General features: G+C 33.5%; 2 protein-coding genes across 4 annotated transcripts in view; both read right to left on the reverse strand.

The window, feature by feature from the left end:
• Nucleotides 1–6,219: 6,219 nt before the first annotated feature.
• Nucleotides 6,220–47,973, reverse strand: LOC145266591 (structure-specific endonuclease subunit EME1-like). 2 transcript variants are annotated; one of them, XM_080122437.1, is made up of 11 exons: nt 47,825–47,973; nt 40,650–41,457; nt 37,369–37,512; nt 34,123–34,290; nt 28,820–28,912; nt 24,869–24,990; nt 20,875–20,947; nt 18,445–18,560; nt 14,091–14,259; nt 10,955–11,011; nt 6,220–6,399 (listed from the first exon to the last, which is right to left on the reverse strand). In XM_080122437.1, the coding sequence occupies exons 2-11, from the start codon at nt 41,388–41,390 to the stop codon at nt 6,289–6,291; spliced, it is 1,794 nt and encodes a 597-aa protein (XP_079978563.1). In that variant the 5' UTR covers nt 41,391–41,457; nt 47,825–47,973; the 3' UTR covers nt 6,220–6,288. The 2 variants fall into 2 exon arrangements, with proteins under 2 accessions (XP_079978563.1, XP_079978564.1); XM_080122438.1 differs by having other exon boundaries at nt 47,802–47,940.
• A 12,334-nt stretch (nt 47,974–60,307) lies between these two features.
• The window catches only part of LOC145266592 (phospholipid-transporting ATPase ABCA3-like), a 178,699-nt gene continuing 166,917 nt past the window's right edge, over nt 60,308–72,089 (reverse strand). The window contains exons 18-20 of one of the 2 annotated variants that reach the window (XM_080122440.1): nt 67,091–67,278; nt 62,727–62,897; nt 60,308–61,072 (exon numbers count right to left, since the gene is read on the reverse strand). In XM_080122440.1, coding sequence (XP_079978566.1) covers nt 60,634–61,072; nt 62,727–62,897; nt 67,091–67,278 — 798 coding nt within the window. In that variant the 3' untranslated portion in view covers nt 60,308–60,633. The remainder of the gene's footprint in view (nt 61,073–62,726; nt 62,898–67,090; nt 67,279–72,089) is intronic. The other variant, XM_080122441.1, reaches the window with a different exon arrangement.

Raw genomic sequence — 72,089 nt, forward strand, 5'->3', positions numbered from 1 at the left:
CTGGGGTACTATGTAGGGATTTGGGCAGCAAGATGTCGGTTCACGTTACACTTGAACTTCTGCACGTCAGTACTGTTGGGGAAGCAGGAACCTGGAATGGAATTCCAAAGTCTAGCGGTTCTGGGGAAGAAACTATTGGAGTAGAAAGATCTTTTACATCTAGGGATCTCTACAGTGTGGAGGTGGGATTTAGCAGCCTGTCAGGGTTTGTCGAGGGTGCTTACGTCGTGGGGGCACAAGTGATTGCAGTTCATCAGAGCATTCACCACTAAAATACTTGTAGAACAGGCAGAGTGATGCAACATTTCATCGATGGGACAGAGGCTGAAGCTTAGATGGCAGTTCAGGGCCTATCAGGTTTGCAACTCTCTTTTGAACCTTGTCAAGGAGCGAGAGACTAGTAGCAGATGCACCAGCCCAAATGTGACAGCAATACTCCATACATGGGCGAATGGTGGCCTTATAGGTACAGGATACTTTTGGGTGTTAGTAGTTGTCTAGCACGGTAGAGAGAGCCCACTTTTCTTGCAGCGGCCCTGGCAATGCCTTCAATGTAATTGTTTCAACTCGTGTTTCCTGTGAACGTTAGACCAAGGAGTTTGAAAGATGTACTCTCAGATAAAGAGTCGTTGCCCATTGCTATAGGTGGTAGAGAGGGTTTCTTGTAATTATTGAATGAAACTAGTTTAGTCTTGGCGGCATTGAACGTGACCAACCATTTTTGTCCCCATTCCACTACAGATTGGAGGTCTTCCTCTAGTGTTTCTGCCATTTCTTTAGAAATGTGTTCATTTGTTTTCCTGTCGTGCCTGCCATAGAGTGTAGTGTCATCAGCATATATACCCATCTCAGAGGAAATTTTGTCGGGAAATCTATAAATATCAGGAACAATAGAGGTCCAAGGATAGACCTCTGGGGCACTCCCACATTTATATCAGACCGTCGAGGACAACCTGGATTTTTCTCTTATCTAAGAAGGATTTAATTATGTTAGGAGTATGTCCGTTGAGAGAGCACAAGTGCTATAAGTTCATCAGAGCACATTCCATTTAAGTATTTGTAAAACGGGTACAGGGATGCAACATTGTGGTGATGGGACAGAGGTTGGAGTTTGGTCAATAGGGTGAGGATGTAATGTGCCATGCATGGCCGAATGGTGGCTTTTATATATATATATATATATATATATATATATATATATATATTTTAGTCATCGACATACAGACCTGTTTCGTTGTTTCACAACTCATCAGTGCCGCTAGACTAACACCTCTCCGAAGCCGAGGATCGAACCTAGAACCGTCGTGATGACAGTCGGCAGTCCTACCCCCTGACTACGGAATCGGTGGCCGAAATTAAACTGTCCGAACGTCTATTTAAATAAACATCCGTCCGCCACTTGTAGAGGGCTCAAACGTTTGTTTGTAAACAAACCGCGAGCTTCAAGATATATATATATATATATATATATATGGTGGCTTATATATATATATATATATATATATATATATATGGTGGCTTATATATATATGTATATATATATGGTGGCTTATATATATATATATGGTGGCTTATATATATATATGTATGTATGTATATATATATGGTGGCTTATATATATATATATATATATATGTATATACAGTGATGATCATATTTATTGGCACGGTAAAATAAAAGTTAAATTTTGTCTAATAAATTCTAAAAAAGGGATTAAATTAAAGAAAATAACAAAGTATATTATGTATTTTTAACTGGCCTTTCCGATGCAGCAATCGGATTTTAGAAAAAATAAATAACAAAGGAACAACAAACATAATTGCAAAAAACCCTTGTTCAAAATTATTGGCACGATTTATTTAATAATCAATTTTATAGCCTTTGGCCTTGATTACCTTCCTCAGTCGCTTTTCATAGTTTACAACCAAGTTGTTGCACTCTTCAGTAGTAATTTTAGCCCACTCTTCCTGACAATAATCCTCCAATTGAATAAGATTCTTAGGCTTCCTTTGCATTACCCTCAATTTTAATGTTCTCCATAAATTTTCAATTGGATTAAGGTCTGGGCTTTGTGATGGCCACTCCAAAACATTAATATGATTGTCCTCAAGCAATTTCTTAGTCAGTTTAGCCGAATGCTTTGGGTAATTATCTTGCATGAACCACCAACGACGACCAAGTGAGAGCTCTTTAGCAGAGTCTTTCAGGTTTTCATCCAATATTTTAACATAATCTTCCTTTTTTATGCTACCTGTGACCTTAACAAGTCGCCCTGGTCCAGAGGCAGCAAAGGATCCCCAAAACATCAAATGTATATATATATGGTGGCTTATATACATATATATATATATATATATATATATATATATGGTGGCTTATATATGTATATATATATGGTGGCTTATATATATATATCTATATATATATATATATGGTGGCTTATATATGTATATATATATATATATATATGGTGGCTTATATATGTATATATATATATATATATATGGTGGCTTATATATATATATATATATATGTATATATATATATATATGGTGGCTTATATATATATATGTATATATATATATATATGGTGGCTTATATATATATATGTATATATATATATATATGGTGGCTTATATATATATATATATGTATATATATATATGGTGGCTTATATATATATATATATATATATATGTATGTATATATATATATGGTGGCTTATATATATATATATATATATATGTATATATATATATATATGGTGGCTTATATATATATATATATTTGTATATATATATATATATGGTGGCTTATATATATATATATTTGTATATATATATATATATGGTGGCTTATATATATATATATATATGTATATATATATATATATGGTGGCTTATATATATGTATATATATATGTATATATATATATATATGGTGGCTTATATATATGTATATATATATGTATATATATATATATATGGTGGCTTATATATATGTATATATATATGTATATATATATATATATGGTGGCTTATATATATGTATATATATATGTATATATATATATATATGGTGGCTTATATATATGTATATATATATATATATATATATATGGTGGCTTATATATATATGTATATATATATATATATATATATATGGTGGCTTATATATATATATATATATATATATATATGGTGGCTTATATATATGTATATATATATATATATATATATATGGTGGCTTATATATATGTATATATATATATATATATATATATATATGGTGGATTATATATATGTATATATATATATATGGTGGCTTATATATATGTATATATATATATATATATATGGTGGCTTATATATATGTATATGTATATATATATATATATATATATATGGTGGCTTATATATATGTATATATATATGTATATATATATATATATATGGTTGCTTATATATATGTATATATATCTATATATATATATGGTGGCTTATATATATGTATATATATATATGGTGGCTTATATATGTATATTATGTATATAGTATACTGAAAGGCATTAAAAATTTTCTATTAGGTTGCTGCAAAAATAATGACGTTCAACTTCAAAAGATCATAACTGCTTTCATAATAAACTTCTATGAATCAAAATAAGAACCATTAGAATCAACGTCAGTTAATAGCCAATTCTTGGAAGTGCAAAATCTGTAATTTGCCATATGCATTGAACTGTTATTTGCAATCAATTGATGGTTGGAAATGATGAAAATCTTGACAAGATGGATTCCAATATGAAAAAACATTTTTTAGCAAAGCAAACTTTCCTTAAAAACAATTATCTTTACTAGTGGGACCTGTGGAAATTCCACAGGGGACTCTTTCCTATGTAATATATTGATGTTGGCATTCTGTGGATGTTCAGCGTAAATGGAGACGCCCTGACATTATTGTACCTATTTACAATGCCTCCCCACGGGACAGAGTTAGACACCAGGGTCGTTTTTTAACGTGGAGAAAAGGTACAAAAATAAAAAATTGTCTCAGTCGTGAAGGACTGATCCTCCACCGAAAGAGAACAAGAAATGGAAGTGCAGCATCTGAAGAACAGATACTACACTTTGATCTTGACCAAAAGGCCAAGTTTCTCTGATATTATTATAGCTCTTTTGTTAAAACTGCAAAAGTATTTATTTAGCCCGGCTGTAAAGTACGCTTAAATATGATATTTTAATTCTTGCAGATTTTGTATATATTATTATAGAGTTAATGTTCGGGGCCTGTGGCGCAGTTGATAGACGTTGAATCTCTACAGTTCCAGATGAACATTGTCTGAAGATAGCGGTTTCAATCCCACCCAAAGCGTGCCAGAGGTTTACTTGACCGAAAATGTGGTGAGACGACAACAACTACGGATGGCAGTGATGGCTGAGAATGCAGTTAGGAGATTCAAAGTTCCTATCCATCGCGGTTACCACCAGATGAAGGCCAGAGGAGTAGTTGGCCGAAACGTTGTGAATAAACAAACCAATAAAAGATAAAAAAAACAACAACTAATAAAGATGAGAATAATAGTCCGAAATAAAAATAAATTAATATATATAATGGTCATCTCAAAAAATGAATTCCAATTAAGGAATAATATATATAGAGTTAATGTTCTATCGATTTTTATAAAGTTCTGATTTAAAAAAAAAATATATATATCCATATGACTTAGGTGCATTAGCTTGAATCGAAACCAAAACTAAAACTTCTGAAGAATTCTTGATAAAATAATTTAGAAAAAAACAAATAGATTACGAAAATGCTATCAGCTATAATCGAAACCGAAACCAAAACTTATGAATAATTCTTGATAAAATTATTTATTACAAGAAATGGAAGTCAATAACAATTAAATGACAGTCACTCGAATGTAAGCATGAGACACAAAATAAATAACACACGATATTTTATTAATATATAATTTTTATCGGAAGGATTTCTTTCAGTTTCTATATAAAATTCAAACTCGGCCATTTTCTTTCTAGGTTGCTCTGTCTACACATGGCTAGTGAATATATATCTCATAATCACACTGATTATCATTATATTACTGGTTAAGCAACATTGAACCTAGTCAGTATCAGGTGGGTGACAATTTGGGAATAACATATGTAGGACGATGTCGACACCGCTCTACAAAAACTTAATGTCATAATCTCCCCTGATCAGGATACACATCCGACTGGAGATTATGTGTGAATTTGATATTACCTAGAAACTCCCTCTTTTGGAGGAAGTCGGTTCAACCTGCCTACTATTAAATAACATCTTTCTTTTTCCCTGTCATCTTAACATTTATTAGCTATATATGGCATAATTATGTTGACACACTGGTTCTTATTAGATCGCAGAAGTTAAGCAACTATTAAACTGGTCAGTACCAAATGGGTGAGCATTTAGGAATGCCACATGTAAGATGATGTTAACACCTCCCTGGCAAAAACTAAAATCTTTGACGTCATAATTTCCCCTGATCAGGATATATATGCGACTGGGGATCGCGTGTGAATTTGATATTCCGTAGAAACTTCCATCCTAGTTTAACCCGCATACGGTAAATGCCACTTGAAAAAAAAAAAAAAAAAAAAACACTTATTGACAGCTGAGTTTTATTAATTTTATCATAAAAATAAAAAAACAATTTAGTTATAAGAAACTGGTTTATACCTAGACTTCAATCTTGCAAAGAAACAAAGAAAACCAAAAAAAAAACAAACAAGTGTGTAATTTCCACCGCCGTAAATCTATTGAAGCATGGACACAGGTATGGCAGCTGTATGCAAATGACCAAGCCAGAGGCGAGATGATATCATGACAAGGAAAAAGATTATAAAAAGAATATGTTCATAGCGAGGAAGCGGTATCCGAAAAAGATTTGAAAGACCAGGAATCATGTTAGAAAAGGACAGGGATAGACTTCTTGCATTTTTTTTTTTTTTTTGTTTGTTTATAAATCTTTAAGATTACTGTACATGTAATAACCCTTATCCCCAAGTGGCTTCCGGGCCTTGATAAGTGGTGACTACCATGTAAAAAAAAAAAAAAAAAAAAAAAATGAGCATCAAATCCCATGTGCGTTCTTTTGTATGATTTAACTGATAAAAGACGTTTGGCATAATTCGTCGTCATCACCATGACGATTATGATAATTGATGAAGATGAGAGTATTTAATTGAGGTTGCATCGATTTTTTTTTTTCTTCTTTTTGCTGTTTTTTTTTTTTTTTTTAGATTTCTATTTGAGAACCAAGTCGCCATCGGTTGTCGTCATCAACAAGTAGATTCTGCGCGAAGCCTCCTTACCTACACGTCGACTCGTCTCTAAGACACCTGCTTTACGACGAACCTGTAAAAAGAAAAACACGCGAGAAGAGACAATACAGCTTGCGATACTATCAACGTTCCAGGAATTTTAAAATAAAAAAAGAAAAAGAAAAACATATATATATATATATATATTAAAACAAAAGGGAAAATAGGTTTACCAGCAGAACAAAAGGGGACTCATTCATATGTAATACATTGATGTTGGCATTCTGTAAATATTCAGCATAAATGGAGACGCTCTGATATTATTGTACCTATTTACTATGCCTTCCCACGGGAGGGAGTTAGACACCAGGGTCGTTTTTTAATGTGGAGAAAAGGTACAAAAATAAAAAAAATTGTCTCAGTCTTGAAGGACTGCTCCTCCACCGAAAGAGTGTAGCTCTTTTGTTAAAACTGCAAAAGTATTTATCTAAGCTAGCAGGGATGCCAGATGTAGGCTAATTGTAAAGTATGCTTAGATATGATATTTTAATTCATGCAGATATCATATATATATTATTATAGAGTTAATGTTCTATGTTGATTGAGATTGTTGGACCGACTTCCTCATCTTGGTTGTTATTGTCACAACGTTTCGGCCATTTTGCCCTCCGGCCTTCGTCAGGTGTTTTGTATCGAACTGGGGAATTGTTTGTTAGGAGTCTCGAACCCAACCCTTTATTATTATTATGGGGGTACCGTGTTCGGACTCCAGCTAGGCTTTGGGACATAATTGCTGATTCTCTGTTTTGAATGTTACTTTTTTCACTGCCTTCGTTCAAGATTTAACTTAGCACCTTTGGGTAACTGTAAAGTTTGATACAACGGCCATATGTCACTAACAAACGGTTCCCCAGTTCGATACAAAACACCTGACGAAGGCCGGAGGGCAAAACGGCCGAAACGTTCTGACAATAACAACCAAGATGAGGAAGTCAGTCCGACAATCTCAATCAATGAAAACACCTCATCTCAAAAATACAGAATTACTAATGTTCTATGTTGTTTAATGTTCACAAACGTACACAAAAGGGAGCTGAAATAATATTGTTAGACAAAGTGTGGCGGACAAAAGACCAGACATAAATGTAGATTTACTAGCAGACTGCCCGGCATAAATATTATATTTTAATTCATACAGAAACTGAGACGTGCATACTAGTATTATCTTTTGATCTAAACAGTTCACTTCTTGTCAGTAAATAAAAATACTTGAGCTGAGATTGAAACCAAAACCTAAAGACAGTGAGTCAAGTACGATAATCATTAGACCAGCTTGACACGATCTTTACAAAGTGTTTTCAAACCTACTTATTCTTAACATAAAGAAGCTGTCATATTTCACGGCTGTGCATGTGCATTCATGAAACAATTGACAAACAAATAAAAATCCGACGACTTCCAAGTAACTATTTTTCAATTCTGTTTTTCTGGATGAAAATGGATTAAAAAGTTTTCTACGTGTCTGAATACCCTATATACCAAATTTCAAATCTGTAGATTAAACATTCATCGAGTATATAGGTTGAGAAGTGTCCCCCACACACATTCTCACTTTTTATAGATATATAGATTAAGAGTAAGTTTACAGGCACTTGGAGGAGTGGCTATGAGTTTTGCGATAGTTTACGGACTGTCTTGAGTTTTGCGACAGTTAAAGACATTTGCCAGTTTGGGACAATTGAAGGCTACGAGATCTCCCCAAGGGATTTGGAAAGATTGGAGTTGAAGCAAGAGAGAGTAGATCAGACTGAGAAGAAAATCACTGGGGCCCAACAAAACCAGCCAGCCAGCCAGCAATAGACAATATTTGGGGTTTGTAATGCACACAGAAAACCTAACTGATTTACATTAAATACTTGTCTTGTTTATTTCATCATAGCGCAATCATGAAGATAGTCATCAGATCACAGTAGAAGGAATGAGCTTATCGACAGAGCTGGAAGTGTAGGAGTGCGGACTTGGCAGAAAGACACTGGAGAGGAAGTTGTTCACCAAGGAACATAAAAGAAAGCTAAAATAGGATTGTTAATCAAGGTGTGGCAGTTATTGAAACAAAATACACACGTCTGTCCAAACAGTTTCTTTGTCTTCCCAGTCAACAGCAACAACAAAAAGCAAGGGAGATCACTCTAAGAAACCTACACTCAAGGAATAGAATTCTTATATTTCAATATAAGAGAGATAACAGATTCCATAGTAATGACATTCACTAACGGATGTTGGCAACCTTCATGTGGTTCACTCCTGCAAGAATGCTCATAGCAGAATCAAAAACGTCATACTTCAATAATTCATACAAATCTACTTTAACTAACAAATAATTTCTTTTTTATTTCTCTGTAGCTTAACGTTAGCTTTATGGGGTAATGTGACAATAGAGGTCAATATATTTAGAGTTAATTTACGGACAGTTTTTAGAGATGCAAGGAGTTTTGCAACAGTTACGGACAGTTTTTAGAGATGCAAGGAGTTTTGCGACAGTTACGGACAGTTTTTAGAGATGCAAGGAGTTTTGCGACAGTTACGGACAGTTTTTAGAGATGCAAGGAGTTTTGCGACAGTTACGGACAGTTTTTAGAGATGCAAGGAGTTTTGCGACAGTTACGGACAGTTTTTAGAGATGCAAGGAGTTTTGCGACAGTTACGGACAGTTTTTAGAGATGCAAGGAGTTTTGCGACAGTTACGGACAGTTTTTAGAGATGCAAGGAGTTTTGCGACAGTTACGGACAGTTTTTAGAGATGCAAGGAGTTTTGCGACAGTTACGGACAGTTTTTAGAGATGCAAGGAGTTTTGCGACAGTTACGGACAGTTTTTAGAGATGCAAGGAGTTTTGCGACAGTTACGGACAGTTTTTAGAGATGCAAGGAGTTTTGCGACAGTTACGGACAGTTTTTAGAGATGCAAGGAGTTTTGCGACAGTTACGGACAGTTTTTAGAGATGCAAGGAGTTTTGCGACAGTTACGGACAGTTTTTAGAGATGCAAGGAGTTTTGCAACAGTTACGGACAGTTTTTATACAGTCTTTAGTTTGTAACATCTGAGGAAAGTTTTCGGTTTTGGGCAATTGATGACTTGGAGGTCCTCTCTGTAAGAGATTGGAGAGATTAAAGGCCCAAACTAGGCAAGAGTAGATTGGGTTAAGAAAAATCACTAGACAACGTTTGGGGTTCCTTTTTCTGTGCTACAAGATGCCTTCAATAAGTTCTAAGACTTTTTGTTTTTTTACAGGCATTAAAAATTGTCGTAGACTCTTGAAAATTCAGTATGTTATTGCTATATATTTTATGAGATGATTGATCAATTTTTATGATTTAAGGTACAAATGATCAGCTACAGCAGGAATTGGAATACACCCTACTAAAGCCTGATTGTCACAGCTGGTGAATTTCAAAAAATGCAATCTGGACGTGGAGATATTTTAGAAGAACGATAGGCAATAAAATTTTATTTTAAACCTGGAAAAAATTCCACAGAAACGTATGGAATACTTCAGACTGCTTTTGGACCATCTTGCATGAATTAAGCATCAGTTTTTGAGTGGCATAAGAGATTCACGGGAGACTGGAAGTCTTTGAGGGATGATGAGAGGTGTGAGAGGAGTAAGGAAGTCAGAATGACAGAGATGATTGGCCAAATAAAGAATTTCATGGATAAGGACCGTCGTGTGTCTATAAGGACGATAAGTGCACAATTTACTGTCAGTTTTGGTTGGGAGGCGGGATTGAACCTGGAAGCCTTGACACGGAGGTGAAACAAACGCCATCCACTTTACCGTCTAGGCCAGGAGTAAGAGGAATTTATTAGAGTGTCAAAATAAGGCTTATAAAGCGAGTGAAAGAGGTTTGATTGACAGATAGCCGCTAAATGAGGTCATCGTAGGAGCGTTACGAGATGACGTAGCAGTATTTTATTTAATGCGGGACAGCTTTTTGGGGTTTGTTTACTTTGTTTCAATGCGGGCCAAATGAAAGGGGATTAGCAATTGTTTGATATAAGGAGTTTAGCCCCAAATTGTACACACTATTATTCATGAGGAACTGAGGATGCAGAAGATTTGCACAAAGTTTGTCCCAAGGGTGCTCCATCCTTGTCACAGACGATTTGACCAAGATGGGCATCAAGACAGTTTCTCACTTTCCCTATAGTCCAGACCTTGCTCCCTGTTATTTTTGGTCATTCCCTAAGCTCAAGGAAAACCTTAGAGGCTGTTGTTATGAGACAATTGAGGAGATCACTATTGTATGGATTGACTGTGTTTATTTGCCACTGTTTACGATCTTGCCTGCTTTCGTTCTTAGAGTGCCCAGCTTTCTTATTACTGTCCAGTCTTAGGTCTCCACAAATGCTGATATACTCCTTGCTTCTTTTAAGATGGCCGCACCAGCAAAGACAGTTTTACCTTATTAGAACATCAAGTTTTGGGATGGGTAGGTTTTTAAGTAGCATGTCTGACCTAATGCTTTGGTCTGGCTTTAAACATTTCCATATATTGTTCGGATGTAATCCTCTGAGGTCATCAGATCGAAAAGTCATGAAAAAAATCATGAGAATACAAAAAAAAAAAAAAAAAATGGTCGTTATATTTACCAAAATGTTTTCAAGTAATTTGATGCAGTTACTTTCTGTCGAACATTTTTTATAAGCCTGGAAAGAAATAAAAAAACAAAAATAGACTGAGAATTACATTTTAAATGGTTGGATATATATCTTTGATTTTAAAAGTCTTTTTTATTTGCATTAGATTCTGTAATTGGCAGCTTAAAGACGTTAAAATTACTTGCAAATTTTTATTAACACTTTGAAGATTATGCAAGCAACAATAATCTTTTTAGCTTGTTAAAAACGGACAGAAGTTTAACCATTGACCTATGAGAATTGCTTTATGCCATACTTATAGAGTAATGTACTAATCCCTCCGGCCTTCATCAGGTGTTTTGTATCGAACTGGGGACCATTTGTTAGGAGTCTTGAACCCAACCCTTTATTATTATTATTATTACTGGGGTACCGTGTTCGGACTCCAGCTAGGCTCTGGGACATAGTTGCTGATTCTCTAGTCCTAGTGACATATGGCCGAGTGGTCCTAGGCATTGTATCAAAGTTAACAGTTACCCAAAGATTCTGAGTTCAATCCTGAACGAAGGCAGTGAAAAATAACATTCAAAACAGAGAATCAGCAACTATGTTCCAGAGCCTAGCTGGAGTCCGAACACGGTACCCCCGTAATAATAATAATAAAGGGTTGGGTTCGAGACTCCTAACAACGGTTCCCCAGTTTGATACAAAACATCTAATGAAGGCCGGAGGACAAAACGGCCGAAACGTTGTGACTATAACAACCAAGATGAGGAAGTCAGTCCGACGATCTCAATAAATAAAAACACCTCATCTCAAAAATACAGACAATTACTAATGTACTAATCCATATTAAATCCTAATTGTGCATCGAACGGATACCATAATATTTAGTCCATTGCACTGTATCATAACAAAAATCAATAAAATATTTGTCAATTAATAATTTTTCATTATCTGTATGGAATTGAGTGAAGATAATCACTAGTGATGGGACGATTCCAATATTTTTCCCGATTCCGATTCTTTATAAATCTTTAAATATTAAACTATAAAAGTGTTATTTTGTCTCTGTAAAAAATTTTTATCCATTGGTCGATTAATCAGAATGTTTGTCGTACTCTCCTCCTCTCTCGTATAAACTAAGCTTATAAGGGGGGGGGGGAAAGGATGCTAAAATAAACAAACAGAGTATCATGTTGTCTACTTCTTTCTCTGTCTTTCTTAGCATCACAAGGCAGAGGGAAAAAGTGGGGAGAAATGGCTGTGCAGTGTTTGCCTTTGGCTGACTGCTTGATTGTGTTTATACTGGAACCCTACGCCAGTAGGTAGAGATTATCTTAATTAGTATGAATTTTGGCGAGGGTTTATAGTCGAGCAATTAGTGTTGGGACGATTAATCGGAATCGAAAAAAAATCGTAACTTTGGAGGATATCGGAATATATTTATCCTTTTTCCAATGCCAAAAACGATTCTTTTAATTGCTTCATTTTTACCTTTGTTTAACACCTAATTTTCCATTACTTAATAATAAAATACATATTTATAGATTTTAAACTGTTATTAAAATACTGGGACCCTACACCGGTAGGTAGAGATTATGCCGACTAGTATGAATTTCAAGAGTGCTCCATTAAGTGGATATCGGAACAACAACCGAGTACACTTAGCGAGTGCAACGATAGAGTTCAAGGCCCAGCTCCCTAGACAAAACACACTAGAAGGTGATGACAAATTATCAGATGGAATTGTGACATGTGTTCAACACAGGGTTTCAAGGCAGTTTGTGTCAGGAAAGCTGAGCTGCTATAAGACATACTAAAAAATATAAGAATCTAAGTTAATATTTCTCAGAGACTTAGTCTCTTCTTATAGTAAATCTGTTGCAGTTTTGAAAAAAAAAAAAAAGTTCTTATCCAGAATTCCCCCCATAAAATAAAGAAAAATCTGTGTGAGGTATGTACCCATGACAAAACGAAAATATCACATTCCAAAAATTACGGAAATTAATTAAATAATTTTATTATATAAAAAAAAAAAAAAATGTGCTCAATTGAAGTCCAAATTTGCCATGTTTTTGAGAAAAAAATAGGTTCTTGTCCAGAATTCCCCATATTAAAAAAAAAGAAAGAAAAATTGGTTCTTCTATGTTATTGTAGTGAAATTCAAAAATTGAAATATTGAATTTTAAGTAAAGCCAATGGTATCTCCTGAATTGGCATGTCACAGTAATGAACATATCCAAAAATTACAAAAAACGATAAGGTAGAAAATGAATTATTGATGAAAATAGTTTTTTTGAAAATTAACGAAAATTGAGTTTTGAAAATACGCCTCTGTCCCATTGACGATGTTGCATCCCTCTGCCTGTTCTACAAGTATTTTTTTGAACGAAATTATAGATCATAACATTGTTTTTCATTTTAGACAAACAGAAATGAAAATGAAAAATGCAAAATAAATAAAAAAAATAACAAACAGAGTTTGAATCATAACAAGGGAGATAATTATTTTTTGCAAATTTGAAAATCTTAGGCCAATTTAGAAAAATTTAATTTTCACTAATTGTTTTCAAAAACTGTTTTCAGTAATAATTAATTTTCTAGCTTATCGTTTTTCGTGATGTTTGGATATTTTCATTACTGCGCATTGACTTTACTTAAAATTCAATATTTCGAATTTTGCTACAATAACAAAGAAGAACTGGAAAATCTGTGTGATGTGTGTCCTTGTGATAAAATGAAAATATCATATTCCAAAAATCATGTAAATTGATCAAATAATTTTATTATAAAGAAAACCATTTTTAAGCGATTAATAGGAATTCATAGGTATTACAACATAAATCTACTATGTATGAATTATTGTTGAATTATCTACACTTTGTTTCTTACCACATTTATTTATTTTTTTTCAAAATGGCAGGTGAGACAGTTACTTCTCAGATACTCATAAAATTTGATTTTCTTATTTAAAAATAAAACTACTTGATCTATTTATGTGATTTTTGGAATATGATGTTTTTGTTTTGTAACGAGTATGCACATCATAGCGGATTTTTCTTTCTTTTTTTTTAATATATGTGAAATTTTGGAAAAACACCAAAAAAAAAACACCAAAAAAAAAAAAAAATCAAAACCAACTTACCTCGATTAAAGATTTTGGTGATGGATATTGGCTCACAATGGCACTGGAAATGTCACTGCTGATGTTTTTGAACTGTTCCAGTTGCGCTTTCCATAAAGATGGCATGTCTGAAGCGATTCCTCCGCCTTTCTCATTATGGAAGGAAAATTCTGACTGCAAACGATCTTTTCTAAAAAAAAAAAAAAAAAGAAATTTTTTTTATTCATTTATTTTTTTTTTTTTTACATTTTCACCCCAAACAAGGCAAATTGCCACTTTGGTGTAGGGGGCTACTATCAGGGGCAACAACTACTGGGGTACTATGTAGGGATTTGGGCAGCAAGATGCCGGTTCATGTTACACTTGAACTTCTGCACGTCAGTACTGTTGGGGAAGCAGGGACCTGAAATGGAATTCCAAAGTCTAGCGGTTCTGGGGAAGAAACTACTGGAGTAGAAAGATCTTTTACCTCTAGGGATCTCTACTGTGTAGGGGTGGGATTTAGCAGCCTGTCGGGTTTGTCGAGGGTGTTCACGTTGTGGGGGCACAAGTGATTGCAGTTCGTCAGAGCATTCACCACTAAAATACTTGTAGAACAGGCAGAGGGATGCAACATTTCGTCAATGGGACAGAGGCGAAATGTTGCATCCCTCTGCCTGTTCTACAAGTATTTTTTCGAACGAAATTATAGATCATAACATTGTTTTTCATTTTAGACAAACAGAAATGAAAATGCAAAATGCAAAAGAACATTGTAGATTCATCAGAATTATTCACAATCTTCAATCAGAAAAAAAAAAAAAAAAAAACTAATGATGTCAAGAACCTCACCATGAATACTATTAACTCTGAAGTTTACGTAGAAAAAGGCTTTGCAATGTTAAATTGCATCAAATTGACAGATACATTCAGTTATAACAGTTAAAAGACGAACAGTTGAACGAAAACCACGAAAGCCAAATTGAACATCACTAAAGACGTCTATATTTTCCAGAAAATCAACAAGCTTGCCCTTGACCAACATTTCAAAACTTTCTTATTAACAAGGAGGAGATTGTAGTCATTTTGTTCTTCCATACCCCCAATTGAGAGACGCGAAAAAATTAATTGATAAAAAAAAGTTTACATATTTCTATATATTAAAAAAAAAAAAAAATGGGAGCAAATCAAAAAGGGAGCAAATAAAAAAGGGAGCAAATAAAAAAGCAAATCAAAAAGGAAGCAATAAAAAGGGGAGCAAATAAAAAAGGAGCAAAAAAAGAGGAGCAAATAAAAAAGGGAGCAAATAAAAAAGGGGAGCAAATAAAAAAGGGGAGCAAATAAAAAAGGGAGCAAATAAAAAAGGAAGCAAATAAAAAAGGAAGCAAATAAAAAAGGGAGCAATAAAAAGGGGAGTAAATAAAAAATGGTTCAAACAAACAAGGGAGCAAATAAAAAAGGGAGCAAATAAACAAGGGAGCAAATAAAAAAGGAAGCAAATAAAAAAGGGAGCAAATCAAAAAGGGGAGCAAATAAACAAGGAAGCAAATAAAAAAGGGAGCAAATAAAAAAGGAAGCAAATAAATAAGGGAGCAATAAAAAGGGGAGCAAATAAAAAAGGGTTCAAACAAACAAGGGAGCAAATCAAAAAGGGAGCAAATAAAAAAGGAAGCAAATAAAAAAGGGGAGCAAATAAAAAGGGAAACAATTAAAATAGGAGCAAATGAAAACTAAATCCGAAAAATATATTAACAGAAATTTTATTAAAATGAAATAAAAAGGTCATTGCTTTTATTTCCCAAAGCAACGGTTAAAAAATTAACCTTTAAGTAACAATTATGTTGAACATTGAAATCACCAAAAACAAAGATGGAGCTTCAGATAAAGTTGTAATGCATTAACAATGCCTCCTATATAGCACTGACAACAGCAAGGAGGTGATGGTGGCTAAGAGGTTAACAACATGAACAGACAACCTGGGTGCGCCAAGTTCAAATCCAGTTCATTTCACAGAAACACTTGTACTTAGGGATGTTGGCAACCTTCATGTGGTCTCTCCTGTAGTTACTTTATGTCTTTCTAGAAAGAATTCTAACTAGAAAGATATCATGAAAATAAATGCCAACAATAATCATCTGATTCATACAAAATGAATGAATGATTGAACAGCAATGATAGAAAGACTGCTGGAGATTCATAACTGAAACTTGGTGGACAAGCCAATCATTGATATAGATATTTATCTGTACCAAATATGGTTGGATTAAAATAAACAAAAACGGGATAGTTATAGTGGTTAACAATACGGACCGACAACTTTGGTGTTGAATCTAGTTTGCTCCACAGAAAAAAAATACTTTCAAAATCTTCACATGGTACCTCTTGTAAGTATCCAACCTAACTAGAAAGATACCGGGGATATGAATGCCAACAATATTCCTCTGATTCCCAGGAAACGAACGAATGATGCCCAACAACAGTCATTGTAAGAAGGGGAACGATACAAAAAGGACAACTAGGAAGTCGAGTGCAGCAAAAACAACCTCGGATGGATAAAAAGACGACCACGACTGAGGGCACATACAATGAGGAGATCCTTGTGAAGAAAAAGAGCAAAACGATGCAAACGCACAGAAGAGTTTAAGCGAACAATGCACAAATAACCATCCATATCATAATTGTAGTCTAACAAAGAGCAAGGATATGAGGAGATTTGTGCGAGAGAAAGGGCGGATGAAAGGTTTGACTCGAGATTTCTGACGAAATAGTAAAAGACTAGTGGGGGTGGGGTGGGGGTTGCCTGGTCATAAAATAAGCTTAAATATATATAACACGCTTAAATATATTTTAATTTGTCCAGATTACGTATATATTATTATAGAGTCATGATTTAAAAAGTAAAAAAAAAAAAAAAGTATTTGGGTGCCATCAGCTAGAATTGAATAAATTATTTAATTTATAAATTAGATTTTTTGTGTGGATTAAATGTATTATGATTTTTTTACTTCACTAAATAAACAAATCTGAAAGGTTCTTGTCCGGAATTTACTCCTCCATATTCAAAAAACAGAAATGAAGTAAAATCTGTATGATGTATATATCCGTGACAAAACGAAAATATCATATTAAAAAAATCAGGTCAATTGATCAAGTAGTTTTATTTGTAATAAATCCAATTTTATGAGTAACTGAAGAACAGCTGTCTTATCCTCCAGTTTTTAAGCAATTAAAAAAAAAAATAACAAAACAAAGGGAGATAATTCAACAATAATTAAAACTTACAAGATTTATATTATAATACCTAGGAGGTGACAGTGGTCTAAGTGGTTAACGACACAAAGAGATGGCCTGGGTGTTCCAAGTTCGAATCCTGTTCATTCCACAAAAAAACACTTTCACGGGATGATGCAACCTTTATGTGGTTGCTTCTGTAAGTATCCGATGTCTTTCTAGAAAGAATTCTGATTAGAAAAATATCGTAGAAACCAATGCCATTAATAGAATCTTCGGATTCATACAATATGACGATTGTAATGCCTACAAATTCCCATTAATTACTTGAAAATGATTTTCTTTATAAAAAAATAAAACTACTTTATCAAGTTATGTGATTTTTGGAACATGATATTTTTGTTTTGCTATGGGTACATACAGAGTTTTCTTCAGTTTTTTTGTTTTTTTATATGGGGGAAATTCTGGATGAAAATCAGAAAATTTATAAAAAAAAAAAGTAGTAAGTTCATATAAATCAGCAACGGTACAATTTTGTTGATTGTCTGGATTCCGTTGTTGGCATTCTCATAAGAGGAACCACATGAAGGTTGGCAACATCCTTACATAAAAGTAGTTGCTATGGAAACTGTTAAATTATCTCTCTTGTACTGAGATATAAGCATTCAGCACTTCTACACTATTGGGACGAGATTACGTAGTCAATAAATGGAGTTTTCAGAAAAAAAACAATGGTTTCAACTGATTTTTTTTTTTTGTCAATTCTAATAAATTACAATGGTAGCTTGAATTTTACTGAATTATTAAAAGAACAAATTTAACTGTGTTAGCAGGTGAAAAATTGCCGCCATCTTGCTTGAATCTAAACAGAAACTCTCTTTTGAGCTCTCCTGTGTTTTACAATTGTTTTCTTCAAATTCTATTTTTTATTTTCTTAATCAAATAATTTTCTACCTTATCGATTTTTGTAATTTTTTGATATAATCATTTAAAAAATATGAGGTATATGTGGATACCATTGCTTTCATGTGAAATTCAGTATTACGATTTCCGAAATCTCGTCCCAATAGCATAGAAGCAACAAGCATTCTAATATAGGGTGAATCCTTGATAAGCAACAACCTAAAAAAAAAAAAAAAAAAAGAAAAAAAAAGGTTATCCTTACTTCATTGGTTTTTCAGCAACGGCTTTTGTGAAAGTACGGACGATGTCGGCCATATCTTCAATTGAATTGATCAGTTGACAATTACAAAGATTTCGTAGTTGAAGATTTACAAGAGCCTAAAAAAAAAAAAAAATATTATTGCTACTTTTATTTCAAATTTATTATTCTATCTTTTTATTCTGAAAATGTTCTGTTTCTGAATTCTTCAGATGAGGATTGGTAATTTATAAAACACTGAATAAATACCCTAAATAATGTTGCAAGTGCAGAGTGTCCAAAAAGTCGCTGAAGGGTTTTGAACTTAAATAGATTCTTTATTTTTAATGATATCTTTCTGTATGAAAACATTGATAGAAGGGCAAACAGATTTGGTTGCTACGGTAACCAACAGCCAATCAGAAGAAACCGGCTCTTACGTTTCTTATATATTCTGAGAACTTTTGCACACCAGTAATTTTATTATAACTTTTGTTTTACTGAACAAAAATGAAAAATTTTTCTTTTTTAAATATAGCTGAGAAGGTGACCTATGAACTGTAAAAAATGTTTGAAATTTGGCTGCAAAATGAGTGAGTGGTGAAGCTTTAAAGCAGTTATAAATCAGTAAAACTAACACTTAACCATATATTCAAGCACGATAGATATCATGCTGAAATAAAATTGTATGTAAGTCCATTTTCAGTATGAAAATTAATTTATGAAACAGTTCATCTTTTGTATATATTAATTGTGAACAAACAGACAGACAGACAGGAATACAACTATATTATAAAAGATTCCTTGTTCATGAACAATATTGATTTTCATGTAAAACCAATGGTATCTACTTAATTGTCATGTCACAGTAACGAACATATCCAAAAATTACAAAAAAAAAAAAAAAAACAAGGTAGAAAATTATTAATGAAAACAGTTTTCGAAGACAGTTAGCAAAATTGAGTTTTGCTAAATTGGTCTAAGATTTACAGAAAATAATTATCTCCCTTGTTACAATTTGAACTCTCCTGTTTATTTTGTTAGCAAAACTCAGTTTTCACAAATTTTCTTTGAACATTATTTTCATTAATAATTAATTTTCTACCTTATCGTTTTTGTAATTTTTGGATATGTTACTGTTTGCAACATGACAAGTAGATACTATCTGTTTTACTTGAAATTCAAGATTTCGATTTTTGAGTTTCGTTATTATAACAAAGAAGCACTGTAAATTTTTAAAGTCATAATTTACATGATTTTAATTGCCTCATATATTTAAGTAAATATCTATATTGTAGCTTTCATTTGTTTTCAAATGAAAGGGAGGTATACATTTACGTCAGCCATTTTAAAGTTCCAAAACAAGAACATTAAAAAAGAAGGTACTTGTACAGTTTAATCAAGACATTAAAAAATGAAAATATTGAAAAAAAAGTTTAAATTGTACGTATCCGGTATGGAATTAAGTTCTCCGAAAAAAAAATTTCACTTAATTTTATGAAGTAGTTTTTGTTTTACAGCGAAAAAACAATTTGTTATGATACCGAGCAAAAGGTTCGATTTTTAGGAAAAAAAAGCTAGTATTAAAGATGGGGAGGGAGTGTCGGCGCTTTAACTGGAGTTATCTCCCTGTGGCGTTTCTAAAATTCAAACAAAAATGTAAAAAAAATCCAAGATGTCTGCCTTCAATGTGCTGTCATAAAAACATGTTTTTCCGCTGTAAAAAAAAAACTACTCGATCAAATTAAGTGAAATTTTTTTTCAGAGATCTTCAGTTCAAAACGGATACGTACAATATAACCTTTTATTTTTATATTTTGATTTTTTAATGTCTTGATTAAACTTTACAAGTACCAAAAAGAAAAATTGGTACAACTACACTATAATTTCAATTGAATTTCAAGGCAAACCAATGATCTCTATTTAATTTTGAAGTTACAGTAATGAATATGTACAAAATAATTACGAAAAATGATGAAATAGAAAAAAAATTATTAAAGAAAACATCTTTTGACGAAAATTAGCAAAAATAAAATATTTAGCTAAAAAAACACAGAAGAGTTCCAAGTTCCAAGGGGAGGTAAATAGCATATAACTATTGCCAATATTTTACTAAATTGTATATTACCAATCATAAATATGATTTTAGCATAACTGAATTACTCCCCTTGTTATTATGTCACGTGTACCCAAAAAATATGACGAGGGTTTTTTTTTTAAGATAAGGATTGGAAACTCATGTTTTTTTTAATATTTAAATACTTTTGACGTGCCAATTAAGTAGATGTCATTATTTTTGCTTGAAACTGACACAAAAAGTCAGTAGATACCATTTTTTTTAAATCGATTTTTTTCATTTTTCAAATTTTGCTATTATAGTGTACGTGTACCAAAAAAAAAAAAAAACTAAATTAAAAAAAAAAAAAGAAAACTGGAAAAACATATACAACTTACTTCTTCTACATCAACTCGACTAATGATTGTATCTGTTCGACTTTTTTTACTCGTCTTGGACTTTTTAGTTTTTCTAGAAAATGAAAAAAACAAAACAAATGTTTAATGACATTGGGTGTGAAGATGAAAATGCTGCAGTGCCAATCTCACTCCCCTCCAGTGAAACATTTATAGCAAAAACAAAGCTGGCTTTATATTGCTATGCACTTTTTTTTTCTAAGCAGAGAATTTCTATTTTTTCTGAGGAGTATACGTAGGAAAAAAGTTGGTATTGACATAATAATAACCGATTGTTTCTGCATAATGAAACGGATCTGTAAAAAATGTACTAAAATTTTAACATGCTGGAGGAACTGTTTTGCATGAAAAATAAATATTTGAATCTTTGAATGTAACGATACTGTTATTCTTTTATATGTGCTCTGTTGTTATATTTTACGTACATTGAGCTTCTAAACAAAAAGGATTGGTATACAGAAAGGGTGAAATATAATTGAAAAAATAATATAATTGACACAATCTTTTAAAAGTGTTTCCAAACCTACTTATTCTTAACATAAAGAAGCTGTCATGTGAACGATTCACACATGCGCATTTGTGAAACAGTCGACAAACAGATAAAAAAATTTTTTTGGCCACCGCGTATCAATTTTTCAATTTTGACTCCTTAGCAGCCCTTTCGTCTGGATGAAAACTGATTAAAGAGTTTTCCACATGTCTGAATACTCTTTATGCCAAATTTCAAGTCTGTAGACCAAACATTTGTTGAGTATATAGGTTGAGAATTCTCACACACACACACACACACATATACATATATATATATATATATATATACACTCTTTATTTGGTTTTACATAAGCAGTAATATGTTGCTACACAGTCATGAGTAAGTTTCGGTCAGCTAGTTACTAGTGACTTGCAAATTTTGCTTTCATATAAGCTGTATCGCCTGAAGAGGTTTCCAGTCACTAGTAACTAGCTGACTGAAACATGCTCATGACTGTGTAGCAACATATTACTGCTTATGTAAAACCAAATAAAGAGTATATCCTGCTCTATTTCGGTATTGAGCACTCTTGTATTAACCTCGTTAAACTTTATTGGTTACTTAACCTCTGGAAAACAATAACCTCAGATATATATATAAAAGAATAACAGTACAACTACACTCCAAGATCCAAATATTTACTATTCTTAGCAAACAGCTCTATGAGCTTATCAAAATATTGGTACATTTTCTACTGATCCATTTCTTTATGCAGAAACAATCGTTTATTACTATGTCAATATCAAATTTCTTAACAGAAAATTTTTACTTAGGATTTTTGCATGAAAAATAAATACTTGAATCTTGGAGTGTAACTATACTGTTATTCATTTATATAGGCTCTGTTATTATATTTTACAAACATTGAGCTTCTAAACAAAAAGGATTGGTATACAAAAATAGTGAAATATAATTGAACAAACATATTTTACCAAAAAAAAAAAAAAGAAATATATATATATATATATATATATATACTCGGGGTTTTTTTTATATTCAAAAGTAATGGACTAGTGAATTCAACGAGGTTGTTAGATAGTGCTCAATAAAAAGAGCTGATAATACTTGTTTATTGTTATATAAACATGTTTACATCCCGCTGCTACAAACAGCCACTTGTTTAGATCAAACAACAGATATCATCAGGCAGCGACTTGACTATTCAAATTGAATAATGGATTTTTTGGGGGGGATAGGAACTCTTTAAAGGTTGGAGTTAAAAAACCTTAAAACACAGAACTAATTATAAGATGTAAAGAGGGAGGGGCAATCTAAAGAAAACTAAAAAAATATAATGGAGAGAGAATGATGAGGAGGAGAAAAAAGAAATAGAAAGAAAAAATAATAAAAAAATAGAAAAAGAAATTTTTTTTTCTCCTCCTCATCATTCTCTCTCCATTATATATTTTTTTAGTTTTCTTTAGATTGCCCCTCCCTCTTTACATCTTATAATTAGTTCTGTGTTTTAAGGTTTTTTAACTCCAACCTTTAAAGAGTTCCTATCCCCCCCAAAAAATCCATTATTCAATTTGAATAGTCAAGTCGCTGCCTGATGATATCTGTTGTTTGATCTAAACAAGTGGCTGTTTGTAGCAGCGGGATGTAAACATGTTTATATAACAATAAACAAGTATATATATATATATATATATATATATATATATATATATATATATATATATATATATATATATATATATATACACACACACACACATAAGAAGCATAAATGAAAAATGTAAATGAACATTTACATTTTTCATTTATTTTTCCACAGAATACATCAAACAAAGATGATTAATAAATCCTTATTCCACGGAATTTCAAAGAATGATATTCTTGCTATTCCTATTATCAGAGGATCGATTTCTTTCTGTCCTCTTATGAGAAGAATAGCAAGAATAGCATTCTTTGAAACTCCATGGAATAAGGACATTGAAAATTGTTTTTTGGAGTATTCAGTCGAACAATAAATTTTGATTTCAACTTACAGATTTAATTAATGGCGTTAATCGTGACAACCTGCACTGATGATTCCCAAAAGGATGAAACACTAGTGTCTATAAGTATTTAATAATTATTATAGTAAATAATTTTATATATGTATATATATATCATTTGTAAGCAATTTCTTTTCTCTCATAATAAGCTCTACTCTCTATTATTTGTGTATTGAGCTTTTTTATTTGGTTGGAATTAAAATATTTATATATAAATATTTGGTAATTATATTAGTTTGAAATTTATCCTTGCTTATATTAGGTAAACACAGCATCTCCTTTGATTTTACTATTATATATATATATATATATATATATATATATATATATATATTGTTTTTAAAATATAATTATCAACTGACATGTGTTTTGTCATCAAGATCTCATCAGAGTGGCTGAATCTAGCGAGATTCAAAATCGAGATCCCACAGTAATAAGCCTAAACTCTTAACCCACTCATCCATCTCGCACGACTGTTTGGATATATCGCGATTTACTTAGGTGTTATTTGTTTTTGTTTTTGCGATAAGTTTTGAATGAATTCAATTATTTACGAAAGTGCATTTTTACCTAAATGCGAGTTGGGAACAATTTTCCCCTGTGGAAGTATTCCAAAAGAAAAAAATATATATATACATATATATATATATATATATATATATATATATATATATATATATATATATATATATATTTTTGTGGAAATATTCTTTACTGACTTATATATATATATTTTTTTTTACATAAGCATCACCATTTATCAAGGCCTTGAGGCCACTCGAGGATAAGGGTTAAAGACTGTACAGTAGAAATTATTTATTATTAACTATTTGCTTATATATATATATATATATATATATATATATATATATATATATATATATATATATATATAATGTGTGTTTTTGCAATAAGTTTTGAATGAATTCAATTATTTACGAAAGTGCATTTTTACCTAAATGCGAGTTGGGAACAATTTTCCCTTTAACCAATATTAATTAAAAACAATATATATGCTGCTCCCTATATGGGGATACCAAATTGGTTAAAGGGAAAATTATTCCCAACTTGCATTTACGTAAAAATAATCATCTTTCGTTCTTGTTAGAACCTTATATCAAGTGGCATCATGCCTTGTCTCAAGGGATTTCCATAAAAAAAAACATGCAAAACTAAAAAAAACCAACAAAACATTTTCAAGAACCGTATAATAATTGTCATCAGATATACATTGGTGAAACTTAACAAGAACTAAAGAAAAGGTTTGGTAAGCATAAAGAGATATAAAATTAATAATTCCCTGAATGCATTATTCTCTCATGCATTCATTGATGAATATATAGGTGATTGGTTTATTTTCTTTTTCCACATATGCACACACACATAATATATAGATATAGAAAATTATATATATATATATAAGATTTAAATAAAGTTTACAAACCTGAAATAATTTTCCATACCAATAACAACCAGAGTAATCAAGGATCCCAAGTACGTTTGCCGCACGTTTTCAATGTAACCCTGTAGGGTTTGAAAGTCCGCTATTGATTCACCTCGATGTTTCTAAAAAGATATACAAAAAGATTTGGTTTGGCTGATCAACTATATATATATATATTTTTTGCGCTACAAAACAGATACTGTCAAGAATTGTAAATGTCAACTGAATTAAAGGAATAAATTATAACTGTCGTAATGAACATTTAAAATTAAAGTGTTTAAATTCAATGCTATTTCACAGGGTTAATGGTAGCCGAATGGATACGGTCTCCGCTAATCGAGCCAGAGATGTCTCGTGTTGCAGGGTTCGAATCGTTCGGCTGGTGTTAATCGTGACACCCTGCACTGAAGAATCCTGAAAAGATGAAACACTAGTGTCTGTAGGTATTTAATTATTATAGTAAAAACATAATTATATATATATATATATATATATATATATATATATATATATACACAGGGTGGGCCAAAATAAGGGTCCTATTTTTAAAAATTCATAAATTCATGTAAGTTTTAAGAAGTGTTTTTCGGCCAAAATTTGTTTTGTTTATTTCAAAAAAATCTCGGAAGGGTCAGTCTACACACACAAAGTTTGGTGAGTTTAACTTTTATTTTGTGGAAGTTATTCAAATTTAAAGATAGGACCCTCATTTTGGCCCACCCTGTATATATATATATTTCTGTGGAAATATATTTTCTTATAATATATATCAATCCTTATTTAAGAAGCTAAATGTAATTACAGAGCGATATAGTGAATAAATGACAAAAAGTTATATTCCAAAGTTCATGATGTTGACCATCTTATAATTTATTCCTTTAATTCTGGTGACATTTACAATTCTTGACAGTATCTGTTTCGTAGCGCAAAATAAATCACTTATTATATCAATCAGGGAATCTATATGATGATGGTGGTGGTGGTGGTGGTGGTGGTTGTTGTTGTTAAAGTCTAAAAAATAATGCAACCCGCAATACACTTTCTCAATTCTCTCACCATTTCAAAAAATGGTTGCAATATGTCCGAATTCTTTTACGGCACAAATGGATTCCTTGATCTGCTGTTGACATAATTTGGTTCTATCTTTTTTTTGCGATCACACATACGCACATTGCATATCGTTCAATAACTTGGCACTTTGAGATTGCAACATTAAGAATTGATTATATAATGTTAAATTGAATTTTAAAAAAAAAAATTCTTAATGCTGCAATATTTTAAGTTATAAATTTATTATATTTTTACTAGAATATCTTGTCCTTTTCTTTTCCAGTTTTAACAACTAGTCCTTTACTTTTCCATGCTTAAGCTTAACCATATTACTTTTCATGCTTTCATTTTTCTATTGTAATCCATGATTTTTCCAGGATTCCAATCAATTCACTTATTCTTTGTTTAATTTTGGTCTTATTTTTATTATTCCATAAACATATGTACAGTGCCGGCAAAAAAGAAAGTCTGCATTTGTAATTTTTTAAAAAACTTCAAGTTTAAGCTAAATTTAATGTAACTGTTTAAACAACCTATACCTCATTTGATTCGCCTTCTAGTCCTCTATAATTGTACCTGTTCATATTTGACTTTTAATTTAAATATTCTAGTGTTCAATTTAAAAAAATAACTTCAAATTGAGGAGGCAAAAAGAAAGTCTGCAGCAACAAATTCGCTTTAAATCAGCTTAAATCATCGCCCCTAAATCAGTTTAAAATATCCATCAACAGGCAACAAAGCATCTCTAATCATAATTGTTGTTGTTTCAGGTTATACAACGTAACATTTAGTCCATATGAAACGACATTCTCTTAGTGATGCTCATTAATCTGCACCTTTCTGGTTTATCCAATCGAGAAATCGGCCGCAGATTGAAATGTGATGAGAATATGGTACGAAAGACGGTGCAAAAGCACAAAACCACTGGCAGAGTTTGTGATGCCCCTAAATCTGGTCGTACTAGAGTTACTTCTAACAGGGAAGACAATGCTATCAAGATCTGCAGCCTAAGAAACAGATTTGAAACGGCTCCCCAAATCCAACAACAGTGCAATCTTGTTAAAAAGTGCTCTCTTTCTACTGTCAAGAACAGATTAAAGAAACTTAATTTGTGAGGATATGTTGCAAGATGCAAGCCAATGATTTCTGTAAAGAGCAGATGGTAGGCAGTACATCCGTCGGAGGAAAGACGAAGAATTTAATCCTAGGTGCTCAGTTTCAACGCTGCAAGGTGGTGGAGGTTCAGTTTTGGTGTGGGGCATTATTAGTACCAATGGTCCAGAACCTGTAGTTTGCTTGCAAGGTCGAATTAATTTGACCAAGTACATTAATATGTTGACTGAGCATTTTCTACCCGACTTTGGTCGAAATTTGGATGATAATTCCATCTTCATGCGGATAATGCTCCCATTCACACAGCTGATAGTGTCAAGAGGTTCCTGGAAGAGCATGATATTCCATGTTTGGATTGGCCTGCACAATCTCCAGACCTCAATCCTATCGAAAATGTATGGCATTACATCAAGCAACAGCTACGCAATGATAAAATTTCAAATTTGAAGAACTTTGGACAAAAATTAAAGAAAAGTGGGATGCCCTTTCCCTGGAGTATTGCTGCAGTCTAATTCAAGGAATTCCCAAAAGATTGCAGGCTCTCAAATTACAGAAGGGTTATGCTACTAAATATTAACTAGTTCATTGTGTTCCTGTTGTATTTGTGTTGCATTAATGCCCTAAAGTTACAATTAAATAACAATTTTCCATTGTGCGGACATTTTTTTTTTCCTCTTTAACTTGACGTTATTTTTTTTAAATTGATGTGAACACTAGAATACTTCAATTAAAAATCAAATATGAACAGGTAAAATTATAGAAGAATGAAAAGCCAATCGAATGGGGTATAGTTTGTTTAAACAGTTACATTAAATTTAGCTTAAATTTGAAATTTTTGAAAAAATTACAAGTGCAGACTTTCTTTTAGCCATCTGTGTAATAACAATGTACAGCACTCGTCTGCTTCAATAAAATCCTCCCAATTATCTCCCTTTCATTCTGTCTGTTTCACTTGTTACTTCTCTTTTCGCGACAGCAGTGAATTAGTAGCAACACTAGGTGCTGAAGCGACATGGTTGCTAGGGAAACCAGGCATAATAAAACGTTGCTCACCTTCTTATGTTTTTTTTTCCGATTTTGATCATCAGTAAATTCATCATAACTTTTGTTTTACTGAACGAAAATTGAAAACTTTTTTTCACAATATAGCTGAGAAGGTGATCTATAAACTGTAATAATTGTTTGAAATTTGGTCGAAAAATGATTGAGTGGTGAAGCTTTAAAGCAGTCCTAAATGACTAAAACTGCCACTTAACCGTATATTCAAACACTACCGTGTTTGAATGATATATATATATAAAATAAAAATTACAATTAAATTTACCAAAATGATCCAAGATGGTAAAATTAAAGTATAATATAAATATTAAAGAATTAATATTTATAAAGTTATCTCAGCCAGATGTAAAAGCTCGATAAAACCAAATAGGAGATAGAGCTTATAATACGAGCAAACAGTTAATAAAACATGTCAAAAAGTGTTTCCTTTTCAGATTAAATATGTTTTTAACTCTTTTTCAAAGTGTTTTTTAACATGTTTTATTAACTGTTTGCTCGTATATATATATATATATATATATATATATATATATATATATATATATATATATATATATATAGAGAGAGAGAGAGAGAGAGAGAGAGAGAGAGATTCTGAAAATGATTCAAAATTGATCTCGGAATTGAGATCTGGGGAGCGAGGAAGCAAAATCATAAGGATCATGTGATCATAGAAATCATTATAAAACAGTAATTTGTAAGTAAATCATTTTTTATATCGTGAATTACCTGTTTGCCTCCAACCACAAGTTCAACAAAATGTTCCAAAGGTAAACACACTACAATTTCATCTTCATCAACTTCTTTTAGAGTTGTCTGCCCCTGAAAAAAAATAAAAAACAAAGAATAAAATTTGGTACTTGCACAGTTTAATTAAGACATTAAAAAATGAAAATATCGAAAAAAGGTTACATTGTACGTATCTGTTTTGAACTGAAGATCTCCGAAAAAAAAAATTCCACTTAATTTGATTGAGTAGTTTTTTTTTACAGTGGAAAAACATGTTTTTATGACAGCACGTTGAAGTCAGCATCTTGGATTTTTTTTAAATTTTTGTTTGAATTTTAGAAACGCCATGGGGAGATAACTCTACTCAAAGTGCCGACACTCCCTCCCCATCTTTAATACTAGCTTTTTTTTTTTTTTTCTAAAAATTGAACCTTTTGATGTAACAAGAACAAAAGATGATTATTACAAAGACATGAGAAGCCTCTCAACTTTAATTTTGAAAAGACCAAGTCTATACATAGGAGGAAAACAATCAGGAGAAAGAGTTCCAGAAATATTAGAGAATGGTTGAATCAACATAAAGTAAAAAAAATGGTAAAAGAAATAGCTGAATGAAAGGTTAGTAACCTCATTCAGTTAATTACAAATTACAGCTAATTAGAACAATTCAAAAAATAGCTTTTTGATAAATTAAGGTCAGTTCCATAACCAAAATATTTGTTGGTTTTAAAGGTGTGTTATTTTGCAATTTTAATTAGTCTGTTTACATGTTTATCTACTAATTCCACATACACACGCACACACATATATATATAATAAAAATATATATTATATATAATATTGTTGGAGACGCCCCTCCATGGGATTAATGGACTATCTCGCGACGTCACTTCCGGTATCGAGTACCGGTGCCCAGCAGTCAGAGATTGGCACGCGGCCAAGCCAGTCGTGTGCAAACACTCACAGTTGAGGAATGGTAATTTCAACCTGTCTTTGCCTGTAATCTATGTGAATACATGTTTCGTTCCTAAAAATCCTGTGTTCCTTTCGTTTATTACCATTTAACACCATAGCAGTATAATACTTAAAGCTTTAGCGTGACAGACCAAAATTAAATATGACAGACCAACCAATCAAACGAGCAAGATCTAAAGATCTATATATCTTATACAGATGGATCCAATAAATTTAACAACCCCCCCTCTCTCTCTATCTATCTCACTCTCTCTCCCCTCACTCCTATCTGTCTATCTATCTATCTATCTATCTATCTATGATTAATTAGAATCGAAAACAAAATCGGATTTCTTAAGGTATTGATATCAGAAAAAAATTGTGCCTATTTTCTGGTGCCAAAACGATTATTTTTATCGTTATTTGTTTTTTGGTTAAATCTTAATTTTTCATTGTTCGTATTATTGATGAAATAATAAATATTTATTATTTGTTAAACTACTGATAAAACTAAGATTTATAGGTGTTGGAGACGCCCCTCCATAAGATTAATGGACTATCTCATGACGTCACTTCCGCTGGTGACATCACTTCTGGTATCGAGTACCAGTGCCCGGCAGTGATTGGCACGCGATCAAGCTGGACGTGTGCAAACGTCCTACCGTTGAGGAATGGATATACTCAACTCGACTTTGCCTGTAATCTATGTGAATACATGTTTCGTTCCTAAAAATCCTGTGTTCCTTTTGTTTATTACCATTTAACACCATAACAAATATAAAAAAAATTATTATTGTAATAATTATGTCAGCTCGTTTTAAGAAACTCGGTTCTTATTGTTGAGCACTTTAAAGTTGAAATAGAAAGTCGATCACCTAAGCTGGCATGCATAGATCATAATATTATAATCATTAGATCACTATCGCCGGATGTTATGACATTTAAAAAATAAATGTTAAAATTACACCGATAATTTCTCACGGTTGAGATTGGCTGTGAAATTTGTTCTTTGCTAATGGAGTCAGAGATGGATTTGTGTCCGGGTTTGAATCTCCCGACCGGTAAGTCACCCTGCACCAATGATTCCTGAAAAAGGATGAAACACTAGTGTCTATAGGTATTAAAAAAAAAATTATTATTAAAAATTCTTTTATATATATATATATATATATATATATATATATATTTATTTATTTATTTAATTGTACAGAAGTTCAGAAAAACATTGGTACCGTCGGTTTCAAGCTCAACATAAAGGGGACCAGTTAATGGTAAATCAAAAATAATGTTAGGCTCTCGTCAGCCTAACATTATTTATGATTTACCATTAACTGGTCCCCTTTATGTTGGGCTTGAAACCGACGGTACCAATGTTTTTCTGAAATTTTGTACAATTAAATAAATATTAAGCTCTTATATCATATCGAAAAAGTTTTTCTTTGTAATCGAGCACTTTGTTGGAATTCTTCCCCCCCCCCCAAGTGAAAGTGTCTGTAAGTCTGTGTATATTTCCCTATGCAATAACTCTGTCAATTTTTAGTCTACAGACTCGAAATTTGATATACAGGTTACTGAGATTTGGGAAAATCGATGTGATCGGTTTTTGGCCAGAAATTTGGCAATTAAGGGGTCGAAGTTCAACGATTTGTCCTTTGAGAACTCTACCAAACTCCTCCGACAATTTTGGGTCTACGCACTTGAAATTTTTGATATAGGTTCCTTGGACATGGATCTAACTTAATAACTTTATTTGAGCCCAAAACAATAAATTTTAAGGGGTCATAATAGGGGTCAAAGTTTTTAAAAAATTGACCTCTGCGGTCTCTTCCAAATTACTCAGACAATTTCTGGTCTAAATATTTTAAATTTTACATAAAGGGTATTCAAAGATAGGGCAAGCTTTTGAATCAGTTTGGGTCGAAAATTTTTAGTTACCAATATATAAATGTATGTATGTATGTCTGTTTGCATGTCTGCCTTAAACTTTCAATAGAGGCGACAAATTTTACCAAGATCAGCATCGTTTTAAAGTTCGATCTTTCATACGACAAATATCGAAAAATTGGCTAAAAACATTAATATCTTCCCCTTCAACTAGGCACTTTTCTACAGGGGGGGCGGGTAACTTTTTTTGCCGATATTTTTTAAAGTTATCCTCTTCTTTAGATTGTCTAGCCTTAATTTTAAAAAATGTCGCTTCCGGTTTGCCGGTGGTCGTAACAGCATAAACATTAGGTTTTACCCCGTTCTTTTCCTCCTTTGCGGTATGGGTTCGAGCCTGCCTTCCTACTACCACTTTTTTTTTTTGGCTCAACATACACATCCAAACACCCAGGCAACGCCGGGTTGAAATGCTAGTATATATATATATATATATATATATATATATATATATATATATATATATAAAATAGCCGATGTATGAGGTTCAGACAACAACTAAAATGACAAAAAAAAAACCCCAAAAAACATTTGTTTATAATGCTTTGTGAAAAACTGCTAATCTTTATCAGTGCAATAGACTGTCACAGACAGACAAAGCAGACAGTAGGGAACCAGGCTAAATATGGGGATGAAGTATGAATGCTACTGTGTAGCTTATTTACCATAGATATGTTTTCATACTATATATATATATATATACATACTGGGGGAGGGGACTTTGTCCGGGTGTAAAAAACGCTTAAATATGATATTTTGATTTGTCCAGATTTCGTATATATTATTATAGAGTCGTGATTTCAAAAGTAAAGAAAAAAAAGTATTTAGGTGCCATCAGCTAGAATCGAAACCGAAACTGTAGCATTCAAAACTGATGACATTACCACTGTACCAACGTGACACACATATAAACCGATTAAAAATTAAAAATAAACTAAGATGAATGTGCAAAATGTTTAACGATTTTTTCAATTTTTACCCATTTTTGACCCTTAAAAACTATTTTACCTAGCTAAAGACTCATAAAATAACAACCTGTAAAAAATCCAATCATTTGAAGCCCCTAGCACTGCTTAGCAACTTTTAGTTTTAGAGGAAATAGAGTTTGAAAATATGCAGACAGACAGATATATATATATATATATATATATATATATATATATAAAAGTGACTGTGTCTGTGTGTGTCTGTGTACATTTTCCTACACAATAATTCTGTCAATTTTTAGTCTACAGACTCGAAATTTGATATCCAGGGTACTGAGATTTGGGAAAATCGATGTGATCGGTTTTTGGCCAGATTGTTTCTGCATAAAGAAATGGATCAGTAGAAAACGTACCAATATTTTAATAAGCTCATAGAGCTGTTTGCTAAGAATAGTAAATATTTGGATCTTGGAGTGTAGTTGTACTGTTATTCTTTTATATATATATATATATGTATATATATATATATATATATATATATATATATATATATATATATATAATCTGAGGTTATTGTTTTCCAGAGGTTAAGTAACCAATAAAGTTTAACGAGGTTAATACTAGAGTGCTCAATCCCGAAATAGAGTAGGATATACTCTTTATTTGTTTTTACATAAGCAGTAATATGTTGCTACACAGTCATGAGCATGTTTCAGTCAGCTAGTTACTAGTGACTGGAAACCTCTTCAGGCGATACAGCTTATATGAAAGCAAAATTTGCAAGTCACTAGTAACTAGCTGACCGAAACTTACTCATGACTGTGTAGCAACATATTACTGCTTATGTAAAACCAAATAAAGAGTATATATATATATATATATATATATATAAGTGTGTGTGTGTGTGCATGTGAGAATTCTCAACCTATATACTCAATGTTTGATCTACAGACTTGAAATTTGGCATAAAGAGTATTCAGACATGTGGAAAACTCTTTAATCGGTTTTCATTCGGACAAAAGGGCTGCTAAGGAGTCAAAATTGAAAAATTGATACGCGGTGGGCATAAAATTTTTTTTATCTGTTTGTCAACTGTTTCACGAATGCGTATGTCTGAATTGTTCACATGACAGCTTCTTTATGTTAAGAATAAGTAGGTTTGGAAACACTTTTAAAAGATTGTGTCAAGCTGGCCTAATGGTTATTGTACTTGATTCACTGTCTTTAGGTTTTGGTTTCGATCTCAGCTTGAGTATTCTTTTTTACTTACAAGAAGTGAACTGTTTATAAAAAAACATAATACTCGCACGTCCATGTCTCAGTCTCTGTATGAATTAAAAAATATTTATGCATAATTTACGACTGGGCAATGCTGGGTGGTCTGCTAGTATATATATATATATATGTACAATTGAAGTTTTTCCGTGACCGATATAAAATAAAGTTAAAACGAACAAAGCAATGAGAAAGTTGGATCTTTACCTGTGCAGCCACTTCACTTTCAATGACGGATCTTCTCCATGACAAGGTGAATGGAATCTGTTGCGACTGAACCAGACAGGTGGAGCCGAGGTTCTCACAAATGCCGGTAATGGCCGTTTCAAGGCCAGGGATGCTAAGAAGGGCGGAGTCCAGAATCACAGACAAATGCTGAAATAAATTGGAAACAAAAGAGTAAAATAAGATTTGAAATTTGATTTGAACATGAAAGAAAATGCTCGAATTAGCAAAAACAGTTGAATATATTTACTGGGATTGTTAATAAATCACAGAAGGGTGGAAGCGGAAATTGTCGTTACCACACAAATGGTATTTTTATCAAATAACACATAAATCACTCCGTGTTCAAGAACATGCAAATACGTTCTTACTTGACCATGTCTGAATCACTCCGCGAATGAAAACATGTTAAAAAGAAAATATATTTCTGAATTTTTGAGATGAGGATTGATTATTCATATTTGGATTAATCAGACTACTGTTCTCATCTTGAGTGTTATTTTCATAACACTTTCATCGGTGTAACCTCTGACTTTCTTTGGGTGTATTATGTCAAGCTTAGGAATCTTTCCGTGGAACTCAGGGAATCTGCACAGAATTTCAAACGGAACCCTTTTATTTAATCCATGTATTTTGAGTGTCGCCCACACTGAGGATTGAACCTTCAACCTCCAGAAAAGTATAACTTACAACTGAATTTAACGAAGTACTTTATCCACTGAAGAAAGTGAAAAAAAAATATACTCAAGAAATTCCGAAAAAACAAAACATGCATTTCTTGAATTGGAAGCCATGTTTAATTTCAGAAGCGTTTCCAATGGGTAGTTATTCTATACAAGTCCTGAAGATGAAGAATTCTTGGTGGGCAGCTGTTCTGCACAGATTCTGGACTTTATAATTTTGCAGCGAAAGAGCAAAAGACTGTTCTCGTATTGACATCTGCTGGAACGCTAAAAGATTTCAATTTTATGGACCATTCTGGTTTCTGATTGGTTGATAGCAGACGTGAATTAATTTGATTCGTCAGTTCCTAACGGCAGCGTTTATGAATAGAATCTCCCAACTTGGAGCATGTCCTTGTTCTGTCAGTCATGATTAGGTAGAAGTCCTAAGTAATCTGTAAGGACCCATAGTGTAGTAGACAAGGTATGTGGTAAAATTCAGTTGTAAGTTACACTCTTGAGGTTGGAGGTTCAATCCTCAGTGTGGGGCAGCACTCAAAACGAGAATATGCTATCCTTGTAGATTAAATAGAGTTCCGTACAGATTCCAGAGTTCGACAAGATATCTTAACGAGGTTGGAGATTATATCAATCGAAACGTTGTAAAAATAACACTCAAGATGAGAACAGTAAACCAAAAAATACGAATTATCAGTCCTCATCTAAAAATTGATTAAGTAATTTGCTATTGTATTTTGAGTGTCGTCTATACCGTGTAATGAACCATCACCCTCCGGAAGAATGTTACCAAGTACTTTATCCACTATGCCATTAGTTTTGCAGATAGTTCTAGTATAAATTTTTGGAACCTTATAGAAATTTTTTTTTCTTTTTTTATAACTTAATTAAGTAAACAGTACCATACAAAATTCAATGCCGATTTCTAAGTTCGACATGATACACCTGAAGAAGGCCACAAGTTACATCAGTCAAAATGTTGTGTGAATAGCACTCAAGATGAGAACAGGTCCTGGATATGACCTTAAACTATGGTGAGGCCCCAGCTTGCGGGCTTTGGGGAATGTGGATCCACCCTTTAATTGCCATTGCTCCCGGGTCCACTCTGACCCGGAGTGGTAGTACCTGTTAGGGTCCCAACTATGGGTTAAATAGAAACCGACTTGAAAACAACAAATATACTCTATGAAAAATTTGTTCTTAAAAATCACTGGATTCGGCATTAAATAACCTGAAAAGGGTTGATATGCCGTAAAACAAAAACAACCAACCACCCAAGATGAGAACAGTTGTCTAAATAATGCAAATCTAATATATAAACGGCTATATGTCTGTTTGTCTGTCTCTGTATTTTCAAAAGTTGCAGAGCTAGGGGCCTCAAATGATTGGATTTTTTTATGGACCATTCTTTTATGGGTCTTTAGCCGGTTAAGATTGTTTTTAAGGGATCAAAAAAAGGGGTCAAACAGGGGTAAAAAAAAAGGGGTTAGGGTTAGGGTTTTCAAACTTTATTTCTTCTAAAACTAAAATTCGCAGAGAGGTGCTAGGGGTCTCAAATGATTGGGATTTTTTATGGACCATTTTTTTATGGGTCTTTAGCTGGTTAAAATTGTTTTTAAGGGGTCAAAAAAAGGGGTAAAAAAGTTACATATGTTTCGGATGTTGGACCATGTTTACGATCCAACAGCCTCGTCAGACCTTACAGAACCTTAGAGAAATGGGTTATATGTAACCAAACAGATAAAACAATAATAAATAAATAAAACACATATTTGCTCTGCAATAGTATTGAGCACTCTCTTCAGGTTTTTACTAATTACTATAGTTTTACTATATATATATATATATATATATATATATATATATTAGTGATGGGATGATTCCAATATTTATCCAGATTCCGATACAATTACTGATTCCAATTCTTTATAAATCTCTAAATATTTTATTATAAAAACTGTTATTTTGTCCCGATTACCGTAAAAACGCATCATAAATGTGCTTATATTTTCTTAAACGTAAACACACACTTGTGAGGGGGGGGGGGCTAGAGATTTTAGGCTTACTGGATGTTTAAATCAATAAAAATTGGTTATTTTATTATTACTACGTCAAGCAGTGGAAAATGTTTTTATTAAAACAAAATCAAATAAAAAAGATAATTAAAAGAATTGGTTTTAGCATCGGAAAACAGGCTAAAATTTTTCCGATTCTGATCCTGATTCCGACACTCCAAAAAGCTCCTATTTTTCCGATTCCAAATTCTGTTTTTGATTAATCGACCCCTAACATTTATCTCTCAAACCTAATTTCTGCGCTTTTAATACGTTTCTGCATTCTGGGGGCAGATAGTCCAGCTTTCAAAACCATAACAATGGCTGCACATATTAAGAGATATTAAAACAATCAGAATCGGAAATTGTATCGGAATCAGAAATTTAAAACAGAATCGGGGAGAAAAAAATATAGGAATCGTCCCATCACTAATAGATACAAACAAAGAAATGAAAATTTCAGGTTTTTTTTTTTTAGAGTTGCTTCCCCTTACCTTAAGGCACTCTTTTGGTTGGAAAGCTTTTCTGCTCATTTGTTGGGCTTTTCTGATTTGAGCGGCTTTCTCTTTCTCCAGCCGTTTCGCCAGCCTCACTCGCTGTCTCTCCTCTTTCTCTTTTGCTTTTTCATCGGCCTTCAGCTATTAAAAAAAAATTTTTTTTTTAAAATCAGTTGTTCGTAGAATCGTGGATCATGATAACGGTCACTGCAAAAAATATTGATAAACTTGTATTTCATAATAACGGCATACAAGAAGGCAGGAATCAGTTGCCATCTTGACTTGATGTGACTTGAGGAGACATTCATCCAGGATGGGTTGAGCCGGCTCCTCCCATAGAACACACAGCATCCTGGATGAATGCAGACCTTTACTCCTGATCTGAAATGGAACATGTACATCAAGTCTGTTGCCAAGGTCGCTGGAAAGATGGTGGGATCCTTCTACCGCTCCAGAAGATATCTCACTACGGATGCAATTCTCTATCTATATAAAAGCCAAGTACGTCCGAGGATGGAATACTGTTGCCATATCTGGGCAGGAGCTGCAAAAAACAGCCTATCCTGCCTTGACAGAGTACAAAATAAACTTTGTGGCTTAGTGGGGGATGCCCTTTTCTCTACCCTGCAACCTCTCCCCCACAGAAGAGACGTTGCGAGCCTATCCTTGTTTTATCGTTATTTCCATGGCAGGTGCTCGTCTGAACTTCAATCTCTGGTCCCCCCTCGCCAATCTTTCACGAAAAACACCCGTCTAGCCGAATCCACTGTGAAAAATTTCCCCCACTCTTTATCTGTGCCTAAATCAAAATGTGGATTCCATGAGCAAAACTTCTTTCTTAGAACTGCACGCCTGTGGAACTCTGTTCTGTCTGCCTGCTTCCCACCGGACTACAACTTGGATGTCTTCAAGTCCAATGTTAACAAATTCCTAACGAATCGCCCCCTTAAGTAAACACTTCATCAAATCTCCACACTAACATAATGTACTTGCAATAACCCTTATCCCTGAGTGGCTTCCGGGCCTTGATAAGTGGTGATCACTGTGTAAAAAAAAAAAGACGAGGTATGACGGCCCGCAGCAATCAGGATAGTTATGAGCACTGAATGTCATTGTGACAGTCCTAAAACATAAATTGCCTCCCCGCCTCCATGTGGTGTTCTACATTATAGGCCATTTTGTGGCACAACGGATAAAGTGCTAAGTAATACTAATTTGTTAGTATTTAACTCTTTTATGGTCCGGCCAATGGTGAATCTTCAACCAAGTATGTTAGAAACCAGTTTCTACTGGTCTTTAACTGAATGTCATTATGAAAGTCTTGAAACAGAAAAGGGTTTTGTGAACTATGTGCCAGATGGCATAAACAAAAAGACTTTTACAATGAAATTTGTTGTAATTAATTCAATATTTTTCATTCTTAAAAGCAAGTTACGATCTCTAATATTTGAATATTATTTTAATATGAGACGAATTCCACCCAAGTATTTGTTCCAGCGCAAAATTTGTGACTATCAGACTTTCTTCTTGTAAATCTTATCGAAATCAGAAATCTAGATGCAATTTCATACTAAACCATTTATTTAATCCACGGAGGTAGAGTGTGCTCGTTCCATCAGCCACGATCGGGTGGGATGAGAATAATCTTGGAGATGCGAGCAGAAGTTTGAATTATCAAAATTATAAATCTGCATCTAAAAAATTCATCAACTTTGCAAATTTTATTTGAAAAAAAAAAATTCATCAACTTTGCAAATTTTATTTGAAAAAAAAAAATTCATCAACTTTGCAAATTTTATTTGAAAAAAAAAATTCATCAACTTTGCAAATTTTATTTGAAAAAAAAAATTCATCAACTTTGCAAATTTTATTTGAAAAAAAAAATTCATCAACTTTGCAAATTTTATTTGAAAAAAAAAATTCATCAACTTTGCAAATTTTATTTGAAAAAAAAAATTCATCAACTTTGCAAATTTTATTTGAAAAAAAAAATTCATCAACTTTGCAAATTTTATTTGAAAAAAAAAATTCAAATCTGTCATAAAAAACGCAGTTGTTTATACGTGCATACAAACAGTTGAAGACAAGTTGTTTATACGTGCATACAAACAGTTGAAGACAAGTTGTTTATACGTGCATACAAACAGTTGAAGACAAGTCATTTTCTTTTGTGTACTCACCAAACATTGCTGCTACATCTTACAGAAGGCAATGCTATTACACTTTTAGGATTGACTCGTTTACTGTGTTAGAACTCTGCCACTTAGCAAAGTTGAAAAACTTGCAACCAAAAGTTTTAATAAGAAACAGAGAATTGAAATTCATAAGATTTACAGTGCGTTATTTTGGAAGAACCATGAATAAATGCATCTCATTTCAACTGAAAAAGCCGAGTTGAATTTCTTCCCTTTTTGTTTTCCTTTGCGACTGTCTCAGATACAACGTGTTGGGTCCGAATATTAAAATGCAACAACATGGTTGAAGAAGAAAAACGACTATGTTATGATAATGCTCGTCCTCACACAGCACTACCAATCCAAAAGATGTCCTAGCAGAATTTGGTTGGGAAACATTGACCCAATCGTGCATATTTACCTGACCTAGCTCCCTCAAATTATGACTTATTTCAAGAATTATAACATTTCCCGATGTCTTGGTTAGATGGTGCTAAAATTACAGAAAGATATCATAAAAAATAAAGAATCTATTTTAGTTGAAAACCCTTCAGTGACTTTTTGGACACCCTGTATATTGTTATTACCTAAATCATATCACCATGATTAATTTATAACTTTTTCTTTCAGAATCTTAAAGTATATTCATATTTTTTTTGCAATATTTTCACCAATGTTGACCTGAAAACCACGTTCTTTCATCAACAGAAAGGAGTCATCTTCCATCATGATAATGCTCGTCCTCACACAACACTACTGAGCAAAGATCTCATGGAAGAATTTGATTGAGAAATCTTGCCCCATCCTCCATATTCTCCTGACTTATCTCCCTTGGATTATCGCTTATTTTGAAAATAGCAAAACCATTTAGATGGTCTTAGGCTAGCATCCTATGAGGAGATTGAACACGAGTTAGATTAATATTTCACATCAAAACCTTAAGAATTTTACAAGCGAGAGGATTTATAAGCTCGTTGACAGATGGGTTCCAGTTATCGAGAGTAAAGTTTTATGAATAAAGATTTTCAAAAACACAGTTTTTCATTTTCGAGATTAAATTTCAAAATTGTCAAAAACTTTTGCAATAATCTTATAGCAACTTACCTTGGCTTGGCGCTTTTTGTCTGGATTTGCCTTTAAAGGAGGACGTCCTCTTTTGGGGTTCGGAGAAGCGGCAACTTTTGTCTGCGGAAGAGGCAATACTTCGGAAATAACTTCCAACTCACGCTCCTCAGTCAGTTGCACCCTTTCCCAGAGAGGTTTCGAGGTAAGAATTTCGCCGGGTAAATCTGATACTGGACTATTGCTTTCTGATCCGATATACTGAACATGTTCAGAGTGCGTTTTGGGAGATGTTCCGCTGATTTTATGTCGAGTTTGCGGAAGCTTTTTAGGAGAGCCATTTGTGAGACAAGTGAAATCAATATCAGTTGGGTCAGAGGTCAAGTCGATTTCAATAGCTTTAAGATCTTTCAAGGTGAAGATCGAAGTGTCATTCTGGTTGATTGTTAGATTGGCGTGCCGGGTGCCTGAAATTAATGTATGAGTAACTGAATCATTTTCTATTTCAAAATTTTCGGTAAGCGTTTCATTAAAGAGGCCGCACGGTAATTCCGAATCAGAGCTGTCGTCTACAGACTCAACATTGGTATGAGGTTGCGGATCAATGTCCGAGGAGAAATCTCTGCCATTGTTGTCTTGGCCTACATCGTCTTTGAAATTGGTGAAACGATTATGTGCATCCTTTGCATTCGATTGCTTGAATGTAAAAATGGAAGCGTCTGGATTGGAATCCAGAATCATAAGTCTTTTACGCAGTGAGAACTCTGTATCATCATCTTCCATGATTTCAAAATGAGGTTGGCTAACGTTCGATGGATTCGCTCAGCTCTCAACTGAACAAAATTCTAACCTAAAACAAGAAAAAAAAAAGAAAAAAAGTTAAACAAAAATAACAATCTACATATCTATATATAAAAGTGACCTTGTCTGTCCGTGTGCAGAATGGTCTCTACCAAACTACTCTGTTAATTTTTGGTTGACAGACTCGAAAGTTTATATATTAGAGAATTTGGACATGTGGAACAAATTCAATTTGGTTTTTAGCCACTTAAAATAGCTGATAAAGGGGTCAAAGCTGGGAAATAATTGGAACTTGGCAGGCATAAGTCGACTAAACATATTACTTCTATGCATGCGCAGATATACACTTATACAATAATTTTTAAGTTTTTATATGTGTATGGACTTCAGTTGAAGAGCTAAATGATTTGGTTTCCATTCTAGCAGATGGCACCCAAGTCATATATATTTTTAACTTTTGAAATCACTACTATATATTAGGTACAATATAATAATCAATAAAAAAATTGGCTCTGCAATAATAAATACGAAATCTGCATAAATTAAAATATCATATTGAAGCGTATTTTACAATCGGGCAATGCCGGGCAGTGGCTAGTATACAAAAAAAAAAAAAATCAAACAAAAAAGAAAGGTACTAGAAAGAAAGGTATTAGTGATGTTTTAAGTTAACGCACTCAGGTGAAAACATTATTACATATTTACGCGTCCTGTTAAAGTCAGTTACAAATTCCAAAAAAATTGCGATAAATAATCCAGTAGAAGATGCTTTAGATCTAGTTTTAACAAAAAATTACCCACAATTTTGTGTTTTTAAAAATGGCAGAATTGCAGTTATTTAGTGAAAAATGATTGATTGCAGTTACCTCCCCTGGATCTTAATAACTTATTTTTTGCTTGTAATTATTTGTCTACTTGTTCATTTTTCGTAATTTTTCGAATTTATACTAATTTCTACACGTAAGAATGTAATAATGTTTTCACTTGAAATGCACCAAAAAAAAAAAAAAACAAAAAAAACAAACAAACCTAATACTACTCAAAGGAAATAACTCTATTCCTACCTTTGTCAACATAAATTATTTCCCTTAGATCTTAATTACAAAACCAAAACCGAAGAGAAGACTATGCATATGTTACCGTTTAAGCTTTAAATTCACAAGAAAGTCGGCTATTTTGAAAATAACGCTAGCTTTACTAAGTGAAAGTGATGATAGCAATCGCATTGATAATAAACCATCAATTTTTTTAAAAATCGCAGCTATGGAAGTACTTGAGAAAAAACTGTTTAGACATCAAAAGTAGTTTTATATTGCAGTTTTCGTTAAATATTATAGATATATATATATACTAGTAGGGCCTGTGGACATTCCACAGCGGGATCTTTCATATATAATATATTGCTGCTTGGCATTCTGTGAATGTTCAGCATGAATTAAGACTGTGATATTATTGTACCTATTTACTATGCCTCCCCCACGGGACAGAGTTAGACACCAGGGACGTTTTTTAACGTAGAGAAAAGGTACAAAAATAAAAAATTGTCTCAGTCGTGCAGGACTTATCCTCCTCCACCGAAAGAGAACAAGAAATGGAAGTGCAGCATCTGAAGAACAGATACTACACTTTGAGATATTAAATCTTTTATTCATGTTAACAAATACAGAAAAAATCAACGATGAACAAAAAACTTAGGCATATGGCCAACTCAAAAGGGGGGATTTTGGGGGTCGTTGGTCATCCTTGTCACTCCAGAACTAAACAAAGTCAAAAGTTTCTCCCAGCTAGTATCGTCTTTCACCATAATACCGCATTCACCCTTTCATATTGGGGGACGTCCTAGTAACTCCCAATTTTTTAAAACATTTTTTATTGACGTGTAAAAACAAAAAAGATAACAATAAAATGGTACAATAATTCATTTGTGTCGAGGGCGGGGGAAGAAAAAACAAAAGGTGATTAGTAGGACCTTCCCAACTCCGTCTAGTTGATAGACTGCCCGTTCCACTAGGTTTGTAAAAGGAACCTCGCTTCTGCGGGTCAGTCTCTAGGTGGGGATGCCCTCTAAATGGGGGTGAATGGAGAAAAGAAAATTTTTGTGGGTAAGGGATGGAGGTTAGTTTGTATTAGATACTACACTTTGATCTTTACCAAAAAGGCCAAGACTGTGATATTATTGTAGTCCTTTTGTTAAAACTGTAAAAGTATTTATCTAAATAAGCTGGTTAATGTAGCGTCCGAATATATCTGGTTATTAAGGTTTATCTCCAATATCCTTATAGGAGTCTGTGACATATTTATGTTGTATGGACTCCCGACCCAAACGAAAACCTCACGATATCATTATGTCGTCATTAGACAGAACAGATACTACCCTTAAATCTTAGCCAGAAGACCAAAAATGTATATTTTAGTTTCACATAGTAGTTTTATGTTGCAGTTTTTGTTAAACATTATATATATATATATATATATATATATATATATATATATGAACAAATGATTAATAAAACATGTTCAAAAACATCTTGAAAAAGAGTTAAAAACATATTTAATTTTAAAAAGGAAGCCCAAGATAAGTGGATAGTCCTTAATCCGCAGAGTTTTGAAGAAATACTCTCCTTCTCATCAGAGGGCAGGAATTAGTAAAAAGCGGGATCGGATTTTGCATGTAAAAGTATTTAATGAAACCACAAGTAAGTCACAGATCTTACTTGGTTAAAAAAAAAAAAAAGGGTGAGGTAAGGGGAATAGGAGGTAAAAGAAAAAAATGATAAAAAGATTTCACATGAATAGATAGTCCGGTGAAGGATAAAATATATATATATATATATATATATATATATATATATATATATATATTAGCAGGACCTGTGGAAATTCCACAGCGGCATCTTTCATCTGTAATATGTTGCTGCTGGGCATTCTGTGAACGTTCAGCGTGAATTAAGACCCCACGATATTATTGTATCCCTTTTGTTAAAACTGTAAAAGTATTATCTGTAATTTGATTAATATAGTGTCAGAATATATTTGGTTATTAAGGTTTATCTCCAATATCCTGTGACATATTTACGTTGTATGGACGCCTGGCATGAACGAAAACCTCACGATATCATTATACCATCATTAGACAGAACAGATACTACCCTTAAACCTTAGCCAGAAGACCAAGAAGATATATTTTAGTTTCACGTACGGCCCAAAAGTGACATCATTTAAAAAAAATTTTTTTAGATTGCGTCTTTTGTGATCGGGAGATCCTATTTATTAAAATGGAGGATAGAAGGCAATAACATACTACGAACATTAAATTAGCATCTCTATATACTATAATTTAATGTTTGTAGTATGTTATCACCTCCTATCCTCCATTTTAATAAATAGGATCTCCCGATCGAATAATTTATAATCTGGAAACCGTGACACACATGTACGTAAATACGTTAAAGGTATTACAGTATTAATATATAGATTATCATTAATGAATATTATTAGATGAGGAATCATTTGGAGTTAAAATTTGACTTTTTTCTTTTATTTTTTTAGATAAACATGACATCAGATCAAATTCGGTGGCCATTTTGTTTTGATTACAATTATTCAAATAATATTGACACTTTTCAAGCATGCTTTGCTCACTTTTAGATGCATAATACACAAGAAACACTCGTCTAGCTGAAAACACTATCAATAATTCCCCCCACTCTTTATCTGTACCGAAACCTTAACGTAGATTCCATGAACAAAGTTTCTTTCCTAGAACTGCATGCCTGTGGAATTGTCTTCCGTTTTCCTGCTTTCCGGCTGACTACAATATGGTTGTGTTCAAGTCTAACGTAAACAAGTTCTTGATGAGCCGTTCCATATGTTAACAAATTTACCGAATTTCCATTACTAATGATTACTATATTGTCCAATTTCTACTGTACACTCTTTAACCCTTGGCCTCTTGGCCTTGTGATGTCTGTGTAAAAAAAAAAACATAAATAAAAAAAAATAATACTAAATGGATTTTAAATCGAAATGATTCCTTATTCAATAATATTAAAAAAATGTAATAACACAAAACCATTTGTAGCTTATACAGAATTTTAAATTTTATATTGTTGTCTTTTTTTTAAATATGAATGAATGAGGAATCATTGCGATTTAAAATCCATTCAGTATTATGCATCTAAAATTGAGAAAAAAAAGGCAAGATTAAAATGTATCGACATTATTTGAACAACCAAAATAACATGACGTCAGGTCAAATTCGGTGGAGGTTGGGGTGTTTATAGTACGCTGGGTACTCTCATAAAAAATACTAAAAAATTTCAAAATTAGGCTTGCTTCTTCCAAAGAAGAAGATGTCGCAATATTTTTTTTTCTTCAAATCTACTCGGAAAATCTGAATTTTTGAAAACAAATGAGCCAAGTAGGTATGAAATTAACTTTTATTGGCTACGGTAACATTCATTTCTTGTGTATATATATATATATATATATATATATATATATATATATATATATATATATATATTTCTTCGTATAGTTGCTTGTTGTCTTCTCTGCTAAATTACCCAAAATACCGTTAGAAACTCACCTAATATATGTTCCTATTTACAATGTCTCCCCACGGGACAGAGTTAGACACCAGGGTCGTTTTTTAACGCGGAGAAAAGGAACAAAAATAAAAATTGTCTCAGTCGTGAAGGATTTCTCCTCCACTGACAGAGAACAAGAAATTGAAGTGCAGCATCTGAAGAACAGATACTACACTTTGATCTTGTCCCGATATATGTTACTGTGCCATTTATTGGGTGTGTTTCTAACAGTATCTTGTATAATTTTTTAATTACAAGTTATTAAAATTTTAAATATTTAGGTGTCAAGTCGCGGCCATTTTCCTTGTTCTCACCTAACACTCGACACCATTTATTTTTCGAACTAAACGTTTTAAAGTAAAAACACTAAAAAAAAAAAAAAAAAAAAAAAAAATTCCAGATAAAGTAACTTACAGAACTTGGGGGGGGGGGGTTATACTACGCTGGGTTAAAAAATACCAAATGTAGAAATACCGGTTAAAATTATGGGGAGAAATTCTCGTTCAGATCTGCCGCGTTGAATAACATCTGGGTTTCAGTTCATACAGATTCGAAAAAGTTGTCAAAAAACAAATATATAACAAATGTTATCAAAGGCAAGATAAGTTACTTTTCTAACTAACTAGATATGTTTTTAGTGTTTTTATTTAATGTTACATGTTTATTCAACTAGAAGAACATACAGTGTTTACCGATGCATTGGAAAATTTAAAATGGCGCCCGACTCTCTCTTTGACACGGTAAGTTTGGGAAAAGGAGTTAAAAATAAAAATAATATACAAAATATGTCAGCTAATGTCACGGTAACATATATTGAGCGAGTTTCGACAGTATTTTGTCTAGTTTTTTTTAATTTTTAACTCCTTTTCCCAAACTTACCGTGTGCGTCACAGAGAGTCGGGCGCCATTTTAAATTTTCCAATAGATCGGTAAACCCCGTATGGGGTTTGTATTACTGTACACATGGATTCGAAAAAGTTGTCAAAAAACAAATATATAACAAATAAATGTTATCAAAGGCAAGCTAAGTTACTTTTCTACCTAACTGGATATATTTTTTGTGTTTTTATTCAGTGTAACATGTTTATTCAGCTCGAAAAACATGCAGTGTTTACCGATTGGAAAATTCAAAATGGCGCCGCCCGACTGTCTGTTTAACACGGTAAGTTTGGGAAAAGATGTTATAAATAATAAACTAGACAAAATACTATTAAAAAACAACCGAATATATGTCAACTTATGTCACAGTAACATATATTTAGCGAATTTCTAACAGTATTTTGTCTAGTTTATTATTTATAATACCTTTTCCCAAACTTCCACTCTCCGAGAGAGAGTCGGGCGCCATTTTGAATTTTCCAAAACACTGCATGTTTTTCGAGCTGAATAAACATGTTACACTGAATAAAAACACAAAAACTATATCCAGTTAGGTAGAAAAGTAACTTATCTTGCCTTTGATAACATTTATTTGTTATATATTTGTTTTTTGACAACTTTTTCGAATCTATGTGTACAGTACACACCCTACATTTATTTGTTATGTAAGTGAATATTTGACTTTTTTCGAATATCTATAGAATGTAAAACAAATCCTGGGTTTTTAAATAATTAGGTTATTATTTCAGCATGGTCCGTATTCTGTATAGAGCGCCGTATTTCCTTCAAAATAATTTTTTCGGCAATAGTAACCGTTATTGTCGGCAAAAAGAATCGCGTTTTTCTATCAATTTTAGCAAAACAACCAAAAAAAAAAAAAGCTTTGTTTAATTTTTCAAAATATTACGATAAGCATTGTAATTACTTTATCTTTTTTGTTCCACCTACCATTTATCCGAATCGCTTCCGTCTGTAACATTGATTAAAAACAATAAAACTTTGATCGGTTTCAAAGCAAAAAACAAAAAAAATTCAAACGTCAATATTTTTAAATGGTGAAAAGCACGTGTACCGGTGTAAAAGAAATAGAGTAACCCTTTAAAAAAAATACCTGCCTTAGTAACAGCCAGAAATGTTCTATTCAAGTTCACTACTCGAAGCATAAAGTTATTAGGTCAGTTTTGCAGTATAGGCGACAAAACGAAATAGTGGTAAAAAAACAAAACAAAAACAAATATACAATAAATAAATGTTACCAAAGGCAAGATAAGCTGCTGGAATCCATATTAAATAGAGAAGTAGTCAACCATCTCAGCAGAAATAACCTTCTTAATGACATGCAATATGGTTTCCGTTCTGCAAGATCTACAGCAGATGTGTTAACTGTTATATCTCATAGGATTAGCGAATCTCTTGACAAAGGCTTCCTCTCTAGGGCAATTGCTCTTGACATATCAAAGGCCTTCGATAAGGTATGGCATAAGGGCCTACTTCACAAGATTTCCAGCTACGGTATAACTGGAAATGTTTTCTCAATCATTAAATCATTTCTCTCCGATAGGCTCATAAGAGTAGTGGTCGATGGACAAAAATCAGAGGCAGTATTAATGCTGGAGTTCCTCAGGGGTCAATCCTGGCCCCAACTCTCTTCCTGATCTACATCAATGTAAAACACATACTTAAATCATTCGTTGACATCTATGCTGATGACACGACTATCTATGGCAACACATCAAAGGCCGTAAATGACAAAGTTCTTTCTGATTCTCTCTCCTCTGATCTTGAGCGCCTGGTACAGTGGGGGAGGAGGTGGCTGGTTACTTTTAATGCATCTAAAACCAAGCTCCTATCTTTACATCATCAATGCTCTGATCCCCATCTGGCATCAATTGAAATGAATGGCTCTCGTCTAGGGGAAGCTCCATGTTTTGATAAGCTTCTGGGGTTGACCGTTACTCCTGACCTGAAATGGAACACGTACATCAAGTCAGTTGCCAAGGTTGCTGGAAAAATGGTGGGATCCTTCTACCGTTCCAGAAGATATCTCACTAATGATGCAATTCTCTATCTATATAAAAGCCAAGTACGTTCAAAGATGGAGTACTGCTGCCACATCTGAGCAGGAGCTGGTAAAAAAAGCCTATCCTGCCTTGACAGAGTACAAAATAGACTTCGTGGCTTAGTGGGTGATGCCCTTTTCTCTTCCCTGCAACCTCTCTCCCACAGGAGTGACGTTTCGAGCCTGTCTTAGTTATATCATTACTAACATGGCAGGTGCTCGTCTGAGCTCCAATCTCTGATCCCCCTCGCCAATCTTTCATCTTTCGTCTAGCTGAAACCACTGTCAAAAATTTCCCCACTCCTTATCTGTGCCAAAATCAAAATGTAGATTCCATGAACAAAGCTTCTTTCTTAGAAGTGCACGCCTGTGGAATTCTGTTCCGGTTGCCTGTTTCCCACCTATTTCCATTCTACAACCTGGATGTCTTCAAGTCCAATATAAACAAATTCCTGATGAACCGCCCTCTTAAGTAAGACTCTTTATCAAATCCCCAATACTAACGTACTGTACACGCAATAACCCTTATCCCCGAGTGGCTTCCGGCCCTTGATAAGTGGTGACTTCCTTGTAAAAGAAAAAAAAATCACTTTTCTACCTACTTAGATAACTTTTTTGGCATTTTAACTTATTTTAATACGTTTACTTACTTTTAAACATAAGTAGTGCCGAGTGTTATCTTAGAACAATAGAACAATAAAAAATGGCGAACATGAGATGGTCATCTTTGGAGTCTTGATAATTGCTCGAAAAATCGAATATTAAACAAAACACTGATCGTTGACTGGGTTCAAAAACAGCCTACAGAAAATGGGCTCTGATTTATGAAAGTATGATAGGTTATGAAAAGGAAGGGTTGTAAATTTGGGTTGAATTTGGGGATATCAAAACCAAAGCAAAATATGATGAAAGTAAAAATAAAATAGATAAACCCCAGAATTTATTATACTATACCTGTTCACACTGAAACACTTATCACAATATTCTGTGGATCTATATTAAAAAAAACTTGTTAAACTTTGTGACATATTTCCATTCTATGGAGGTCAGGTGCGAACGAACACCCCATAATTTTATTATACCATATTTCTTCAAACTGAAACATAATTATCAAAGTATACTTACGCAGATAAATATGAAAAGTCTTTATTAAAGTTTGTGCCTATTTCCATTCTATGGAGGCCAGGCCCGAACGCAGACCCCACAATTTTATTATACCATTCCTATTTAAGTTAAAAAATACTTATCGACGTATTCTTATGTACATCTATATCAAAAACACTTGTAAACGTTTTTTTTTAATTTTTAAATTTTTTATTTCCATACTTTGTGGACCAGGCGCGAATGCAGACCCCACAATTTTAATGAACCACCGTTCTGCCAGATCAAAATACCCATTCCCGTGTCTCGATACATCTATCGTTATATGTAATCAGTTTTTTAAAATAGTCAATCATATAGGAGCCTATTCATGACCACGCACACACACACGCACACACACACACACACATTCAGCTTTATATTATATATATATATATATATATATATATATATATATATATATATATAGTGTTATAATGGAATAATTCCAGGAAATCTGGGTATGAGAGCTCAATGTGGTAAACAGAGCAATAACATAAAAATATAACACGGAAATTACATAATTGTCGATGCATCGACAATTATGTAATTTCCGTGTTATATATATATATATATATATATATATATATATATATATATATATATATATATATGCATATATCAAAATCCTGAGGCAAATAGGAACACAGATTAATGAATCATGTGGTATCCAGTCTTATAAAATATTTTTTAGGAGTTCAAGCTTAGAAGAAGGCTTCCTTTTCTTTTTGCGAAGATTCTGGTCTAATATGCCCCAAACGTTTTCAATTGGGTTCATACCTAGATACTGACTTGGCCATGGAAGTTTATTAATTCCATTTTGGCTCAACCAATGTTGTGTTGCTTTAGCAGAATGACAAGGAGCTCCATCTTCCATAATAATAATAGGGAGTTAACGGTTCATTTTACCACTTGAGAATATTGGTAGGAGTTCTTCAAGTAATTTTGCAATGTATTTAGAAGATGTTTCCTTCACACTCCACCAGGTTTGAGCAATCAGCACTCCAAATAGTCTACATTGCACTGTAGAGAACCTATGGTTGATTTTATAAAATTATTTTTATATAATGACTTGAATTAAAGTTTAAAATGCAAAAGTCAAGTATCATAGTTCAATTGTGCTCTAAACAGAAATAGTCATTTCAAATTTGCCCCTGTCATATCAAAAAACCTCCTGTTGATTTCATACACCATGTCCTTTTGCTTGTGCGATGAGGCTGTATAAGGGTGTTAACTTTGGTCAAAATGGGACTGTTCCTTTTTTAGTCAAGTTTTTCGACTATCAATGTTTTTATACTTATCTAGGGCATTCTGATACAAAATCTATCTAAGAACACTCCCAGACATCTAAAGTACACTTGCGCGAAATTTCAAAAGAATCATCCCAACTGTTTCAGTCTATAGGAAACGAAATCACAAACTTACACACACACACACACACACACACACACACACACACACACACACACAGATGAAGTGTGTTTTATATATAAGTAAAGATCTCTTATATAAAAAATGCTTTCTCATGAAATTTCATTTTTCTCAATTTTTGCATTTACAAAATTCTGTTTATGTTTTAAGTAACAGCTGCACTTGCTACCTGGTGACCCTTCTATTCACTGAATGTTTGATTTATTTCCATTTTTGTAGGCATGATTTTCCTGTATATATTTATTATTTTCTTTGTTCGCTAAAACAATAACTTTTACACCCAAATTATATTAAATGTCAGTGTAGCTGTTGGCCATACCGAAAGATGCTATGCTATTGTCCTCCAAAATAGCCTCTACCAAAGCCAGGGACCATGTCACAACTACTTTGCCACCGTTACCTCCCACCAAATAGATACTCAATAGATTGAAAACCGCTACAACCTCATGTTTCAAGAGATATGCAGTTTGTAACAAATAGTATCTACATAATAAAAGCCCTCGCTCAAAAACATCACTGCTCTTTTATCTTCTCTTCTTGTTCTGGTCATGTCGTTATTTCCCATGCATTGCTGACTGCTAAAGTGATACAATGGCTGACAAATATAAAACATAAAATAAAACAAGAGAAACTGTAAATATTGCATTCTGGGTGTGTGTGTGTGACACCATTAATGCTCTACACACTAAGGTTCACATCTATGTATACTGTTGAGGCTGTGCTTGTCAGTCAGTTGATCAATTCATTTCCCCATCCGTCTACTCTGAGTAACCATCTGTCTCCAACTTACAAGTGTCATCAACTGGACTGTCGTCAATCATAGCAAACCAAAGACTGCCCTTAACTGTTCATATTTTTTGTAAAGACTGTTGCAAAACTCATTGACACTTCTAAAACTGCTCATAAACTAACTCTAAATCCATAACACCTTTTATATCCGGTCTTTTGTCCGGCACACCTTGATTAACAATTCTATTCAGCTTCCCTTTGTCTACCTTGGTGAACAATTTCCTCTCCATTGTTATTCCACCAACCCCATTTCAACATTTGTGCATCCAATAAACCTATTTCCTCTCGTTTTTTATGACACATCTTTTTTTCTCTCCTCAAATGGACTCTGTTGTAAACTTCCCTGACTGCTGTAAAATTCATTGCCAATCTTAAAACTAACTTCAAATATATCTCTTCGATATGATATCATAAGTGATGACACCCTTGTAAAAAAAAAAAAAAAATCTAAATAATAATAATAATGCTCTTTCCTTTGTACAGTTAGTATGGCCATATGTCTATAGCAGTAGAAAACTATTTGGTATCTATTCACAATCTGCTTCCAACTTGCAACTGGACTGTTGTCAATCATAGCAAATAAAGACTGTCCTCAACCATTCATAATTGTCATAAAAACTGTCACAGAACTCATTGACACCCCTAAATTAACTCTAAACACCTTTTATATCCGGCCGTTTGTTTGACAAACTCTCATTAATAATCCTATTCAGCTTTCCTTTGTCTAGCTCAGTGAACACCTTCCTTTTCATTGTTCTTCCAACATTTGGGGGAGAACGCCGATAGTATCATACTATATCAGACTGACAGCGAACAAGCCAGCTTCAAAAATGTCATAGACTAGACCGATATCTGATTTTGGATTTCATCCTATCGCATGAAATAACAATACTCATGATCCATGAAACGCTTTCGATAAATGCAGATTTCAAGAGAGTTCTGCTAAAATAGTCATATTTGAAAAATCAAATCACTTTTAGTCAAAGTATAAAGGAAGAAATGTTGCATCCAAGAATGTCCGCAAACTATACTCAATTATTATAAAAACCGCCACAAAATTCATGGTCACACCTGAAACAGCTAACACACTTATTCTATATATATCTACCTTTCATGTCCGGCCTTTTGTTCGCCACATCTTGACCAACGATCCCACCTCAGCTCCCTTTTGTCTACCCCGGTGAACAACTTCCTATCCATTGTCTTCCCACCAACCCTATTTCCTATAACTTTGTTCACCCGATAAACTTATTTCCTCTTGACTTTTATTCTTGCTCTCTCCCTTTCGAACACGATACTCATAGACCATAAAATGCTTTCGATAAATGAAGATTTCAAGAGAGTACTTTTGTCATACTTCTTTTTCTGTATTCAATTGTCCCCCACTGATATCATGTTTATCTTAAAAAGAAACTCAAATTCCACTATGGTGTACTGAGAGGAAGCTCCAAATACCTTCCCGCAATGACTTAGTACACATTACATTGTATTCTACATTGCACTGTAGTGAACCTACGGTTTATTTTATAAAATTGTTTTATATAATGGCTTGTATTAAAGTTTAAAATGCAAAAGTCAAGTATCATGGTTCGATTGTGCCCTAAACAGAAATATTTATTAAGAAACGTCTCTGTTGTATAAAACAGCCTACTGTAGATTTTATATAATTATTTTTTTATAATTAAATTTGAATTAAAGTTTAAAATGCAAAAGTCAAGTATCATGGTTCAATTGTGTTCTAAACAGAAGCCTTCATTTTGGATGCGTTCCTGTCTTATCAAAGAACCTGCTGTTGTTTTTATACGCCGGGCCCTTCTGCTTGTGCAGTGATAAAACTTCTCAAATGCAACTTGTTATGTTAAGTTGTATCAGAGTGTTAACTTTTTGTCAGGATTGGACTGTTGCTTCTTTAATCAGATTTTTTTCGATGTACTGAGGCCCTTTTGCTTTAGTATTGGGACCCTTGCAATCAGATCTCACGTGAGTTGGGTGGGTCATGTTTTTTTTATTTTTTTTATTTTTTTTTATTACATTTTCACCCCAAACAGGGCAAATTGCCACTTTGGTGTAGGGGGCTGCTATCAGGGGAAACAACTACTGGGGTACTATGTAGGGATTTGGGCAGCAAGGTGTCGGTTCACGTTACACTTGAACTTCTGCACGTCAGTACTGTTAGGGAAGCAGGGACCTGGAATGGAATTCCAGAGTCTAGCGGTTCTGGGGAAGAAACTATTGGAGTAAAAAGATCTTTTACATCTAGGGATCTCTACAGTGTGGGGGTGGGATTTAGCAGCCTGTCGGGTTTGTCGAGGGTGTTTATGTCGTGGGGGCACAAGTGATTGCAGTTCGTCAGAGCATTCACCACTAAAATACTTGTAGAAAAGGCAGAGGGATGCAACATTTCGTCGATGGGACAGAGGCTGAAGCTTAGATGCCAGTTCAGGGCCTATCAGGTTTGCGACTCTCTTTTGAACCTTGTCAAGGAGCGAGAGACTAGTAGCAGATGCACCAGCCCAGATGTGTCAGCAATACTCCATACATGGGCGAATGGTGGCCTTATAGAGGTACAGGATACTTTCGGGTGTTAGAAGTTTTCTAGCACGGTAGAGAGAGCCCACCTTTCTTGCAGCGGCCCTGGCAATGCCTTCAATGTAATGTGGTTCAAATGTAAGATTGTAGGCTGCTAAAACAAATTTTTTTGTGTGGAGGGGGGGGGGGCTGGAAAATGGCAACCATCCTCAACATAAGCCTAGGAAGAGGTTCAGGGACAGTTTGAAAGTCATGGAAATCAACATCGTGGGAACGAGTGCTTCTATCAAAAACTGACTACAGCAACCACCTTTAAGTCGCATAAAACTTCGTTTCAGGTTAACTTTGTACCTATTAGTCAACTTTTTTTTTTTTTTTTTAGATGTGTTTAAACGCAATTACGTTTCTTTACTTTGTCTTATATGGCCTGGGCAATGTCAGGTACCTCTGCTAATCTATTATATAAAGGCCAGTTGTCTATGTGTTTCCATGTTAAGATAAAAGTCTAAAACTACTAATCAAAGACCCACAAAGTTCATATTTTCTTGGTAGGTATTGCCTCGGATGCATAATATCTGAAATTTGGAAAAAATCTTTTGACATTTGGAAGGGCTAGCTATATTAAATGAACTACATTATCACATGTCAACACATTAAAACAAGAGAGAAATGGGTTGGACAGAGTTGAAAGAGAGGGTTGGAGAAAAGGATGAAAAATGGAGGGAAAGGGGAAAGAGAGAAAGATAAAGAGACAGCAAAAGATGAAGAGGAAGAGATAGAGAGACAGAGGAGAGAGAGGGAGGAGGAGATAGAAGTTGTCAGGATCATTCGCCGCACTTTTGTTTCCTCTCGAATACAGTCTTTGTGCAACTCTACAAGAGCCTTGTGCATCCTATCATGGAGTATGGCCACTCTGTCTGGCAGCCACACCATAAGACCTTATGCAGTGATCTGGAAGACGTACAGCGCCGAGCAACCAAGCTGCTGGCATCACTGAAGGACAAGCCATATTCTGAAAGATTAAGAACCCTGAGACTGCCCACTCTTGAGCATCGGAGAAATCGTGGTGACATGATCGATCTCTACAAGTGCATCCATGGGATCTATGATACAAGAAAGCCATCTTTTCAGATCGCCCAAAACAGCGCAACCAGGGGGAACAGCCTCGAAATCGTAAAAAAACACTGTAGGCTAGATGTCCGCAAAGGGACCTTCTCACAAAGGGTTGTCAACACATGGAATGATCTCCCAGATGCAGTTGTACAAGCACAAATGGTAAACGCATTCAAAAGCAGACTTGACGCCCATTGGAGATTGCTGCCGAGTTTATATTGTCCATCCTCCTAAATGGAAGTGCAAATTCCTGGGTTTCTGTGCCACGCATGCCACAAAGTTGTCTAGAAAATTTTTCCCTTGGGACGATTGACAGGTCCAAAACCTGGACCTCAAACATCTATGTGTCAAAGTCAAAGTTAAAGTTTATGAAAAGAAGGAGGAAAACAGCGAAGAGCAAAATAGAAAGAAAGAAGTTTTTATTAAAATATTTTTCACTTTCGAATGTTTTTTTTTCTTTTTCTGTAACTTTATTTCCTTCTCAAATTATTTGCAAATCAATTGCAACTTTTTCTCCCATGACTTTATAATCGACCACAAAGAAACAAAAAAACAAAAAAAAAAATGTCTGTGTTCTTGCAAATCTCTTTTTTAGTTTAGTCCATTTATTTTTTCAGTTTGGGTTACAAAATTTCCACCTTTTCAGCAGCAGATCACAAACTCTAATCCAAGACACAATATGTCCGTCCAGCGGGGCATATTCCATCACTAAAATATACAAATGTCCGCAATCTCTGATACACTTATTTTACAGACAGCCAAATCCGTACTGAAACAGCATTCATCCTAGGTGGGTTTAACCGACTTCTTCCAAAGGAGGAAATTTCATAAAAATATCAAATTCACAAACAGTCCTCAGTCATTTGTATAACCCTGTCAGGGAAGATAACAATGTTTGGTTTTTGCAGTCCTTGCAGGGAGGTGTTGACATCCTCTTACAAACAGTGCTTGGAATTCACAAATCATTGGTCACCCATCTGGTACTGACCAAACTGAACATGGCTTAGATTGTTTTACAGACACAATGCATTATATTCTTGTAAAATCAATGTTCAAATCAAAGTTTAACGAATATCAGATGACAACTTCGTCATTTTAAATTAAAATTTTTAATTAAAATTTAGAATTAAAATATTAAATTAAAATTTTAAATAAAAAATGAGAATTAAAATTTTAAATTAAAATTTAGAATTAAAATTTAAAATTAAAATTTAGAATTAAAATTTTAAATTACAATTTTAAATTAAAATTGAGAATTAAAATTTTAAATTAAAATTTAGAATTAAAATTTTAAATTAAAATTTAGAATTAAAATTTTAAATTAAAATTTAGAATTAAAATTTTAAATTACAATTTTAAATTAAAATTGAGAATTACATTTTAAATTACAATTTTGATTATAATTTAAATTACAGATTAAATTACAATTCCAGATTTCAAATATTGCGAAGAAAGAAAAAAAAATGTCTTTTTGTTGATGAAACTAGATTTCTTCAGATTTATTGATTGTCATTGGATTACGTTGATGATTCATTTTGGATCTTATGGATTATAATTTCAATGAATTTATTGGATTTTTGGGTTTAATGATAATCCCTTCACACCTAAGATTCTATTTATTTTTCATTGTGGATCTTACTGAGTAATAATTTAATTTTTCAAATTTTAACAATTTTTTTGGTACTTTATTCCATATTCACACTTTGGTTGTTTACACATCATAAAATAAAAATTAAGTCACCTGTGGCAAGCATTAGAATTTACTAATGATCACTTAATAAAAAAGAAGCATTTTTTAAAAATTTCTCCCAGGCAACGGTGGGAAACGAGGCCTGCTAGTTTATTTATAAATTGATTCCTTACGGATATTTTCATAATATTTTTTTGACCTTCAATTTCTTTTGAGCTGACTTTTTTGGATTTTATAATATCCTAATCACACCACGGATTACATTGTTGATTCATTTTGGACTACAATTTCAATGAATTTATTGAATTTTTGGATTTAACGATAATCGCATCACACCCAAGATTGTATTTTCTTCATTGGGGATTTTACTAAGCAAAACTTCATTAATTCTTGGATTTTGCAAATTTCAATGAAGTTTTTTGTGCATTTCATTTACAGCACAATCACGTTGACACACTGGTTAATACCAGATCACCTAAATTAAGTAACAATAAGCCTGACCATTGCCAGATGGGTGACCATTTGGGAAGGCTAGGCGCTGTATGTACTGCACAAAATCGTATAAATTTTCAGGTTGGTATCTGGGGGTGCATTTAAATTCGCTGGGGAGATGCACTCCCCAAATCAAGATGGAAAGCAACGGGGACACTAATGTCTTTATTTGTCTTCCCAAGATTACCATTACTCTGCAATTTGGAGAGCCGTGGTTACTGATGCTGTTAAAAACAAGGTAACTGCTGATATTCACACTTGGGTTGTTTATGCCTGGATTCCAGATTCTTCTTTTGGCTTCGCAGAATAGTATGTCATGAATAAATTGATTGATTGATTAGCTAAATTGTTACAATACCATCTCAAAAGAGACGTTTCAGGTGGTCGCAAATGATTATATGATAACAGTCGAAAAGGATATTGTTGTTGATTGAAGATTTAAGCCCGAGAAGAATCAACCAGTGGAATTCCGATGCACGCATCTCCCTCCTAACAAGCAACTTCCACCGAAAATAAAGATATATTGTTATATTTTCATATATCGGTGTGTTGTCGTTTTTTTTTTTTTTTTTAAGACAGCAAAAATACAACAAAATATCTGTTGAAGAAACTGGAATTGTTTGACATTCAAAAAAAAAATTTTTTTTTTTTTTAAATACTAAAACTTTACAGAAAATTATTTACAGTTTTTCCACGATTAAAAATAAAGTTCTTATTAAATCTAATTAAAAAAAATCTTTATGATGTATGCATCTGTCACTAAACGGAAATATCGTATTCCAAAAATCACATACATTAACTAAGTTATTTTTTTTTTAATAAAGAAAATCATTTTAAAACCATTTAAAGCAATTTATGGGAATCAGTAGCATTACAAGACTGCTTTTTTCAAGTTTGAATTATTGTGGAGTTATTTGCCCTTATGTCTAAAAATTCAGTATGCAAAGTTAAGACGCCGGAAGTAGACTCAGTTTACATAAATCTGGAATGGAAGTCACTTAGCATGAAGCGAAAAACGAAACCATATGGAGCCATAGGGACTGCCAAACGATTGTGAAGATTGGACCGCATGTTTCTGTGACATCAGATTTGTGTGTACTATATAAACTATGGAAAAGCAGAAGCGACTTAATGATATTTTTAAAACCTTTTGTTTATCGTCTTCAAACTGCAATTAATAATTAATCTTTGTTATAATTTTTTTAGGTTTTAAGATTTACACAGTTTAATGATTAATAATATTATAAACATTTGTATATTAAATATGAAATACGGTTTTACTGAATGTTCTTTTGGTTACCTACGGGGTTCCATATTTTGTTCGGTAAAAAGAGACAAACAAAATATGAGAGGGGGAGGCTACAAAATGCTTAATATTTGTGCAATAATATTTTCAAATTGGTTTTAATCTGGCGATAAAATAGCTGACAAGAGTCATGTTTATATTAAAACGTAATATTTAAAAAACAATTTGAACCCAATTAATTTAAAATCTATGTTGTAACATTTTGAAATAATGGAATTTTAATCGTTTTAATCTTTTAAAAATTAATTAATGTTTACAAAGTTTCTTTTTCTTGGCAATTCAACTGATTATAGTATATATTCATTCGAAAAACGCTATTTAAAAAAAAAAACAACATAATAATATTAAGTTTATATTAATTTTTTAATTGCAACTTCAAGGTAATTTTTTGTTCAATATGTGTATTTAAATTTTTAAAAAATAAATATTTTTTACTTATTTGAACTCTTATGTTTCATAATAAATAGAAATTTCGATAGATTTAAATATATTTTGTTCGAATTTCGAAAAATAAATATGGGGGGGGGACACACTAAAAAATATTTCCCCTCGTATATTTGTATTCTCATTAGTTTTGTTTTCGTGATAACAAGTGTTAAAAAAAAACTATTTATAGGAATGTAAAAAAAATGAAAGTTTATTATTTTTTATTGTTTTATGATAGCACAAGAATTGTTAAAACTAAAACAATTTTTTGAAATAAATTATTTCCATATGGTTTCGTTTTTCGTTTACTGACTTCCATTCCATATTTAGGTAAACCGAGTCCACTCCCGGCATCTCAAACTTTGCATACTGAATTTTTGGACGTAACTAAAATCTTTCTGATGTACTTAACCGTCACGGAACGGAAATGTCATATTACAAAAATCACATAACTAATTTTTTTTTTAATAAAGAAAATCATTTTTAAACGATTTAAAGCAATTAATATGAAATTGGTAGCATTACAAGGCTGATTTCTCAAGTTTATTAATTATTGTGGAGTTATTTGCCCTTGTCTTTTTTTTTTTCAAAATGGCGACGTGAGACAGTCACTACTTGATCTATTAATGTGATTTTTGGAATATGATATCTTCATTCTGTGACGGGTATGTACACTGTAAAGATTTTCCTGTGTTTTTTGGGTTTTTTTAAAAGTTAGGTTGAATTCTAAATAAGAATTAAAAAAAAAAAAAAAGAATAATAACCTAATATTTTACAGAAAATTATTTACACCGACAACAGTTTTTCCACGATTTCGAAACCGAATCCTTCGTGGCTTTTTGTGATCGAGCAAAGTTTATGAACACTTGTTCCAGTGACGTCTGACCGAGCGAATACGTCTCCAGGTTGTACGCATCTTTCATCTCCTCCAAAGTGCCAAAGAGATTTCCCCAAGACATTGACGGGTTTTTCTTAATCTGGTAATGGACGATGCCTTGGTGAATGTCTTTACATACACAACCGGGAAACTTCTCTTCGATGCACCGTATCAATGGGGTCATATCTGCTTCAGCATTGGCATTTTCCGGAAGAGACATTTTCGCAATCAGTGTATAGCCTTCTCCAAATTTACTTTTAAGATGCTGGATACTTCCAAGACACCGGAATTGTCCATTGACCATGATAGCTATGCGTGTGCACAGAGCTTCACATTCATCCATGCTGCGGGATAGAAAGAAGAAAGAATATGTTATGGTTATGTTATATATATATATATATATATATATATATATATATAAAATATATTTTAGTCATCGACATACAGACCTGTTTCGTTGTTTCACAACTCATCAGTGCCGCTAGACTAACACCTCTCCCAAGCCGAGGATCGAACCTAGAACCGTCGTGATGACAGTCGGCAGTCCTACCCCCTGACTACGGAATCGGTGGCCGAAATTAAACTGTCCGGACGTCTATTTAAATAAACATCCGTTCGCCACTCGTAGAGGGCTCAAATGTTTGTTTGTAAACAAAGCGCGAGCTTCGCATTATTTCAGCTAAATTAAGTAGCGAGTAAGATAATTTACGAGAGTGCTCTACCAAAGAGGGGAGCTTTATAAAATATATTTTAGTCATCGACATACAGACCTGTTTCGTTGTTTCACAACTCATCAGTGCCGCTAGACTAACACCTCTCCCAAGCCGAGGATCGAACCTAGAACCGTCGTGATGACAGTCGGCAGTCCTGATGAGCTGTAAAACAGAGAAACAGTACTGTATGTTGATGACTATATATATATATATATATATATATAGTCATCAACATACAGTACTGTTTCTCTGTTTTACAGCTCATCAGTGCGGCTAGACAGGATTGAAACCCGACTGCCTGTACGACAGTCAAGGCTCCTAACCATTATGCTAATCAGCATTTGTGGAGCAACAGGTTTGTATATGATGACCTTTTCACCATGTGCGATATTGATGTTTATTTTCTCAAGAAATAACCGACTAGCCATGTATTGCGTATGCAAGAGGATTTCCAAACATGGTGATGTACAATCGGCTTGTCAGTGGTCACCGGACAGTAGGCTGACCATTACTTAGATACATGGACAAATTAAAAAGCATTCTTGTAGCTGCTGAAATAAACCCCGCTATCCTCGAAGACTCTGTGATTGATCATAATGAATAGAGGTCCACATGCTTCAATGGAAAAATGAAAATGCAGCATCGAACATTTTTTTTTTTTTTTTTTTTTTTTTTTACACAGTGATCACCACTTATCAAGGCCCGGAAGCCACTCAGGGATAAGGGTTATTGCAAGATTGTTAAACTGCGTCAAACTAGAGAAAGAAATAAAGTATCATCTGCCATCCCAGCCATATACTTCAACAATGCGCAATTTGTGGACTTGTTTGTAGATCATTAGCTGGATTGAAATGTCATCTGCGACTCACACACAAGGTTAAATAGACGAAGTTGTAAGAACCTCGTACGTCGAAATCAATGGAAGTGTCCATGATATATATATACATATATATATATATATATACATATACTTTATTTGTTTTACATAAGCATTTATACGTCGCTACACATTCATGAGTATGTTTCCGTCAGTAGAGACTAGTAACTAGAGAGCTCTTCAGGCGATGCTGGTTATACAAAAGTAGATTACGAACTCTATTTATGTCCTAATTGGATAATTAATCAATAATTCCACATGGGGATGTAAGATTACACAAAAGAAAACTTCAACACGTAACTGCTACATTACCTCCTGCTTAGGCTTAGTATGTAATACAATGCAACAAAAATGCAATGCTACAAGATGATTTGAGTAGTAAACAATCCGGTTCTTAGTTATGCTTACCTGTGTGATGTAAGAATAAGTGTCCTTCCACTGTCCCGAACACCAATCAGCGTGTTCCAGAGTTTCCGCCTCGTGCCTGGGTCCATGCCTGTCGTTGGTTCATCCAAAAGGACAAGTGGCGGGTTTCCAACTAACGCCACAGCTGTACTTAATTTTCTTTTATTTCCGCCGCTGAAAGAAATTGAAGAAAAAAAAACTTTTGGTATAATTAACAGAATTAGCTGTGATAGGACGTGCTACCCGGGATCATTAGACAGCTGCCATCAACTCTAACATTGTTCCTATAGTCTCATTTCCTTCCATCTTTTGCTCTGGCTGTGTTGAGGGGGGGGGGTGCTCAGAGTCAATGCATTCACAACTAAAAACGAATGCAATTTCCCCCAGTTTTCCATAAAAAATTACTCCAAAACAAGCCACTTTCCAATGCAAGCATACACACTGTTCCTTGCCAAAATTGGTGAAACCCAACGCTAATTATAGAAAAGACTCAATGAACATAAAAGAGATATAAGAAATAGCAATTTAATATTAAAAACAACAAAATGTCTCCAAAACAAACCAGTTTCCAATGCAAACATATACACTGTTCCTTGCCAAAATTGCCGTCATAGATACGTTGGTGAAACCCAACATAAATTAGAAAAAAGGCCCAATGAATATAAAAGAGATATAAGAAATAACAATTCTCTAAGTGCATTATTCTCTCATTCATTGCAGCATAATCACACCTTTGACTTTAAACAAGCAAAAATAGTTAAATTTATTTTAAATAAACTGCGCCGGAGACTTCTTGAATCAGTGCTTATCACAGATTCAAGTACAATTAAACAACGTGGAGGTTTCTATAATGTAGCACCATTAATAAGTAAACTTTTATTAAAAGAACATAATTTAATTGTAGACATAGATTAGCCATCTCACAGCATAGAAACACCCCCTATAATAATTAATACATATAATCTCAATCGATTAAATTACATAACAAAAACACACTCACTTCATTTCTGTTACAAACCTACATTTGGATTTAAACAGACATATTTTTTCCAGAAAGAATATTAACTGCGTTCATATCTTTTAAATAACATATTAACGACTATATGACGTTATTGAAAATCTCCCTCTCTTTAACAATGCTCCCCACTGTTTTGAATTTCCAACGTCTTTTTCCGTTTTTGAAGTAGAACAGGGTCACAATTTGCACATGAAAAATTTTCAAATATTTGTACTGGTGTCTTTGTTTTCTTAATCTCATTCATCAAGATGAAGTCTTGAAATAAAGACGAAACGTTGATGAACACATAACTCGGTTTCTTCCTTTTTATGTCTCTATTTTGTCCGAATATCATTTCCATTATATATATATATATACACACACATATATATATATATATATATATATATATATATAAAACTGAAAGGATCTGTCTCTGCCAAACTCCTCTGACAATTTTGGGTCTAAACAATTGACATTTTAGATATAGGTTCCTTGGACATGGATCTAACTTAATAACTTGATTTTAGTCCAAAACAATAAATGTTAAGGGGTCATAATAGGAGTCAAAGTTTTAAAAAATTTGATCTCTGCGGTCTCTACCAAATTACTCAGACAATTTCTGGTTTAAATATTTGAAATTTTACATAAAGGGTATTCAGAGATACGGCAAGTTTTTTAATTGGTTTGGGTCGAAAATTTGAGCTACCAATATATAAATGTATGTATGTATGTATGTTTTCATGTCTGCCTAAAACTTTCGACAGAGGCGATGAATTTTCACAAGATCAGTATCGTTTTGAAGCTCGACCGTTCAGACAACAAATACCGAAAAAATTGGCTAAAAACATTAATTTCTTCACCTTCAACTAGGCACTTTTCGACAGGGAGGGGGTCGCTTTTTTCACCGATATTTTCGAAAGTCACCCTCTCTTTTCGATTGTCTAGCCTTAATTTAAACCTACGTCACTTCCGGTTTGATGGTGGTTGTGACAGCAAAGACGTCAGATTTTTTTCCCGGTCTTTTCCTCCTTCGTGGTACGGGTTCGAGCCTGCCTTCCTACTACCACTTTTTGCTCAACACACATCTCCAAACACCTGGGCAACACCGGACACCCATGCTAGTATATATATATATATATATATATATATATATGCCGGGTCAACACCAGGTTACCTTGCTAATAGTCGATTTAATAAAATTGACTATTATTATTAAAAGTTAAAATGCTAGATAACAGCAATATTATTTGTCGAAATGCAAAATCTGATTGTGTGCAAAGACAAATATGTTTATAGGGTTCGGAATTTGGAACAGGTTAGTAGAACAATAAACAAAAGAACTAGGAATACGACCTGGACGAAATGAATGTCTAAATACTCAAACAAAATAACAGTTTGGAATAGAAAAAACGTGATTCAAAGTCACATGTTAAAAGATGTGAGTTGAATGACGTAATAGTAACCGAGTAGTTAGATATATACAAATTTAGTTAGTGGTGAGTTAGACAGACAATTGGAGAGTGGAGACAGCATCAGCTAGTAATGGCCCTATACGTGGCGGAGGGGTGAAGCAGAATCTAAGACGCATGCAATCTTCCAATGCAAAAGCATGTAGGACTGACCTGAGTCACCCCTAAAAGCCAAGAAGTAGGACGAAAATAATACCATTCACAAAAAATAATAGTTTCTTAGCCCCTCTCTTTCTCCTGCTTATAAACCGAATACTGCTATCTAGAGTCCCTCATCATCTCCCCCCTCTCTCTCTCTCTCTTTCTCCTTAACCAAGCCCTAGCCAGCATGACAGGCAAGTAGCCAGTACACTCTTAGCCACCGAACCAACAAGACGTACGTTGCCGGCGAACATTATTAACAAGAGGTGTACTCTCTCCAACATGTAAAACGGCAAATAAAGTTCTTTCCTTTTAAAGGTTAACATTGGTATTAATTTTATTTATTTAGGCCTTAAGATTCTTTGTTGAGAGTTCAAATGGTGGTCTGGCCGTTTGCTAGAACTGGGAAATATTTATAGGACTGGCCTGAGTCACCCCTAATAGCCAAGAATTAGGACGAAAATAATACCATTCTCGAAGAAATAATAGTTTCTTAGCTCCTCTCTTTCTTTTTCTCATAAACCGGACACAAACCAGGAATGGCTATCCAGAGTCCTTTATCATTTCCCTCTCCCCCCTCTCTCTCTCTTTCAACTTAACCAATCTCTAGTCAGCATGACAGGCGAGTAGGCAGTACACTCTTAGCCCTGAAACCAACAAGACGTATGTTGTGAGTGAACATTATTAACAAGAGGTGTACTCACTCCAACATGTAAAAAGGCAAATAAAGTTCTTTCCTTTTAAAGGTTAACGTTGGTATTAATAAACACTAATAAAGACAAGTGCCAGTGACGTAGCTCCCATTTTGGAGGAGCTGGGGTCTTATGCATTAATAAACCTTATGCCTAACTTGTTCTGTACTTGTGTGGTGGCAAATATACACATATTTCGGTGAGTACACATTTTAAAAAGGTGACACTGTCGACACACAAAGATTGACACAGCTGTTTATGAATTCGGTGCACCAAATAAGTTCAGCTATGTTGACATTTGAATTTGAAAAACAAAATATTGGCGATGAAACATATTTTCTCTCTCTCTCTCTCTTTTTCTCTCTTTCACTCCCTTTCTTTCTCTTTTAATGAAAGAGAATTGAATATATAATTGTATCGTTTTCAACCCATTGAAACTTTGATCCTGTACATGACAGATGCAAATAACAGTTTTGCTGCACGCATGGGTCGACAATTAAATATGCTCCTCCATTGTTAAACGTAAAATAAATTTTATATTTTTATAAAAAATGCATTTGTTCGCTATTTTTGTACGGCAAGTGCTCGTCTGAGCTCCAATATAGGGTCCCCCCCTCGCCAAACTTTCATGAGAAACAGTCGTCTAGTTGAAAACACTATCAATAATTTCCCCCACTCTTTATCCGTGCCTAAACCTAAACGTAGATTCCATGAACAAAGCTTATTTCTTAGAACTGCACACCTGTGGAACTCTCTTCCATTTGCCTGCTTTCCGACTGACTACAATATGATCGTCTTCAAGTCCAACGTAAACAAGTTCTTGATGAGCCGTTCCCCTTAAGTAATCCAATTTACCAAATTTTCGCTATTAACAATTACTACGTCATTGTTCCATTGACCACTGTACACTTATTAACCCTTATCCTCGAGTGGCCTCTGGGCCTTGATAAGTGGTGACTCCTTTATAAAAAAAAATATAAGGATAAAAGATTAGTAAGTTCAATTCTTTCATAAATCGATATTTGTAAGGATTTTTCTGGAGAAAAGTTAAGCAGTTTCCATTACCTGTACGTTTCGACGGTTTTGTCCGCATATTTCTCAAGCATTAAATGGTTTAAAAGTTCGTCAACAGTCTGCGGGATCTGTTTGAAGGCGACGCCTCTGAAGTGCGCAAACATCGTTAGAATCTCACGGGCTGTCATCGACTCAATGAGAGCATCAAACTGTGGACAGTAGCCGATGCTCTGTTGGATCTGGAAAAAAAAAAAAAAAAAAAAATTAGACGAAACCTAAACCTTTTAAAAACTCAAAAAGTTATAGCTCATTGACTTAAAATGAGTGCTTTATGACAAAACTAGCTGTGCATACCCATTGTCGGGTGGAGGGTTTAGTCTGTGCTATTTAAGATACACCAAATATCCTAAGTTGTTACGCTTTTCCTGAAAGTTGAACATATTTTGGGATTTTTGGAAGCATAAAACATAGCCATTTTCATCTATGAAATTGAAAACGGGGGAAATAAAATCTTATAGCTTAAAGGGAAATAACTAATAGGTTAAATGAAAACTTACTTTCGTTTTTGAAACAGAGCTGATCTTGATTTAATAATAATTAAAAATAATTTAAATGTAAATCAAATCAAAAATAAATGGAATAAATCGACTGTATATAATATTTCTAAATAGAATACTTAAAACAATTCTATTACTAATTTCCATTAAAAAATTAGAGCTAATTATTAAAACAGATTTCTTTAATGTAATATGCAAATGAGACCTCGATTCCTTTTGAATAAATCTAATATATAAAAGGCTATGTGTCTGTCTGTTTGTCTGTCTCCATATTTTCAAACGCTATCTCCTCTGAAACTAAAAGCCGCAGAGCGGCGCTAGGGGCCTCAAATGATTGGATTTTTTTTACAGACCATTCTTTTATGGGTCTTTAGCTGGTTAAAATACATACAATTTATTTTTGAAATATAATTTATACAATTAATATATATGGGGAAAAAGTTTAATGCAGGATACGTCACTATTTTTAAACAAAAACATAAGAATAAGCGAAGCAAATATTTTTAAAAGTTAAAACTTTAAAAAATCGAAGAACGAAAAAAAAAAACACAAAAAAACTAACGTAAGGTAAAAACAAAAAAGAAAACAGAAAAACAAACGTTAAAACTGCTTTAAAAAATCTTAAAAATAAAAACCCCCCAAAAAAAAAACATGTGAAAAATGGCTTAAATAAGCCTGTTTTAATATTAAAATTCAAAAAGTCGGTGGGTACCCGGCATTGGCCGGGTGTTCTTGGGTGTGTGTGGTCGATCGGGGGTGGGGGTGGGGTGTCAATGAAAACCTAAGAATAAGCGAAGTAAAAAAAAAAAAACAGAAAAACGAACGTTACCTGAAAAATGGCTTAAATATTAAAATTTTAAAAATTGAAAAAAAAAAACGAAGACATCTCACACCACGATTCGAATCCAAAACCTTTAGATAATGACTCAGCGCTCTAACCAACTGAGATGACACGACGTACACAAAATTAGGTCATTTTATTAAATCTTTAAACTAAATCAGGTTACGACGTCATATGACGCATGCGTAGAAGCGAATTCGTCATGAGAGGATGGTTTTTGGTGACCCCCCCCCTGTAGTAAAGTGCTGATTTCAGGGTGAAAAAATTAACATTTTTGGCCAAATCGAAGATATTTGTCAGGCGAAGGATGGGGCTTTCATATGAGACCAAATTTGTGAATTTTTCTTCTGTCTGTCGAAGGTTTTTAGCAGGCATACAAACACACATACATACATTTTCGCTTTTATAGATGACTAGCGAGGAGGACCCGGCGTTGCCCGGGTGTTTGGAGGTGTGTGTGGAAACTTCGGGGGGGGGGGGTAAATAAAAACATGTTTTGGTAGGTAAGTATGAGGATCGAACCTGAACCCTTGAGGCAAAGTTGTAAATTAAAGTGTGAAAAAAAAATGTGCAACGTTAACCATTGCGCCACTGCAAGATGCTAACGGAAACACGTTTGAATTTATTTAATTACTTAAATTGGCAGGTGCACGTTTTAATGACTTAATGAGGTCAACTTTTGACTGCGGGGTAGCATTTCATTTAGTGTGGGAATGCTTCCCCCTCCCCCCCAAGACGTTGGGGGTAGGGGGAAACATTATAGGAAAAGGCCTAACCTACATGCGGCGAGCGAAAACTGTTGAATATTTATCTTCCCGAAGTTGAGCAAATTAAATAGACTGGTGAGCTCCGTTGTTAACTGTGAGATATTACGATTTATATGTGATATAAAAAGTTTTAAAAAGTTGTGAACCGACTGACCGCTTCTCTGAAAAAAGCTTTTCTTGGACATACACAAAAAGCGAACATACATTTTCGCTTTTATATATATACTAGCGGGGGGTACCCGGCAATGCCCGGGTGTCTTGAGGTAAATCAAAACACCGGGGGGGGGGTTAAATAAAAAATGTTTTGGCAGGTAAGTATGAGAATCGAACCTGTACCCTTGAGTTGGAAATTAATGTGTGAAAAAAAAAAAAAACAGGCGACGTTACCCATTAGGCCACCGCGACATACATTTGAATTTATTTATTAAACTATAAAAACAGGCATGCGCAATAAAAGTTAACTCTGCTGCTTCCATTTGACCTAATTAAGAAGGTCAAATAGAAGTCACGCAGTTGTTTACCCAAGTTTGACTGTTTTTGTTTTTTTCCCCCAACAGATGTTGGGGGGAGGGGAACCAGCTCCCAATTGTCCAGATTGAATAACAATTGTCTGATGTACAACATTGATCAAAGATCATTGCTTCTGGACATTTCCCGGTGCAATGCCGAGAACGTTGTTCGTTGTTAACTTTGAATTAGTTTTGCTTTTTATACGAAAAAGCCTCATCAACACGCAAGGAGCCAAAATAGTAATAATTTTGTAAAAGTCGGCGTAAATAAATTTAGATGCGACGCACTTTCCCAAATCGTACATATTATTATTTAGGACCCATATAAACAGTTGTAAGCGATCATAACGACATCGGAACCGTGTGCGAGAAAAGCCTTTTGAAGACAGACACAAAATGGTCACACACATTTTGCCTTTTATATATATAGATAGAAGTTCCTCCACTCTTTTCTATTGTTGTTCGTGAATTGCTGAATGCCCAATTTGCTGGAAGATGGATGGGTCGTCATGGTTCACATGAATGGCCAGACAGAAGTCCTGACTTAATGCCCTGCGACTTTTTCCTCTGGGGTTGGCTGAAAGAGCAAGTCTACTCAACCAGACCAAGAAATTTAGAAGAACTTGAAGGGTGAATACGTTAAGTTATGACTACCACTTCACAAGAGTTTCTTGTGAAATTAGTTGATGCGATTCTTGGTCGACTTGCAAATCTGCTGACAAATGAAGACGCCTTCATTGAATTTTAAATAAAAGTCTATGCCTTATACTTTCTTCTTATATTCATTAATTTTATAAATTATATGTATTTTAAAATAAGGAGTTACTTTTCAATCACCCTGTCTGGCAGTGTTCTTAGATATGTTTTGTACAAAAATTCATCCGATAAGTATCGAAAATCGAAAAAATCCAATCCCAAAAATATTTTTTTGCTCATAGATAAAAAAGAATTTTTACAGGGGAATTTTTATACGTTACACTGGCAAGGGAGATAATAAAATCTTAGCAAATGACACCTCCTTTTTAAATTCTCAAAAGAAATTGCTGAAGGATTTATAAAACTGGCCCAAAAGTGATTATATTTTATTTGCCAGAAAATAAAGAATTATTTTACATTTGGAGATATCCATTTAAAAGGGAGTATTTATCACTGCGAAAAATACTGTAGTGAAGTTTTATATCTTTTAAAACTGTATTTAATTATTAATTTTAAAATGCACCCGTTTTTTTAAATAATCCTTGTAATAGTCGTCTATCGCTTAATTGTGTAACGTGGGTACCGTTGCAGGACAGGAAGAACAAGCCAACAAAAAAATAAACAAATCTGGCTCAGCATTTTCTTTCAGTGCAAATGAAGTGTGCTTCTTCCGAAACAACCCATTTCATTTCCCAAAGTCTTTTCGCACACACGTGTGCTTTTTAAAAGTCTCTGTCTTCTCACCACTTCACGCGGCCCCAGCCAGCGCTTTCTGTTAAAATGCTTTTGATTAATGAGGATATGACTCCAATAATTTGGACGATCTTATTTATAACTATAGTTAGGACAATCAACGAGAATGAGAAGCCTCCAACCTTATAAAAATATTGAATTTTGGATTCAATTCAATTCACTGTCAACGTCTGTCTTGAAGTGATGGAATCGTGACTGTATTGATTCTTCAACGCCATCTTTGTTATTAAGAATTACTTAACACTCGAGATTGTGACAGCATTGATTCTTCGCCGATTTGATTTACTGCCGCCATCTTTGTTCAATATAATGTCTCAACACTTAACAGTCCTCGTTTTTTTTTTCTTTATCTTTTTCGCCTTCCTTTTCTTTTCCATTTTATTCCTCCTTTTTATCCTATTAATTCTTGACGTTCTCTTTCTCTCTCTCGCTTTCTGTATCTGGAGTCTAAAACGTCACTTAACCCACCACCCCTCTCGTTTAAATTTATCATTTTAACATTTTATTTTTATAATCAAAAAATATGTATTTCATTTCTTCCATTTGAGAACCAGATGTCTTGATTGTCACATAAGCTTTGTTACGTCACCCGACGAAGACTTTTGGTTCTTGCCAACCAATTGTCTGAAACATTAGCATGTTCAGTGTAGCGACTATGTAATATTTGTCTCCCTCTCTCTCTGTATATATATATATATATATATATATATATATATATATATATATATATATATATATATATATATATAGGTTGACCCCCCAAAAACAGGACATTCAATTGTTTTTCTGAGCATTTTACAGTCAACGGAGAAAAAAAGGCCAAAGACCCTAGTGTTTTGAATATAATAAACTAGTTATGACCAAAGTTTCATTTCATTCGGACAAAACACTAAGAAACAGGGCCTAATTCGAATTGGGGCCCGTTTT

Source organism: Euprymna scolopes, chromosome 41 (genome assembly GCF_053919585.1).
Source record: "Euprymna scolopes isolate OS-2025 chromosome 41, ASM5391958v1, whole genome shotgun sequence".
Classification (NCBI taxonomy): Eukaryota; Metazoa; Mollusca; class Cephalopoda; order Sepiida; family Sepiolidae; genus Euprymna; species Euprymna scolopes.

Excerpts from the sequence above, each read along its gene's own strand:
- LOC145266591 (XM_080122437.1), bottom strand. The coding sequence starts at position 41,390 with ATGGAAGATGATGATACAGAGTTCTCACTGCGTAAAAGACTTATGATT. Across the intron at positions 14,260-18,444 it reads GTTGCTGAAAAACCAATGAA|AAAAGATCGTTTGCAGTCAG; the intron begins GTAAGGATAACC and ends TTTTTTTTTTAG. Across the intron at positions 6,400-10,954 it reads AATTACTTGAAAACATTTTG|GTTCGTCGTAAAGCAGGTGT; the intron begins GTAAATATAACG and ends TTCTTTTTACAG.